Source organism: Ipomoea nil, unplaced genomic scaffold (assembly GCF_001879475.1).
Source record: "Ipomoea nil cultivar Tokyo-kokei standard unplaced genomic scaffold, Asagao_1.1 scaffold2283, whole genome shotgun sequence".
In the NCBI taxonomy this organism is placed as follows: Eukaryota; Viridiplantae; Streptophyta; class Magnoliopsida; order Solanales; family Convolvulaceae; genus Ipomoea; species Ipomoea nil.
The window spans coordinates 348,647-420,735 of record NW_017618711.1 but is presented as its reverse complement, the minus strand read 5'-3'; the positions used below and the strand labels follow the sequence as shown (position 1 = coordinate 420,735).

Here is a 72,089-nt window from a genome sequence, read left to right as displayed (position 1 = left end):
GATCAAACCTCCAACCTCATGCTTAAGGGACGAGGTGCTGAACCACTATGCCAACCATGTTGTTTATCATTAACATTTCTAACGTCATTTAAACTTCGCCCCCACTCAAATGATTTTCTGGATCTGTCCCTGAATGGGAGTACAAAAGATGGGGGAGGGTTATCAAACCACTCCTTGCAACCTGACATAGAAACGACTTCCGATCCCGAGCAACAATGTGGGTAGCACGATTCGCAGATCGCTTAGCAAAACAGAAGTCAACACTATCAATAGTGAATGCAACTTCTTTGACATCATCAACAACTAAACCAAAAACAGAATAAAAAGAGTCTAAACGTAAAGCAAAACAAACCAATTGAGAATCTGTCTCAACATCTACCTAGCTCCCCCATGCTAGTTCCCTTTAACTAGCTAAGGCCTTCACGAACACCGATTGCCTCAGCGACTTCAATAGTGTATCTTCCCGACATGCACATACCTTTGGCTGCCAGAAACTGCCCTCCATGATCCCGTAAGATCAACCCCATGCCCATCAAATTATTATCCTCATCAAAGACTGCATCAGTATTCAATTTTAAGCGTCCCGGGGACGATGCTTTCCATTGTGACAACATATTATTTGCTCTTCGATCTGCCGTAGCAACCCGCGATTATTTGCGTCTTTAATTTGCAATTCTTCCAAAATGAAATAGCCGAGTCAACCATAGCTTTACAGTCAAAAGCCTTGGCTTTCCACACACAATTATTTCTACTACCCCATAAGCCCCAACAAATCAGTTATAACTAACTACATAGAGAAAAGACAATAATGCCCTCAAGGCTTATTACAGAGAAGAAAAGAGAAATAATGCAGATGGTTGTTCTCTGAGCAATTTCACCACCAGCTTTGCTATGCTTCATCATCAGCTTTGCTATGCTTCATCACAGTTGCATCTCGCTCATTAAACACATCTTTCACACATTCAGCATACCATCCTGACCCATGCATGTTAAAGAGGGAGCTGAGCATACTATTATTATTCTTCACTGATGCAAAAATCCCGCCTAGCAGGCGCTACACACTGGCCAACCGCCTAGCGTATCACCATAATTGGTCATCAAGACAGCTGGCCTGGCCGGCTAGGGCGCTAGGCGTCCGACTAAACCGCCTAGGCACCAACTACGTCGCCTAGTGGACCGATTAGCTATTGTTCCATTCTTTTTCTCAAATAGGTTATTTCAATCAAAACGACATCATTTTGAGCTATATAATCTTAAATTGTTCAAACTCTAGATATTTTTAAGTTAATATTTAATATTTTAGTATTAACTATTAAAGTATTAAATAGTTTATAATTATAAAGTCTTAAAAAATTAAAAAAAAAAAACATCTAAAATAACATTAACCCTAATTAAACTCTTTTTTTTTTAAAAAAATGAAAATTACTTTTGTTAACACTAATTCAATAAATTTCTATAATAATAATAATAAACAAAAATAATTTAAATATAGACCACGGTGTGGCTAATCACTGAATACACAACGAAAGTCGAAAACATAAATAAACATAAACCACGATGTGACCAATCACCGGATGCACAAGGGAAAGCCGAAAGTTTGTAGAAAAATAAATATAAAAAGATCTTACCTCACCGAAGAGTTGTCCACGTTGATAAACTAATCCCGAATCAAACTATATTAAGATTAATTCCTAAAATTTGAAATAAATTAACAATAATTCAAAATATAATAATAATAATAATAATAATAATAATAATAATAATAATTCCTAAAATACACAATAGTTCTTAAAATTAGAAACATAATAATCTATAATGCCTAAAATAAACAATAATTCTTAAAATTCAAAATATATTAACAATAATTTCTAAAATACACAATAACTCTTAAAATTTGAAATATATAAACAAATAATTTGAAATATATTAAAAATGATTTTTAACTCATAAAAATTAACACAATATTTTAAAATGTATAAATCTTACAAGGTGGTGGTGGTAGCGCCGCGGCGGCGAGTGGGAGAGCGGCGGGGCGGCGACCGAAAAAAAGGAAAAGAAGTGGTAGGCGCAACGGTGGTGTCGCGGTGGCAATTGGGAAGAACAAGGAGTGGAGAAGAACGTGGAAGAGAAGAAGAAGAAGAAGAAGGAGTGGTGGTGCGGTGGAGGGTATTTTTTTTGTTTGAAGTGAAGAGAAGGAGAAGAACCGGCCTCGTATAGTATTAATTTTTTTTTCTTTAAATAAAAATAAGTTACGACGTCGGTTGACGTTGTAGCCTAAATTAAAAAAAATAAAGAAAATGTGTATAAATATACGACTTCGGTTAAACCAAAATCAACGTCGTATAGTTATTAATTTTTTTTTAAATATAGGTTACGACGTTGGTTTGTGAATGGACCGACGTCGTATCCTAAATTTAAAAAAATACGAATACTATACGACGTCGGTTATATAAAAATCGACATCATATAGCTATTAATTTCTTTAAATAAAAAAACATTACGATGTCGGTTCGTCAAAGAACCGACGTTATAACGTTAATTTAAAAAAAAAAATAGATATATAATACGACGTCGGTAATTCAATCAACCGACGTTGTATATTTTGTTAATTTTTTTTAATTTAAAATGAGTTATAACGTCACTTTTTACGGAAAAATCGACGTTAAAATCTTTTTTTATTTAATTATAAATTTATTTAATATTTTAACATCAGTTTTGTAAAAAATCGACGTTATATGTCTAACGTTGTAGGTTATTTTTGTAGTAGTGTCTTCTATCTTTTCTACTTGCATTACTTTTTTATACATAACTTAAATGCTTACGCTTAAAGTTAGACATTTTCATATTATCAAAATTAAAAATTGAACTCTAATCTATACCAAGTTTTAGATTTTAATTGAACTCAATTGATTATTAGTTCAGACATTTTTAGTTATGTTATATATGATACGGTTAATTACCCGATGTACATGGAGTGTATACCGTATGTATCTAGAGTAGAGACTCATTAGAAGAATATTAGCTCAAAGACTCTTTTATTCATTATTGTTCTTTTATTTTGTAGATAGAGAGAGGAGAGAGTTGTAAGCTAGAGAGAGAAAGTGTCTAGTGGAGAGAGGAGAGGAGGAACCCCCCACAATGAAGGGCTAGTGCCCCTTATATAGGGGCAAGCACTAACGGGTTTGACTTTGATCTTATGATCCCGACCCGACTATAAACGAGAGCATGGACGTGGGGAGGTACAACCGGGTATATATCCTATCAATATCGTAATACAAGTTTGGTCTGAATATCAAATATTGAAATTCCACATATATTAGAATTGCAAGTAAAAATTATATATCTATATAAATGTCATTCAAATAAATATATCAAAAAAAAATTAAATATTAACTCAAAAATATTATCTCAACTAAATTTTAAGTGAACTTATAGGTTATTGGTTCGGGTATATTTTTAGTTATATTATATACATATATAAATTTGATTCCGATATCAAATGTAAAAATATTACATATATTAGAATTAAAAATAAAAATTATATTTATTGTATTTAAACCAAACTAATCATATCTTAAAATATTTTAAATATAAGTCTAAAAATCACTCAAAATTAAACTTGTGTTTTATAATGTTAATCTAAAAAAAAAATAAGTGTTAGTAAACAAGTTTTCAAAACAGAAAATTGAGAATGAAAACTAAAAAATTAGAAAATAGAAAACAGAAAACAGAAAACAGTTTCTGTTAGTAAACGAGTCCTAAGTAACTTCCCTTACAGAAGTTAAAATTAAATTAGACTTTTTCCAACTGCATAACATGCTGCCCCGATACTAATTGTACGTCAAGATCAAATGCTTATCCCCCTCCTACCAAAACTTTATAGCTAATAATAAATGTGTAATTAATTTTATTTCTTTATACTTGCATAGCGGTTACCGTCACATTTCCATACCAATATGTTAAACTCATTTTCCAAAACCTTTACCCTGAAACCATTTTCTTACTATACCGAAACTTATTAATGCTTGACTTTCAACATAACAATAAAAGGAGTGCAAGGAAGCTCTCTCAAAGCATGCAAACATCAAACCATTTATTATTTCAACTGGTTAATGTTTTGGGATTTTTTTTATAGTAAAAATGTTTTGCGCTTATTATATCTCTAATTTAATTTTTTATGTGAAGTAGTCAAGTACTCTCTAGTCCGGCCAGTATCATAGACCTAAGACCCAAAATATTAAGCGTAGTTTTTGGTTCACTGTAATTCTAATTCTTTTCCTATTTTATTTTATAAGGCAAATTACAATGTTTTTTGGAAGTACAAATTACAATGTTTAATTGGAGAGAATTGCAGTTCTGTAAAATTGCAATTCCTTCATTTTGTTAAATTACAATTCACGTGTACTTTCCATTAATTGTAATTCGGTGGTTTGGAAAAGGAAAAAAAAAAAGTGAGGAAATGACAAATGGGCCCTTGGTTATTATTATTATTATTATTATTATTATTATTATTATTATTATTATTATTATTACATCAATGATGTTTTAGTCTTTATATCACTCCTTTCCTTTTCATCTCAATAATTCTATTCATGAATATCAAACAATGTAATTTAAATTTCTACTTTATTTTTTGAAAACTTTTTCACCTTATTCTTCTTCTACTGAATTACAATTTCTTTTATCTTAAATCCTCGGCAAATTATGCTGTGCACCATGCATGGTGCATACGAATGCAAAAACGACGTCGTTTTGACTAAAAACGCGTGTCAAACTTTTAAAAAAATAATCAGTTTCGATTCCCGTCAACATTATGTTGTGCATAATTTATGAATGTATAGTTATGAAATTATGGATGTATAGTTATGCAATTCTGGATTTATAGTTATGAAATTATGGATGTGCAGTTATGCAATTCTGAATGTATAGTTATGAAGTTATGCAATTATGAATTTATAGTTATGAAGTTATGGATTTGTAGTTATGCAATTATAGATGTATAATAATGAAGTTATGGATGTATAGTTATACAATTCTGGATGTATAATTAAGCAATTCTGGATATACAGTTATGAAATTATAAACGTGTAATTATGAATTTTTTTTTTTTTAAGTCAACGTCAAACGACGTCCTCCATTCCAACCAAATGCATGTTAGAAGTTTCTGGATCAATCCTCCCACCCCACCCTATAAAGAGTCCACTTTTAGGATAAACTCAAAGAACTTCAGAATTATAAGTTAAATACTCCGTAATAGTTTAGACTTTAGATGAATTAAAAAATTATTGGAAGCTGACAAACTACATATAGCTATAGTATTATTCAGTAATTGATTTTGTAGTATGGAATGAGTTAAAGAAAGAAAATAAAAGAATTCTTTGAGGCATAATCACAATCAATCTCAGACGAAAAAAAAGGCCGAATAGAAGAAATAGAGGGCAAATTATGCTGTGCATCGGTATGCACTATGGTGTATACGAATGCAAAAACGACGTCGTTTTATTAAAAATGCGCGTCTCTCCTTAAAAAAAATTCAGGTTCGATTCCCAGCAACAACATATGAACTAAAATTCCAGAATCGATGAACTACAATTCCAGAATCGATGAACTATAATTCCAGAATCAATGAACTAAAATTCCATAATCTATGAACTAAAATTCCAGAATGAATGAACAACATAATGCTTTTGCTGGGAATCGAACTTGATTTTTTTTTTTTAAGGGGAGACGCGCGTTTTTAATAAAACGACGTCGTTTTTGCATCCGTATGCACCATGCATGGTGCATACGGATGCACAGCATAACTATCCGAAATAGAGACCATCGGCCTTTTGGTTGGCAGATATTGTATCATTCGGGCTTTTTTTGACGAGATAAAAATACTCTTACTAAAAATAAGAAAAATTATAATTAGAAGTGATCAAAAATAATAGTTTAGGATGTTAAATGACAAAAACGGTAGTTTGAAATTAAATTTAAAATTGTCACTAAAGACAAGAGACCTCTGATAGAATTAACTCTACGTAAATATATGAAAAAAAAATTACACATTTATCATTAGTATAAATAAGATAAGAAGATGTTGTAATGCGTTACGTTCTTCCCACTCACCATTTGAGACGCTATATTTACAAGAACAAGTTTCTTTCAACACTTTTCGGTCAAAGAATTTAAGTACCCACTATCGAATTTCGAATCTATAACCACCCATTTAAAATTGGGTTCGACTTGTTCCGACTACTTTGAGAGGTTGTTCTTACAAGTCGAAAGCCTTGCTCCGACTACTTTGAGAGGTTGTTCCCACACTATCGCTGGTGAGATTCGATCCCTGGTTATTCTTAATTTTCAATTTTCACCTCTATGACTAGTTGAGCTGTCCATACAAACGGGGATTAAATATTCTGAAAGTGCTAAATGAGCTAATAATGTTAGATTGCATCTCATTGAGTTGTTTGAATTTGCACATCAATTAATTAAATTAATTTTTTTTTATTTTATTACAAAGGAAGGGGGATACCCATACAATCTATGCCTACATTGAGGCTCGAAATCTAGACCTCCCACATAGGGGAGCAATCCGATACCCAAAAATTAATTTTGACTATATTATTTTCTTAATTAATTTAATTATTTGATAAATATTTAGTCAAATTATTATATTTTAATTTAAAGTAATGTAATTATAATAAGAACATGAACTTGGGTATAATGGTGACTCAATAAAGTGAGAGTCTCATATTCTCACCATTATAAATAGAGACATTCATTTCATTCTAGAAACACTGTGAACCTCAATCAGTGGCGGATCCAGAAAATCATCTGAGTGGGGGCGAATATTAAATGACGTTAGAAATGTCAATGACAAAATATCAAACAATCATAATAAGGTTAAAATACAAAATACATTATAAATTATAATATATTTATGAGAAAATATGAAACATAATCAATTAGATAAAATCATTTGAATAACAATATATTCATAAATACTTTTAAATTTTAATTTCTTTTAGTTAGATCGATTTTTCTAAATTAATTCGAATACAATAAAGTATATTATAAACTTGTATACTACATTAATTAAATGATTTATACAAACTAGACTAAAAGATCATTTAATTTGTTAATTAAATGATTCATAAAAAGTAGACTAAAAATATTTAATTTATCTTGTGAAGAAATGAAAGAGATAAGATAATTAAAAGTGTTGTTGATGAGACTTGAACCCATGACATAAGCCTTTTATAACATAAAATTTAGAGTTCAACAAACTAAGTTACTCAAACTATTGATATTTTCAACATAAATATAGATTTTATATAATACTAGTATTTGCGCCCGTGCGTTGCACGGAATGAATTTGTTATAAAATTTTAAAAATATTTATATCGATATACAATTGTATAAATTATAAAATCGAATATTATATAATATAATTGAAGAATTGAGTTGCACCGATTATGTTTTCTGATGTTATCAATGCTTGAATTCGAATAAATAATTGCCCAGTTAATAGCTAACGTGTAGATATACGCATTCGGTGTTGCAACTTTAGAGATTTTATATATCAGTGTTTATAATTTGTATTAATTGGGCTAATTAGCTCGTTGTCTAGCAACTCAGTTATATAAATTATTTATACGAAAGATATATTTTCTATATAGATCAGCTATATAGCAATTTTGTCATTTTTGTATATAAAAAAATCATAATATCAGTGGCTTAAATTATACATTATTGAAAATCTCTTTATAGCTAGACGACATTGGTAGTAGTAACGAAATTTTATCCATCATCGTCTAAAGTTAAAACTATCAGACTATCAGGATGGGTGACTCGGAAAAAAGTAACATACAATTAATCGTGATTAAAGACTGATTTTTTTAGTAATAACTCAAATATTATATAGTGCAATTAAAGATATGGTTTCGCCCGTGAATTTGTTGTAATATATTAAGAATATCTGGATTGATATATAATTATTTAAATTAGAACATTAAATATTATATAGTGTAATTGAAGATATAGTTTGGATCGTTTATATGTTTTGATGTTATCGTTGCTTGAATTTAAACAAATAATTGCTCAAATTAATAGCTAATGTGTAGATATACGCATGCTGTGTTGTAACTTTGAAGCTTTTATTTATCATTGTTTAGTATTTTTATAAATTAGGCAAACGTGTTCATTCTTTAGCAACTCAGTTATAGGAATTAATTGCTATCCTAATTCATTTGTATGAAAAATATTTTTTTTTTGTCTAAATTGCTTTAAAAAACTTTTTTTTTTTTTTGTGTGTAGATATATAGCAATTTTGTCATTAAAAAAAAAACATAATGTCACCAATTGTATTTACACATTATTAACACCTCATATTGTAGACAACATTGGTAGTAGCAACATAATCTTGTCCGTCCTCGTCTATAGCTAACATCTTCATTCCATTAGAATGGGTGACTCGGGTGAAAATATATAATCGTAAAATATCAGTCAATTAGTAATATCATATTCATTTTCAACCAATTATTCTTTTTATTTTCCGTCAATTAATCAATTAGAATATCATATGCAATGGTATTTTTACCTAATTTCAGTTTTATTTTTAATTGGTGATGTAGAATATTATTATTGAAATATTTCCGTTCCATTTTTAATTTACCTTTACTATTGTTTAAAATATGCCTTTACTATTGATGATGTAAAATATAATTATTGAAATATTATCTTTTCATTTTTAATTTACTTTTACTTGATGATGTATAATATTATTATTGAAATATTTTCGTTCTATTTTTAATTTCCGTTCTTTTGTTTTAAATTTTGAAAGATTTATTGTGATATAATTGGTTCACATATTTCAATTATTTATTTTTTCTTTAATTATTATAAACAGAAATGATATTGTACTAATTAATTTATGATATTTATCAAATTGTATTTTTTAAAAATATAAGATTTACACATGTTATGAGGGGTTAAAAAATTATTTTAAAATGATTTTTTATTAGTATGAATTTTTATTTTAAAATATTTTATAGCAATCCAAACACTCCATTAGCCTCCCATAAAAAACTGATAAAAGAAAAGCCATTTCATTAAGGAAATTAAAATTGATTAAAGTAAATCAAATCATGCTATATTTATTTGTAACTGTATATTAATTTCATTTTGAAATCATTGGTTCACATATATGATTTTTTAAAAATTATTATAATTTATAAACAGAAATGATATTCTACTAATTAATTTATAATATTTATCAAATTGTAATTTTAAAAAATATAAGATTTACACATGTTATTGGGGGAGGGGAGGGGGGTAAAAAATATTTTAATTTTTTTTATTAGTAAGTATTCAAAAAATAATAATAATTTCCAGCAACTCAAACACTCCCTTAGTCTCCCACAAAAAACTGATAAAGAAAAGTCATATCATTAAGGGAATTAAAACTAATTAAAGTAAATCTAATCATGATATATTTATTTGTAACTGTATATTAGTTTCATTTTGAAATCATTGGTTCATATATTTGAATTATTTATTTTTTCTTTAATTGTTATAAATATATATGATATTGTACTAATTAATTTATGATATTTATGAAATTGTATTTTTTTTTTAAATGTAGTGTTTTACCCGTGTGTTGCACGGAATTTTTTTTTTGTTTTTTTTTTTTGTTTTTATGAATTTAAAATTAAAATAAAAAAATAAAAAAATGTTAAAATGTACAATATAATAATATAGTTGGACTTTTATATATTTGGTCAAGTATCTATTTTCATAACATACAAAATTTAAATTTAAATTTTGTATGGTTAATATAATCTCTAATCATGTACATATTTAGATAAATTTATAGAAAAAATTCATATAATTAAGTTGATTTATTCCAAATTGTATTTTATATATATATATATATATATATATATATATATATATATATATATATATATATATATATATATATATATATATATATATATATATATATATATATATATATATATATTATTAATTCTAAAAATATGAATAATAATAACTAAGAGAATTGTACTTAGAAATCAATAAAAATGTAAATTCTAAATTTTGTATGAATAAATATAAACTCTAATCGGATGCATATCCTTATATGATTGTATAATATATTGTATATACACATAATATTTATTAATATGTACTAGTTTTTTACGCGCATTGCGCGATTGGGATATTGCCCAATATTTTTTTTTTAAATAAGTACTTTAAAGTATATCAAGGCAAGATTATATTGGAATTGTTCATGCATAGATAATTGAATGTTAAATTTGCATATTTAAATAGGCAATTTTAAATTTACAAATGCAAGATAATATAGTCAAGATTGATTATAATTGTCAATAAAATAATTGTATAGGTATGGTTGAAACCAAATACGGGACATAAGGAGAGCAAATAAAAATTAGGGCATAAAATATTAAATATATACTAATATTGAAGAGCTAACTGCTGATTGTCAAACAAGGATATTACGAGATAGTTTCTCACTTCAATTTGTTGTGTGATTTGAATACTCATTTTGTCAATATTTCCCCCAAGTAGTTACTATGATTGACTTAATTATATTTTTCTAATTTTTTATTTTTTTAACAAAATTATTATTTTATTATTATTATTATTATTTTATTATTATTATTATTATTATTATTATTATTATTATTATTATTATTATTATTATCATTATTATTATTATTATTATTATTATTATTATTATTATTATTATTATTATTATTATTATTATTATTATTATTATTATTATTATTATTATTATTATACCCTTAAGTCATTTTACATGTTAATCTAAACAGTTAATTTTTTCAAATATCTTTTTACCAACCGTTGATATAATTCGTTGGTCAAATTCCCTAATATAATCTGCTAACGCTAACCGCTAACTGCTGATTGTCAAACAAGGACTTTGCGAGGTAGTTCTCACTTCAATTTGTTGTGTGATTTGAATACTCTCTTTGTCAACAAATCCCTTAAGTAGTTAATATGATTGGCTTTATTAATTATAATTTTTTAATTTTTTTCATGGTATTAATAAAATACTTGGTAAATAAATATATAGCATTATTTTGTATTATAACTTTGATATTTAATTAAAAAATAGTGTACAAAAAAATGATAATAGACAATGTAGTGAATATAATCAATTGATAAATTTGAATGTAAAGAATTTTTACATTGGAGAAATATAAAGACAATATAACTAATAAAATTATTTCTCTTAATTAATTTATTGATAATGAATAATTTTTTTTTTAATAAAGACATTGTAGGGACAATGTAGCGAATATAATCAATTGATGAATTTGAATGCAAAGAATTTTTATATTGGAGAAAAATAAATACAATATAACTAATGAAATTATTTCTTTTATTTAATTTATTGATAATGAATAATTTTTTTTGAATAAAGACATTCTAGACACATAATTCTAAATTAAAGAAATGCATATGTATTATTTTTTTTGTTGTAGCTACTACATTATTATTTATAATAAAATAAGAGTAAAATAGAGTACTAATTATGCCAACTTTGATTGGGATGAGGTTCCTAAGACCTTTCTTATTAAAATCAATGAGATGAGTAAGTTAACGGTGTACTAATAGAAATTAACGGAAAAGATAATATTTAACGGAAAAGTTAACGGATAATCATATTCATTAAGGATAAATTAGGAAATCTTAAGGAAAAATTAAAATCTGATCAATCTGAACCACTCATTTGATTATAAAATTTGACTGCCATTTTTTCTACCCATTATAGGCCTAACTCTCTTGGGCTCTTATTAGTATATAGTAGATAGTAGATATAGAAAAATTATAATATAATTTCATTAATTTTAATTTATATTGATAGATTTATACTTAAAAAATTATATTTAGAAATTTAAAAAGTGTATGTATGTATATTTAAAAAAAATTATAAATATTCATGTTTTGTTAATTTTATAATTTCATTTCTTTAATTATATTTCATATTTTATTAATTATAATTTAATGAAATTGTCACAAATATTTCTACGGAAGAAATCTTATATTTCTCAAATTTCGTAATTATATTATTTATAATTACCAAATATTGGGGCAATTACAATAATAATTTCATTAATTATATTAATTATAACATTTTTTTCTCTTCCAATATTTAAATACATTACCATAATAATTACACAAAGAAGGAAAGAAAAATTATGAGAATTATTACCTTTAATAAATTAGGAAATTATATTAAAAATAATCTATATATATTAAGGTAAGTATATTTATTTTGTGCCCAATATATTATACATTAAGTATAAAAATATATATGTATATAAATTACCATAATAATTACTCCGAAAAAGGTGACAACACATAATTATTAGGCAATAATATTAATAATTAGTTTATTAAGACAAGTATAATTGATTTTGTACTAATAATATTATACATCTATACACTTTTAATTCTATATTGATAAGCATAATCTGTGTATATACTTTAAGAAAATATTCATTATTAAAAAGGTAATATAATTTAAAAAGTAAATTATTAGATTACCTAATATAATTGTACTACTAATTAATTCCATGCTACTATGTATAATAATTCATATATTTGAAAACTTTTTAAAGCTAAATACTTATTAATTGCTTTAATAATTAAGATAATTTTTAGTCAATCAATATTCAATAGTACTAAATGTATTATTTTGAATTTTTATAAATAAGTTATAATATTATTAAACCGAAATAAATAAAATAATGTGTACATATTACCAAAGATTTTATAATAGTAATTTTTATTGCCTAATTGAATTTGTCAATTATTAAACATTGTTTATGGTAATTATTGTATGACATTTAATACTAAAATTATTAGGTAGAATCTATATTCTATATATATATAAAAGTAAAATCCTCCTAACAAATTTTTCCCCCAAAACTTTTGTAGTAAAACTTATTTGGTAAGTAAATGTCAAATGAAAATTAAATAAATAATAATAATAATAATAATAATGTTATTACCTTAAATAAATAAATTATTATACTTTCCCTTAAATAAATAAATTATTATATTTTCCTTTTGAATTAGTATTTTTTACCTATAAATACAAGAGCTTCTTCAATCAAAGAATCTCAGACTCATCTTTCTGCTTTCTTTTTGTATATGAATTTTCTACATTTTTCTAACTATATTCTCACGTACTTCAATATGTTTTGCAGTTTGGACATCATGAATAGCTTCATCAATGATATCTTCTTGAAGCTCGCCCAAGAGGTGACTAGCTTGGCCCACTACAACAAGAAGCCGATAATCACTTCCCGCGAGATCTAGGTCGGCATGAGATTGGTTCTTCCTGGCTAATTGGTAAAGCACGTTGTCTCTCTAAAAACACTAAAGCAGTCACCATATTTACAAGCTCTTAGATGAAATCAATTAAATCTATGTTTCCTTTTTATATAATCTCAATTAGGGATTAATAGATGTAAAGTAACTTGGATTTGAGTTTAATTTCATATTATTCTTCCAAAAGGTTTAATTTCATATTATAAGTATTGTTATCTACCTTCAACTATCAGTGAATCGATTAGCATTCTCAAAAAAAAAAAAAAAAAAAAAAAAAAACAAAATTGAATGTCTATATCTACGTGCATTTAAGATGCAACATGTGTATGATTCATTAGGCTTTGAGGCAGGAGAACACATCTGGGTACATTGCATATTAGTGGATCTGTATCTCATTGCAAAAAAATATCCATACAATTAATTAATTAATATAATTACAATTACCATTATTCTAATTCAAAAAAAAAACTAAAGAATTAATTGTAATAATGAAATCTGTTATTAATATTCTGTTACTAATTGACACAGAAATCAGACTAAAAGAAAAACGAAATTAATATTAAAAATGGACTCGAATTAAAAAAAAAAAAAAGTGCTTAATAAGTAAATAACTAATTTGCTAGACAGAAAATTAGGGTAAAGGAAAAAGAAAATGATTATTAAACATTGTACCAGATTGTTTTTATGATTGAAAATGAATATTACAAACGTACCAGATTGTTTTTATGACCAGAAATAAGAATGAATTTTACACACGAGAATCTATTATTAATATTCTGTTATACTAATAGGCATGGGAATCATGCAAAAAAAAAAAAAAGAATTTAATATTAAAAATTTATTGGAAATATAACACAGTTTTCCCTACGAAAAAATTAGTAACCACCAAATGAAATATTAGGAAAAAATTATGAACAAAAAAGAAATGGAAACAAATATTAACTCTTTCTATGAATGAAAAAAAAGAAATGAGTATATCCATATTTCACTTAAAATATAATCAGTAATTATATTATCATAATTATATTAATTATTTATGAAGAAAAAGGAAATGAATATGAAAGGAAAAAAATAAATTTTAGACACGAAAATCTATTATTAATATTCTGTTATACTAATAGATACAGGAATTACGCCAAATGAAAAAAATGAATTTTACACACTAGAATCTATTATTAATATTTTGTTACTAATAGACACAGGAATCAGGCCAAATGAAAAAAAGATATAATATTAAAAATTTATTGAAAATATAACACCGCTTTCCCTACGAAAAAATTAGTAACCACCACATGAAATATTAGGAAAAAATTATGAAGGAAAAAGAAATGGAAATGAATATTAACTTTTTCTATGAGTGAAAAAGGAAATGAATATACTCATATTTCATTTAAAATATAATCAGTAATTATATGATTATAATTATTATAGGAAAAATGGCACTTTTTGCCCCTGAGTTATATACTTATAGCACTTTTCCCCCCTCAATTATTTAGGTAAGCACATTAGCCCCCTCAATTATTCTAAAAGTGGTGTTTTTTTCCCCATGATATATTAAATTGACATTTATACCCTTAAAGTAAACATTTTATTTATTTTACTACTCCAACAAATTATTGCGTATACGTAAAGATGACCACGGATCGTTTTGAATTGAACCGGATACTAAAGCAATCAAATTAATAGTTTTCGGTTATAATTCAAATCTAGAACCCAATATTTAAATGTCAATTTATTAAATTTATGTATAAAAAAAATTGAATCTTGAACCGTGAACCGGCGGTTCCGGATTCGATTCGCGATTTTGATGCGTCTTTATTTTAAAATCTTATTTTTATTTTAAAATAGTATAAATTCAACAATAAATGTATTTTATTTTTTCAGTTCGGAACATGAACCGTCCGTTCCGGTTCACAATTTTAATAAACTCTAAATATCGAATTTCGATTCTAAATTGTAATTGAAATATTTCAGTTTGGTTGCTATAGTGTTTGTTTGGTTTGATCCAAATTATGGTCAAAATTTGTTGGAGAAAAAAATAAATTAAATATTTAATTTAAGGGTAAATATGTCCATTTAACATTTCAGGGGGAAAAATAGCCACTTCAATAAGTTAGGGGAAAAAATGCTATAGGTATATAACACAGGGGAAAAAAGTGCCATTTTCCCATTATTATACTTATATTAATTATTTATGAAGGAAAAATGAAATGAATATATTAATATTTTATTGAAAATATAATCAGTAATTATATTTTTATAATTATATTATTTTTTAATCAGAAAGAAAATGAATATTTCACACAGAAATCTGTTATTAATATCCTAATCGACATGGAAATCAGGCCAATTAATCGAAAATTATTAGGAAAAATTAATAGAAATCAATATTAATTCTTTTTATGAAGGAAAAAAAATGAAATGAATATATTCAAAAGGAAATGAAATATTAAGAAAAACGAATGAATATGTTTATATTTTACTGAAGATTGTGAAGATGCGATCGAGGATATAACGATGATAAATTTGATAATTTTGTACGATTTTCTTAAACTTAGAGTTAGTATGTTTACTTCGAGATTTGTACATGTTATATCAAGTTTACCCGTATGTAATATATACATATCAAAGACAACATGCGTCCAATACTATTTACAATCAAGAAAATGTAATTTTCTTTAAAAAGAATAAGCAAGGTCTCTAACTTGCATACAATCTTACAAAGCTAACAGATGTGATTCACTCAGCAGAATGTCTACTAATCAACTGAATTACAAAAAATGCACATATCATATTTATATGGAAAAAAAATACTGTAGCTCCTAAACATTGTGCTATGTGTTCAATCTGCAATGCTCCTCATATTTCAGACTATCTATTATCAAGCCACGTGATGATGATGAAAAGAGCATTACCTTCTTAGCCCAATCAACCAATGCTTCTTTGACCTTTTCAATTGAGAGTGACTTTCAAGTCCCTGGACACCCAGAAACATACAAACTTCCAGCCTTCCCGTGCTCAACACATTGCTTGCAAAATTCCAGAGCACGATTTTGCTCAGCATCTCAACACATTATGGTTGATGGAGCAGTAGATACATGCAATGCCTCCTTCACAGCATTTAATTGCTCGGGATCTATTTTTGCAGAAGATAAAAATAGTAAATCACACATCACTAGAGAGCTACAGTGATATTATATCCTCCAGAACACATAACTAAACAAAATTCAAACTAAAATTAAAAAAAAAAAAAAAAAAAAAAAAAAACCCTGTATACGCAGATTCGGGTCCGATTTTTCTATAACGAATGGTCTGGTTTCTTCAACTCCTCTGTCGGTGGAAAGGTCTCCGGTGAAATTGAAGTCGCCTCCGCAATTCCTTATTGACAGCCCAGCGATGCCTCATTCCATAGTAATATTATACCTTAATTATAAAAATTCTACCTAATAATTTTAGTATTAAATGTCATACAATAATTACCATAAACAATGTTTAATAATTGACAAATTCAATTAGGCAATAAAAATTACTATTATAAAATCTTTGGTAATATGTACACATTATTTTATTTATTTCGGTTTAATAATATTATACCTTATTTATAAAAATTTAAAATAATACATTTAGTACTATTGAATATTGATTGACTAAAAATTATCTTAATTATTAAAGCAATTAATAGATATTTAGCTTTAAAAAGTTTTCAAATATATGAATTATTATACATAGTAGCATGGAATTAATTAGTAGGACAATTATATTAGGTAATCTAATTATTAATTTACTTTTTAATTATATTCCCTTTTAATAATGAATATTTTCTTAAAGTATATACACAGATTATGCTTATCAATATAGAATTAAAAGTGTATAGATGTATAATATTATTAGTACAAAATCAATTATACTTGCCTTAATAATTAATTATTAATATTATTGTCTAATAATTATGTGTTGTCACCTTTTCCGGGGTAATTATTGTGGTAATTTATATACATATATATTTTTATACTTAATGTATAATATTATTGGGCACAAAATAAATATACTTACCTTAATATATATACAGATTATTTTTAATATAATTTCCTAATTTATTAAAGTTAATTATTCTCATAATTTTTCTTTCCTTCTTTTGTATAATTATTATGGTAATGTATTTAAATATTGGAAGAGAAAAAATGGTATAATTAATATAATTAATGAAATTATTATTGTAATTGCCACAATATTTGGTAATTATAAATAATATAATTAAGAAATTTGAGAAATATAAGATTTCTTCCGTAGAAATATTTGTGACAATTTCATTAAATTATAATTAATAAAATATGAAATATAATTAAAGAAATGAAATTATAAAATTAACAAAACATGAATATTTATAATTTTTTTTTAAATATACATACATGCACTTTTTAAATTTCTAAATATAATTTTTTTAAGTATAAATCTATCAATATAAATTAAAATTAATGAAATTATATTATAATTTTCCTATATACATATTAATAAATATTATATGTATATACAATTATTATACAATCATATAAGGATATGCGTCCGATTAGAGTTTATATTTATTCATACAAAATTTAGAATTTACATTTTTATCGATTTCTAAGTACAATTCTCTTAGTTATTATTATTCATATTTTTAGAATTAATAATATATATATAATACAATTTGGAATAAATCAACTTAATTATATGAATTTTTTCAATAAATTTATCTAAATATGTACATGATTAGAGATTATATTAACCATACAAAATTTAAATTTAAATTTTGTATGTTATGAAAATAAATACTTGACCAAATATATAAAAGTCCAACTATATTATTATATTGTACATTTTAAAATTTTTTTATTTTTTATTTTAATTTTAAATTCATAAAAACAAAAAAAAAATTCCGTGCAACACACGGGTAAAACACTACATTTTAAAAAAATATAATTTTATAAATATCATAAATTAATTAGTACAATATCATATATATTTATAACAATTAAAGAAAAAATAAATAATTCAAATATATGAACCAATGATTTCAAAATGAAACTAATATACAGTTACAAATAAATATATCATGATTAGATTTACTTTAATTAGTTTTAATTCCCTTAGTGATATGAGTTGCTGGAAATTATTATTATTTTTTGAATACTTACTAAAAAAAAATTAAAATATTTTTTTACCCCCCTCCCCTCCCCCAATAACATGTGTAAATCTTATATTTTTTAAAATTACAATTTGATAAATATTATAAATTAATTAGTATAATATCATTTCTGTTTATAAATTATAATAATTAATAAAAAAAATTCATATATGTGAACCAATGATTTTAAAATGAAATTAATATACAATTACAAATAAATATAGCATGATTTGATTTACTTTAATTAATTTTAATTTACTTAATGAAATGGCTTTTCTTTTATCAGTTTTTTGATGGGAGGCTAATGGAGTGTTTGGATTGCTATAAAATATTTTAAAATAAAAATTCATACTAATAAAAAATCATTTTAAAATAATTTTTTAACCCCTCATAACATGTGTAAATCTTATATTTTTAAAAAATACAATTTGATAAATATCATAAATTAATTAGTACAATATCATTTCTGTTTATAATAATTAAAGAAAAAATAAATAATTGAAATATGTGAACCAATTATATCACAATAAATCTTTCAAAATTTAAAACAAAAGAACAGAAATTAAAAATAGAACGAAAATATTTCAATAATAATATTCTACATCATCAAGTAAAAGTAAATTAAAAATGAAAAGATAATATTTCAATAATTATATTCTACATCATCAATAGTAAAGGCATATTTTAAACAATAGTAAAGGTAAATTAAAAATGGAACGTAAATATTTCAATAATAATATTCTACATCACCAATTAAAAATAAAACTGAAATTAGGTAAAAATACCATTGCATATGATATTCTAATTGATTAATTGACGGAAAATAAAAAGAATAATTGGTAGAAAATGATTATGATATTACTAATTGACTGATATTTTACGATTATATATTTTCACCCGAGTCACCCATTCTAATGGACTGAAGATGTTAGCTATAGACGAGGACGGACAAGATTATGTTGCTACTACCAATGTTGTCTACAATATGTGGTTTTAATAATGTGTAAATACAATTGGTGATATTATGTTTTTTTTTAATGACAAAATTGCTATATATCTACACAAAAAAAAAAAAAAAAAAAAGTTTTTTAAAGCAATTTAGATAAAAAAAATATATTTTTTTCATACAAATGAATTAGGATAGCAATTCATTCCTATAACTGAGTTGCTAAAGAATGAACATGTTTGCCTAATTTATAAAAATACTAAACAATGATAAATAAAAGCTTCAAAGTTACAACACTGCATGCGTATATCTACACATTAGCTATTAATTTGAGCAATTATTTGTTTAAATTCAAGCAACGATAACATCAAAACATATAAACGATCCAAACTATATCTTCAATTGCACTATATAATATTTAATGTTCTAATTTAAATAATTATATATCAATCCAGATATTCTTAATATATTACAACAAATTCACGAGCGAAACCATATCTTTAATTGCACTATATAATATTTGAGTTATTACTGAAAAAATCAGTCTTTAATCACGATTAATTGTATGTTACTTTTTTCCGAGTCACCCATCCTGATAGTCTGATAGTTTTAACTTTAGACGATGATGGATAAAACTCCGTTACTACTACCAATGTCGTCTAGCTATAAAGAGATTTTCAATAATGTATAATTTAAGCTATTGATATTATGTTTTTTTTTATATACAAAAATGACAAAATTGCTATATAGCTGATCTACATAGAAAATATATCTTCCGTATAAATAATTTATATAACTGAGTTGCTAGACAACGAGCTAATTAGCCCAATTAATACAAATTATAAACACTGATATATAAAATCTCTAAAGTTGCAACACCGAATGCGTATATCTACACGTTAGCTATTAATTGGGCAATTATTTATTCGAATTCAAGCATTGATAACATCAGAAAACATAATCGGTGCAACTCAATTCTTCAATTATATTATATAATATTCGATTTTATAATTTATACAATTGTATATCGATATAAATATTTTTAAAATTTTATAACAAATTCATTCCGTGCAACGCACGGACGCAAATACTAGTTTTTATAATTAAGGTATAATATTACTACGGAATGAGGCATCGCCGGGCTGTCAATAAGGCATTGCCGAGGCGACTTCAATTTCGCCGGAGACCTTTCCACCGACAGAGGAGTTGAAGAAACCAGACCATTCGTTATAGAAGAATCAGACCCGAATCTGCGTATACAGGGTTTTTTTTTTTTTTTTTTTTTTTTTTTTTAATTTTAGTTTGAATTTTGTTTAGTTATGTGTTCTGGAGGATATAATATCACTGTAGCTCTCTAGTGATGTGTGCTTTACTATTTTTATCTTCTGTAAAAATAGATCCCGAGCAATTTAATGTTGTGAAGGAGGCATTGCATGTATCTACTGCTCCATCAACCATAATGTGTTGAGATGCTGAGCAAAATCGTGCTCTGGAATTTTGCAAGCAATGTGTTGAGCACGGGAAGGCTGGAAGTTTGTATGTTTCTGGGTGTCCAGGGACTGGAAAGTCACTCTCAATTGAAAAGGTCAAAGAAGCATTGGTTGATTGGGCTAAAAAGGTAATGCTCTTATCATCATCATCACGTGGCTTGATAATAGATAGTCTGAAATATGAGGAGCATTGCAGTTTGAACACATAGCACAATGTTTGGGAGCTACAGTATTTTTTTTCCATATAAATATGATATGTGCATTTTTTGTAATTCAGTTGATTAGTAGACATTCTGCTGAGTGAATCACATCTGTTAGCTTTGTAAGATTGTATGCAAGTTAGACACCTTGCTTATTCTTTTTAAAGAAAATTACATTTTCTTGATTGTAAACAGTATTGGACGCATGTTGTCTTTGATCTGTATATATTACATACTGGTAAACTTGATATAACATGTACAAATCTCGAAGTCAACATACTAACTCTAAGTTTAAGAAAATCGTACAAAATTATCAAATTTACCATCGTTATATCCTTGATCGCATCTTCACAATCTTCAGTAAAATATAAACATATTCATTCGTTTTTCTTAATATTTCATTTCCTTTTGAATATATTCATTTCTTTTTTTTTTTCCTTCATAAAAAGAATTAATATTGATTTCTATTCATTTTTCTTAATAATTTTCGATTAATTGACCTGATTTCCATGTCGATTAGGATATTAATAACGGATTTCTGTGTGAAATATTCATTTCCTTTCTGATTAAAAAATAATATAATTATAAAAATATAATTACTGATTATATTTTCAATAAAATATTAATATATTCATTTCATTTTTCCTTTATAAATAATTAATATAAGTATAATAATTATAATCATATAATTACTGATTATATTTTAAATGAAATATGAGTATATTCTTTTCCTTTTTCACTCATAGAAAGAGTTAATATCCATTTCCATTTCTTTTTCCTTCATAATTTTTTCCTAATATTTCATGTGGTGGTTACTAATTTTTTTGGTAGGAAAGCGGTGTTATATTTTCAATAAATTTTTAATATTAAATCTTTTTTTTTCATTTGGCCTGATTCCTGTGTCTATTAGTAACAAAATATTAATAATAGATTCTAGTGTGTAAAATTTATTTTTTTCTGTTCATATTCATTTCCTTTTTCCTTCATAAATAATTAATATAATTATAATAATATAATTACTGATTATATTTTAAGTGAAATATGAATATATTCATTTCCTTTTCCATTCATAGAAAGAGTTAATATTTGTTTCCATTTCTTTTTCCTTCATAATTTTTTCCTAATATTTCATTTGGTGGTTACTAATTTTTTTTGTAGGGAAAATTGTGTTATATTTCCAATAACTTTTTAATATTAAATCCTTTTTCCATTTGGCATGATTCCCATGCCTATTAGTACATAATATTAATAATAGATTTTCGTGTGTAAAATTCATTCCTATTTCTGGTCATAAAAATAATCTGGACCGTTTGTAATATTCATTTTCAATCACAAAAACAATTTGGTTCGTGTTTAATAATCATTTCCTTTTTCCTTTACCCTAATTTTCTGTGTAGCAAATTAGTTATTTACTTATTAAGCACATTTTTTTTAATTTGAGTCCATTTTTAATATTAATTTCTTTTTTCTTTTGGTCTGATTTCTGTGCCAAAAACTGTGTTATATTTTTAGTGAAATATAAACATATTCATTCGTTTTTCTTCATATTTCATTTCCTTTTGAATATATTTATTTCTTTTTTTTTTCCTTCATAAAAAGAATTAATATTGATTTTTATTCATTTTTCCTAATAATTTTTGATTAATTGGCATGATTTCCATGTCGATTAGTAACATGATATTAATAACAGATTTCTTTGTGAAATATTCATTTCCTTTCTCGTTCATAAAAAGAATTAATATTCATTTCCACATAATTAAAAAGTAATATAATTATAAAAATATAATTACTGATTATATTTCCAGTAAACTATTAATATATTCATTTCATTTTTCTTTCATAAATAATTAATATAATTATAATAATTATAATCATATAATTACTGATTATATTTTAAGTGAAATATGAATATATTCATTTCCTTTTTCACTCATAGAAAGAGTTAATATTCATTTTTATTTCTTTTTCCCTCATAACTTTTTCTAATATTTCACGTGGTGGTTACTAATTTTTTCGTAGGGAAAGCGGTGTTATATTTTCAATAAATTTTTAATATTAAATCTTTTTTTATTCATTTGACGTAATTCTTGTGTCTATTAGTATAACAGAATATTAATAATAGATTTTCGTGTCTAAATTTTATTTTTTTTCCTTTCATATTCATTTCCTTTTTTTCTTCATAAATAATTAGTATAATTATAATAATATAATTACTGATTATATTTTAAGTGAAATATGGATATATTCATTTCCTTTTTTCATTCATAGAAAGAGTTAATATTTGTTTTCATTTCTTTTTTCTTCATAATTTTTTCCTAATATTTCATTTGGTGGTTACTAATTTTTTCGTAGGGAAAACTGTGTTATATTTTCAATAAATTTTTAATATTAAATCCTTTTTTCATTTGGCATGATTCCCATGCCTATTAGTATAACAGAATATTAATAATAGATTATCGTGTGTAAAATTCATTCTTATTTCTGGTCATAAAAACAATCTGGTACGTTTGTAATATTCATTTTCAATCATAAAAACAATCTGGTACAATGTTTAATAATCATTTTCTTTCTCCTTTACCCTAATTTTTTGTCAAGCAAATTAGTTATTTACTTATTAAGCACATTTTTTTTAATTCGAGTCCATTTTTAATATTAATTTCGTTTTTCTTTTAGTCTGATTTTTTTGTCAATTAGTAACAGAATATTAATAACAAATTTCATTATTACAATTAATTCTTTAGTTTTTTTTTGAATTAGAATAATGATAATTGTAATTATATTAATTAATTAATTGTATGGATATTTTTTTGCAATGAGATACAGATCCACTAATATGCAATGTACCCGGATGTGTTCTCCTGCCTCAAAGCCTAATAATGAATCATACACATGTTGCATCTTAAATGCACGTAGATATAGACATTCAATTTCTTTTTTTTTTTTGAGAATGCTAATCGATTCACTGATAGTTGAAGGTAGATAACAATACTTATAATATGAAATTAAACCTTTTGGAAGAATAATATGAAAATTAAACTCAAATCCAAGTTACTTTACATCTATTAATCCCTAATTGAGATTATATAAAAAGGAAACATAGATTTAAATGATTTCATCTAAGAGCTTGTAAATATGGTGACTGCTTTAGTGTTTTTAGAGAGACAACGTGCTTTACTAATTCGCCAGGAAGAACCAATCTCATGCCGGCCTGGATCTCGCGGGAAGTGATTATCGGCTTCTTGTTGTAGTGGGCCAAATGAGTCACCTCTTGGGCGAGCTTCAAGAAGATATCATTGATGAAGCTATTCATGATGTCCAAACTGCAAAACATATTGAAGTACGTGAGAATATAGTTAGAAAAATGTAGAAAATTCATACAAGAAGAAAGCAGAAAGATGAGTCTGAGATTCTTTGATTGAAGAAGCTCTTGTATTTATAGGTAGAAAATACTAATTCAAAAGGAAAGTATAATAATTTATTTATTTAAGGGAAAGTATAATAATTTATTTATTTAAGGTAATAACATTATTATTATTATTATTATTATTTATTTAATTTCCATTTGACATTTACTTACCAAATAAGTTTTACTACAAAAGTTTTGGGGGGAAAATTTGTTAGGAGGATTTTACTTATATATATATATATATATATATATATATATATATATATATATATATATATATATATATATATATATATATATATATATATATATATATATATATATATATATATATATATATATATATACTAGTATTTGCACCCGTGCGATGCACGGAATGGATTTTTTGTAATAGATTAAGAATATATGAATTGATATATAATTATTTAAATTAGAACATCAAATATTATATAGTGCAATTAAATATACGGTTTGGATCGTTTATATATTTTGATGTTATCATTGCTTGAATTTGTGCAAATAATTGCTCAAATTAATAGCTAATGTCTAGATGTACGCATACAGTGCTATAACTTTTGAAAATTTTATTTATCATTGTTTAGAATTTTCATAAATTAGGAAAATGTGCTCGTTCTCTAACAACTCAGTTATAGAAATGAATTGGTATCCTTATTCATTTGTATGGAAGATATATATATATTTTTTTGTCTAGATATATAACAATTTATTCATTAAAAAAAAACTTAATACCACCGATTATATTTACACATTATTGAAACCTCTTTGTAGACGACATTGGTAGTGACAACACAATCCTATTCAACTCAATTAGTTATCCTTTTATATTTTCAATCAATTAGTGATATCGGATTCATTTTTAGCCAATTATTCTTTTTTATTTTCAGTCAATTAACCAATTAGAATATCAAATGTAGTGATATTTTTACCTAATTTTTGTTCCATTTTTAATTGATGATGTAGATATTATTATTGAAATATTTCCGTTTCATTTTTAATTTACCTTTACTATTGTTTAAAATATGCATTTACTATTGATAATGTAGAATATTATTATTGAAATATTTTTCTCCAATTTTTAATTTTCATTCTATTTTTTTAATTAAAATGCAATATTCTGGTCATTTCTTCTTCTTTTTTAGTCAATTATGGAGCATTTTTTTATTTGCAATCAATTATTAATATTCATTTCCTTTTTAAATTTTCAGTCAATTAGTAATATTAGATTCATTTTCAGTCAATTTTTTTTTTTTCAGTCAATTAGAATATAGATGTATTGATATTTTTACCTAATTTCTGTTACATTTTAATTTGATGATGTAGAATATTATTAATGAAATATTTTCGTTCCATTTTTAATTTACATTTACTATTTTTAAAAATATGCATTCACTCCTTGATGATGTGAAATATTATTATTGAAATTTTTTTTTTCTATTTTTAATATTCCTTTACTTCTAAACAAAAAGGAAACAAAAAAACTTTGGACTTCTCACTACTTGCCACATTGATGGCAAGCAATTATGTTTGTAAACATTTTCAAGAGCTCCTCTTTCCAAACATTTTCAATGTGAGATTAAAATAATCCCACATCATTCTTCTTTTTTTTTTTTTAATTTTAATTTTATTTTGTATATCGTTTTGTTTGGATGATGATGATGATGATGATTATTATTATTATTATTATTATTATTGACAATTTTAAAAAATTGAGATTGAAAAATTCACCAAAATTTTAACAAATTCGTCATTTTTACAATTTATCTTTAATCAAAACACCAAAAATATTATTTAATAACTTAGTAATTTGCTCTAAACTGCTAAAAACTAAAACAATACATACATTTTGGGTTAATCTTTCCCAACCCACTAATAATAAATAATAAATAATGAATAAATAAATAAAAACTAAAATAAGAAGACAAAGCTAAGGTTTCTTAAATAAGAACCTTTTAACTTCTCAATACTTGCAACATTGATGGATAAACAATTATGTTTGTACCTCTTATATAGAGGAGCTCAAGAGCTTATCTTTTCAAACATTTTCAATGTGGGATCAAAATAATCTCATATCATTTACAAAGGGGCGGGCTCCCCTTTGTCTTTTTTTTTTTTTTTTTTTTTTTTTTTTTTTTTTTTTGTAATTTTATTATTTGGCAAATTCGACAAAATTTTAACAAATTCAAATGTTTAACATTTTACATTTAATCAAAACACCAAACATATTATTTAATAACTTAGCAATTTGCTCCAAACTGCTAAAAACTAAACCAATACATCTACATTTTGGGTTAATCTTTCCCAAACCCCATAATAAATTTAAAAAAAAAATTAAAAAAAAAATTAAAATAAGAAGCCACTAAGATAATGTTTATTAAATAAGAGCATTTTGACTCGTTGGGCTTCAATAGGTGAACAGATATTATATGTAACAGGTCAATCGAATAGTTATGCTGTGGAACCGTGTCCACCTTGCAAAGTGGACACAATTCTATGTTAATAATTATTGAACTATATGTTCATAATTATAAAGCTATATATTTATAATCTTTGAACTTTACATTCATAATTATTGAACTCTATATTCACAATTACAAAACTATATGTTCATAATTACTTAATTATATGTTCATAATTATAAAGCTATATATTCATAATTTTTGAACTTCATATTCACAATTATTATTGAATCTCTATATTCATAATTACATAACTATATGTTCATAATTATAGAACTATATATTCATAATTATGAACAATTTTGGAACCGTGTCTACCATGCAAGGTTGACACAATTTCACATCATAATTTGTCGGGTCAATAGTACTCAAAAATAAAATATGAGCATTTGGATTTCTCAATATTTGTCCACATTGATGGTCAAACAATTATGTTTGTAAGAGGAGCATTGCTCCTCTTATATATAGGAGCTCAAGAGCTCCTCTTTCCAAACATTTTCAATGTGGGATCAAAATGATCCAGCATTATTTACAAATGGAGCCCGTGACTCCCTTTTGTCTTCTTCTTATTATTTTCAATTTTAAATTTAATTTTATTATGTATATCGTTTTATTATTATTATTATTATTATTATTATTATTATTATTATTATTATTATTATTATTATTTGTAATTTGATTATTGATAAATTCGTCAAAATTATAATAAATTCGTCATTTTAACATTTTAACTTTAATTAAAACACCAAAATATATTATATAATAACACAATAATTTGCTCCAAACAGCTAAAAATTAATACAACACATACATTTTGGGTTAATCTTCCACAACCCCTACTAATAATAAATAAATAAAAACTAAAATAATAAGACAAAGTTAAAGCTTCTTAAATAAGAACCTTTTGACTTCTCAATACTTGCCCACATTGATGGGCAAACAATTATGTTTATAAGAGTCTCATTGCTCCTCTTATATAGAGGAGCTCTCTCTTTTCAAACATTGTAAATGTGGGATCAAAATGATCCCACATCATTTACAAAGGGAGCCGGTGGCTCGCCTTTGTCTTTTTTTTTTTTCTTTTTTTTTTTTTTTGTTATTATTATTATTGTTGTTGTTGTTGTTGTTGTTGTTGTTGTTGTTGTAATTTGATTATTTGGCAAATTCGCCAAAATTTTAACAAATTCGTCTGTTTAACATTTTATATTTAATCAAAACACCAAAAATATTACTTAATAACTTAGCAATTTGCTCCAAACTGGTAAAAACTAAAACAACTCATATACATTTTGGGTTAATCTTTCTCAAACCCCCTAATAAATTAAAAAAAAATTAAAAAAAAATTAAAATAATAAGCCATTAAGATAAGGTTTCTTAAATAAGAGCTTTTTGATATGTTGGGCTTCAATAAGTTGAGAAAGTTTATATGTTAGGGTTAATCGAATAGTTATGTTGTGGAACGTTGTCCACCTTGCAAGGTGGACACAGTTCTATGTTTATAATTACTAAACTATATGTGCATTATTATAAAGCTATATATTCATAATTTTTGAACTTCATATTCATAAGTACGTATTTAACTCTATATTTATAATTACAGAACTCTATGTTCATAGTTACTGAACTATATGTTCATAATTATAAAGATATATATGCATAATTTTTAACTTCATATTCACAATTATTGAATCTCTATATTCATAATTACATAACTATATGTTCATAATTATGTTCACAACACTATGTTCATAATTATAGAACTATATGTTCATAATTTTTGAACTATATATTAGTAATTATGAACAATTTTTGAACTGTGTCTACATTGCAAGGTGGACACATATCCACATCATAATTTGTCAGGTTAATAGTACTAAAATAAAAAAAATAAAAAATAAAAATAAAAAAGTCTTTGGACTTCTCAAGCCCATATTGATGGGCAAGCAATTATATGTTTGTAAATGCCCTTCTTATATAGAGGAGTTTAAGAGCTCATCTTTCTAAACATTTTCAATATGGAATCAAAATGATCCCACATCACTTACAAAGCGGAGCCACCTTTGTCTTCTTCCTATTTTTTTTTTTTAATTTTAAATTTATTTTGTATATAGTTTTGTTTGGATTATTACATTTGTTGTTGTTGTTATTATTATTATTATTATTTTAATTTTAATTTTAATTGTATTTTATTATTATTACATTATTTTATAGGATATTTATTATACTTGAACAATAATATTATCAATTATATTATTATATTATTATATTATAGAATATAATACCATACATAATGTTACCAATTATGCAATATTACTAATTAATAGATTTTATTTAATTTTCATTTGACATTTACTTACCAAATAAGCTTTACTACAAAAGTTTGGGCGGGGAAATGAAATAGGATGATTTTGTTGGTTTTTTTTTTTTTTTTTTGAAAAGGGATAATTTTGTTTTTATATAATAATAATAATAATAATAATAATAATAATAATAATAATAATAATAATAATAATAATAATAACAACAACAACAACAACAACAACAACAATATAATATAATATAATATATAATATATATAGATTAATTATTACCATAATACTTAATTTATAATTCTGATTTTAAAATTATTATTATTATTAACATTAACATTTGATTAGTTTTATAAAAAAATGTAAATTCTAAATTTTGTATGAATAAAATTAAACTCTAATCCGACGCATTTCCTTATATGGTTGTATAATTCATTGTATATACACATAATATTTATTAATATGTATATAGAAAAGTTCTATAATATAATTTCATTAACTATAATTTATATTGATAGATTTATAATTAAAAAATTACATTTAAAAATTTAAAAAGTTGCATTTAAATTTTGCATGATTATTATAGTGCATAAGTGTATGTATGATTAGAAATATTCATGTTTTGTTAATTTAATAATTTCATTTCTTTAATTATATTTCATATTTTATTAATTGTAATTTAATGAAATTGTCACATATTTCTAGAGAAGAAATCTTATATTTCTCAATTTCTTTAATTATATTAATTATAATTACCAAATATTGTGGCAATTACCATAATAATTTCATTAATTATATTACTTATATTAATTATTATAATATTTGTAATAATCTCTTCCAAAATTTAAATACATTACCATAATAATCACACAAAATAATGAAAGAAAAATTATTAGAATAATTATCTTTAATAAAAATAAGAAAATTATATTAAAAATTAATTATATATTAAGATAAGTATAATTCATTTCATGCCAATAATATTATACATGAAGTATAAAAAATATATATGTATATAAATTACCATAATAATCACACCAAAAAAGGTAACAATATATAATTATTAGGTAATAATATTAATAATTAATTATTAAGGTAAGTATAATTTATTAAAGAGGGGATATAATTTAAAAAGTAAATTATTTATTAGATTACCTAATATAATTGTCTTACTAATTGATTCCATGCTACTATGTATAATTCATATATTTGAAAACTTTTTAAATCAAAATATCTATTAATTGCCTTAATAATTAAAATAATTGTTAGTCAATCAATATTCAATAGTACTAAAAATATTATTTGAATTTTTATACATAAGATATAATATTATTAAATCGACATAATTAAAAATAATGTGTCCATATTACAAAAGATTTTGTAATAGTAATTTTTATTGTTAATAGAATTTGGCAATTATTAAACATTGTTTATGGTAATTATTGTATGACATTTAATATTAAAATTATTAGGTAGAATTTTTATAATTAAGGTATAATATTTTTAAGGTACAATATTGCTTATATATGGTTTACCCGTATTAACCATCACTATATTAAATTAATATATAATTCTTTTAATATAATATATTATTAAATCTAAACGTATGATTAGTATTTATTCAATATTATTACGGAAGTATTACAATTATAAATTTTACTCCGTATTAAAATTTAAATGGCTTAGCATATCGAAGCAAACATGGTAAGTCAATAACATTATTTTACATTTAGTAAAGTGATTTTATATCAAGGAATGTCAAATGAAGAATAAAATCAAAATAATACTCTATTGAAAAAAAGCCACAGTACTTAATCATTTTTTTCCTAAAAAAATTATAATTTAAATGGCAAGAAATACGTCTTGAAGGGAGAGACAAACTACTCTCTTATTACAAAAAATGTACACTTTAAAGACAGAGAAATTGAATCGAAACAAAGTCCAACGCTTTGATATATTGACAACTAAAAAATGCTTTTAATTTCATTTTGGTTTTTATTGTATTCTTAGCATGCTTCCCTCTGTAAGTCTATATCTATTTACATATACACATAATTCGTCCCTCGATCACAAAACTTTATCATCTTAATGAGCAATGAACTCTATTGCTTTCCGATCAATCTTTCTAGATCCGTATCTTCTCCACAAAAATAGACAAAAATATATATATATATATCAATATTTTTTCTTATGAACCACTTTTGTTGTTTAAAAACCATAAACACTTTAAAGACAGAGAAATTGAATCGAAACAAAGTCCAACGCTTTGATATATTGGCAACTAAAAAATGCTTTTAATTTCATTTTGGTTTTTATTGTATTCTTAGTATGCTTCCCTCTGTAAGTCTATATCTATTTACATATACACATAATTCATACTCGATCACAAAACTTTATCATCTTGATGAGCAAGGAATTCTATTGCTTCCCGATCAATCTTTGTAGATCCGTATCTTCTCCACAAAAATAGACAAAAAAAAAATATATTAACATTTTTTCTTATGAACCACTTTTGTTGTTTAAAAACCATAAAATAAAAAAAAAAATAAAAACAAAACAAATTAAAACCCAAAAAGAAGAAAAAATAAAAGAAACTGAGATGATGAAAGCCTCACCAATGCAAATCACGTATCAACCTCAACTGTGGAAGATCACAGGATGATCAGAAGTCTATTGCTTCCGAATCAATCTTTCTAGATCCGTATCTTCTCCACAAAAATAGACCCAAAAAAAGAATATATCAACATTTTTTCTTACGAACCACTTTTGTTGTTTAAAAATCAGAAAATACAAAAAAAAATAAAAACAAAACAAAACCCAAAAAGAAGAAAAAATAAAAGAAACTAAGATAATGAAAACCTCACCTGTGCAAATCACGTATCAACCTCAACTGTGGAAGATCACAAGATGATTAGCAAAAATCAATGAAATAATTAACGTTAGTTGGGGTTGTGTATGGTCATATAAGGTGTATTTATACACAATGGATGAGATCAAAAGGGTTTAATATTGAAATTATAAAATGGTAAGAGATCTCAAGAAAGGTAAAATCTTTAATATTATTGAAATGCCATATTTGTCTAAATATTTGATATTACAGAAATGCCAGCTTGATCTGCATATCGAAGCTCTGCCGAAATCTCGCCAGGATATCGTCTGGAACACGCCCGCAGTTATATATATACTACGTATATTGCGCTGAGGAATACGCCATTTGAACACCGGAAGCCCTTCTTTGAAGATCAAGCTGCATATTAGCCCTTCATTGAAGAACAACCTACATAACTCCGGAGGCCCTTCACCAAGGAACTACTTCCAGTTCGGCATACTCCCGAACTCAGCATACTTCCAGTTCGGCATACTCCCGAACTTGGCACACTTCCAGTTCAACATACTTTGAACTCGGCACACTTCCAATTCGGCATATTCCGGATTCGGCATACTTCCAACAAAGAACTACTTCAAGTTCAGCATACTCTGGACTCGGCACACTTCCAATTTGGCATATTCCAAATTTGGCACACATCTAATAAGCAGAAAGATGAGTCTGAGATTCTTTGATTGAAGAAGCTCTTGTATTTATAGGTAGAAAATACTAATTCAAAAGGAAAGTATAATAATTTATTTATTTAAGGGAAAGTATAATAATTTATTTATTTAAGGTAATAACATTATTATTATTATTATTATTATTATTATTATTTAATTTCCATTTGACATTTACTTACCAAATAAGTTTTACTACAAAAGTTTTGGGGAGAAAATTTGTTAGGAGGATTTTACTTATATATATATATATATATATATATATATATATATATATATATATATATATATATATATATATAGATTTCATGCTATATATGTATACATATACATCTATCTACATCTACATCTACAATTCTAATAAGAGCCAATAATGTTAGGCCCTTAACTGGAACAAAAAAAATGTCGGTACTATTATTTCTTAAAATGAATGGTTCATATTATACTATTGTTTCTTAAAATGAATTATTCATATTATTTTGATTTTAGTATTTTTTTTATTGATTTTCCTTATTTACCCTCTATTATATTATTTTCTTCCCTTAAATAACCTAAATTTCGTTAGCATAAACTTTAGTAACAGAATATTCCTTTAACTATTTATTCTTTTAACTTACACATTAATTTCTATAAGAAAAGCCTTAGTTTCGAACCATATCCCAATTAGAGTTGGCATAATTGTTAAACATATACTACGAATATGTTAAAATATATTTAAAATATATATAATATAAAATTTAACATAAACTTTGTTCAAATAATTAGTGACTAAATACATAACATTCAAAGTTAAGCATCAAAGATTATAAATCAAGAACTTTAAAAATCATTTGATTTTTATGCATTTAAAAAAAAAAACATATTTAGGTTAAGTTTTTTTGTTTGTTTTTTTTGGTTTAATTATTATTCTTTTGATTATTTAGATCAGAAAAAAAAAACTTAATATTTCAATTATACTTTTGCATTATTGGTATGATTTAGGTCGTTATGGTATTAATATTTTTTGTATGTATTTTTATAATGTTACAATTATTGTACATTACTTTACAAATATTATACTATTATTTTTTTATTGGAAAAAATTGTTCTTACATCATTGTTAGGCATGCGCGACCTAATTAACTACAAAATTGTTGATCATAAATACAATTATACTTGGACTCTAAAACGGTAGGACCATTTTCTAAAGAATGACAATGCTGACATCCCGCTGGCTCTAATTGAACAAGTTTAGACATCAGTATTTTATAAATGCATGAAAAAATCTAAAGAAATTTGTAAGTTAATTTTTACTATACTATTATAACAATATCTATTGTAACTATATATTTTGAATTATTTATTATCATCATATATTGAAAGGAATTGTAACAATTGTCATTGACACGCTCTCAAAACAATTTGTCTCAACAACGAATGTAAATTAAAAAATATATATATCAATGATTGCATTATTGTTGATGAAAAGTATGTACACCACTTTACTACTCTTATTAAACTAAATAAAGTAGTAGCTACAACAAAAAATAATACATATGCATTTAATTAATTTAGAATTAGATGTCTATAATGCCTTTATTTTTTTTAAAAAAATTATTCATTATAAAAAAATTAAAAATAGATATAATTTCATTAGTTATATTATCTTTATTTTCTACAATTCAAAGATTCATTACCTTCAAATTTATTAATTTATTATATTCATTGCATTGTCTATTGTCTTCTTTTTACATTATCTTGTAATACAAAATACATTATATATATTTATTTACCAAGTATTTTATACAAATATAATAAATATTACTCCGTAATATTTTGTTCAATACTTTCACATGATAACCTACGACACACATCTCACAATTAATGAAACATGTAGGGGAAAACTACCACGTCACTACCAAATATCGATTAGAAAATTTAATAAATATTATATTGCATTTATATATTTTGAATTACCGATTTAAATAAACAAATTCAATATTTATTTACATATGCATGAACATCTCCGATATAATATTGCGTTGATATATTTTGAAATACTTATTTAAAAATAATCATTGGGCATTATCTCATTCGCGCAAAGCGCGTAAAAAACTAGTACATATATATAAAGGGATGGAATGGAATGGGAGTGGGGGCAGCTGCCCCTACGCTGGGTCCGCCCCTGACCTCAATAGTTTAAATGTTATACACTACATTATATTTTTGTAAAACAAGATTGTCCTTGCCTCATTATAACTCTATTACGACATATATAAAGATATAAAGAATCTTAGGGGGTGTATTCAATCATGACTTTCATTGAGTTTTAAAGACTTTTATGAACTTTTAAAGTTTGGAGGTATTCAATTCAAACTTTTAGAGAGTCTTTAAAAGTCAGGCGGTATTCAATCAAGATTTTTAAAGAGTCTTTAAAAGTTATGTGGTATTTAAAAAGTTATGAACTTCTGTAGACTTTTTAATTTTAAGACTTTTGAAGACTTTTCTTTCTCAAATATAAATATTTGAAATCAACCATCAACTCCAAAATTTCAAAATTTTCTTTCTAAAAACTTTGAATATTTTATCTCTCAATTTAAACTCTATTTTTCTCCCTATTTAAACTTTATAAACCTATATAAATTCAATAAAATTATTTTTTTCTTCATTATCCTATATTTTCCTCATACCTAAATCTACCAATTTTTCTCTCTCTCCTAAACTTTACAATCTTTATCTAAAAATTCGAAATAATATTATTTTTACTTCATTATTACTTGTTTATATTGATTTTTATTTTTTCTATGAATTTTTTATCCCTAACTTTCTCTAATTCTCCCTAAATACATGAACAAAGCAAATTTTTCTACCGTCAAATTTTAGTATATGTTTCATAATATTCATATAAATACTTATATATTTTGATTTTTTTTATGTTTATATTCGTTATATATATTTTTCCTTTTTTTTTAACAACAAGTTACTACGAATAGCTAACTACTGTTCGCAACAACAATTTGTGATTGCTAACAGTAGCACCTTGTTGTTGTTCGCAGTCTCAAATTGCTATTGGAAATAATAGTTCTTTGCATGATGTCTAGCAATATATCAAGTATAATTATATATATATATATATATATATATATATATATATATATATATATATATATATATATATATATATATATATATATTAATATTAGATTTTTATTTTTATTTTATGCAACTTGTAATTATATTTTTAAATATTTAATTTGATCAATTCTTTTATTTTAAATTTTATTGTTCAATATTGTTATGAATTTCTAATGAAATAGTTTTTTTTTTTTGTTGATGTTTATTAATAATATATATATAAGTAATTAGAAGTCTCAACATACTATGGATAAAAATAATAATGTTGAGAATGTTGATGTGGGTGAAGAACTATATAATAAGAAGAATTTTATGATATATTATAAATATTTTGTAAGAAAATTATAAATGATAAGAATCAAAATCATTGAAAGTTTGTAAAGATGTATTCAATTAAGAATTTCAATGACTTTTGTAGACTTTTTAAAATAAAAAGTTGATAAAAGTCTATGAATGTTTTTTATATAGACTTTTATAGAGTCTTATAAAGTTTTAAAAAGTTTTGAACGACTCTATGAAAGTCAATCAAAGTTTATTAAAATCTATCATTTTAAAAGTCTTTAAAACTCTACAAAAGTCATGATTGAATACACCCCCTTAACATTTGATAGCTAAATAAAAATAATTATATAATACATAATTTTCTTTAAATGTCATTATATTGTCGGTATAATTACCATATATAACGTAAAAATAATAAATAATTTTCTTTATAATTTTACACTAATCGTTTTTATGAATTTAATTTGCACATTATAGGTAACACAAAATTCTTTGATTTTTTTTTTTGGTATAAACCACAATGTGGTCCGGGTCTTTCTCTGTCCATTTGACGGTCCAGGTCCACCCAGTTCGCTCCGAAAGACACAAAAGTTGACCTAAAGGGAATTGAACCAGGTTATCTCAGAATTTTCCACAAATAAAGTTCATTTGTCAATTGAGCTATCCTGATGAGTTACAAAATTCTTTGATTAACATTCAGTTTTCTCGTTTCAACATAAATAAAATCCTCCAATATATAAATAAATATATTACAGCAATAAGTAATCGTTTCAGTATATAATATGAATAGATAAATAAAAATAATTATATAATAAATAATTTTCTTTAAACGTCATTATATTGTCGATATAAATACTTTTACACTAATTGCTTTTATGAATTTAATTTGCACATTATAATGTAACTCAAAATTCGTTGATTAACATTTAATTTTTTCGTTTCAACATAAATAAAATTCTCCAATATAAATAAATATGTTACGGTAATAAGTAATCATTTCAGTATAATATGAATTCTACGACGTTGGGAACAATGAATTCTACGACTTTTATAGTCTTTATTCATTTATTATTTTAAAAAAAAATTATTTAAATATAATCGTAATTTTAATATTAATTAATTAACTATATAAGACACATAAATACCATGTATATATCTATAAAAATGGGGCGAAATGTTGAGTCATTTTCATACCTCTAATTGTCCTTCTTTGTGTTTTTTGTTTTTAATACATTTTCATGGGAAGCTCTCAACTTCATGTTGCTCTCCTCTCGAGTCCCGGCATGGGTCACCTTATCCCCGTGCTAGTGCTCGGAGACCACCTCGCCGCCCGCCATAACGTGAAAGTCACCGTTCTCGCCATCACCACCTCAGCGGAAACTCAATTTCTTAAATCCCATATGAAAAGTAGTAGCCCCATAGACATAGTCCCCGTCCCCGCCATCGACGTCTCCGCTCTAATCGACGAGAAAACTAAAATCATCCCTCAGATACGGATAACAGTCCGGGAGGCACTTCCGAACGTCCGGTCCAGCATCGCCGCCATGGACCGCCGCCCTGACGCCCTCATCGTCGACCATTTTTGTACCCAAGCATTGTCCATTGCCGAGGAATTGGGGATTCCGAGGTACGCTTATTATCCGTCCACGGCGTGGACCGCAACTCTGAGCATGTATCTTCAGGTGTTTGATAGGACTATCGAGGGGGAGTTCGCGGACCGGATTGAACCGTTGAGGATCCCCGGGTGCATGCCGGTCCAACCGGAAGATTTTTTTGATACCTTGCTGGACCGGAGCGACCAGCAATACCGCGAATATGTTAATCTAGGGATAGAGTACACCCAGTTTGACGGGCTATTGATGAACACCTGGGAGGAATTGGAGCCTAACACCGTTAAAGCTCTAAGAGAAAATGAGGAGTTACGGGCTGTGGTGAAAGTACCTGTATACCCTATAGGTCCGTTGAAGAGAAAGGTGGAGGCCAAGAATGAGGGCGAGGGCAGAGACGAGATTTTGAAGTGGTTGGATAGGCAACCGGTGGAGTCGGTTTTGTACGTGTCGTTTGGGAGCGGAGGAGTCTTGACCGCGGAGCAAACGGCGGAGTTGGCTTGGGGGTTAGAGAATAGCCAGCAAAGATTCATTTGGGTGGTCCGGCCGCCCTGTGACGGCGGTCCCGACAGCTACCTCGCCCCCAAATTAGAAACTGGGGATGATGCCTGTGGCCCGGATTACCTGCCAGACGGGTTCCTCTCCCGGACTCGGGATGTGGGATTTGTGGTCCAAATGTGGGCTAACCAGGTGGAAATATTGACCCACCCATCAGTGGGCGGGTTTCTGTCTCATTGCGGATGGAACTCGACTCTGGAAAGCTTGACGAACAAGGTGCCAATCATTGCATGGCCGCTTTACGCGGAGCAGAAGATGAACGCGGCCATGCTGGCGAAGGAAGTCGGGGTGGCCGTGAGGCCAGCGGTGGCGCCGACGGTGAAGGTGGTGGGGAGAGAGGAGATAGAGAGAATGGTGAGAATTCTATTGGAGCATAATGAAGGGAAAGGCATTAGGGAGAAAGTGAAGAAAGTAAAAGGTAGCGGCGAAATTGCACTAAGCAAAGGCGGATCTTCCTACAATTCCATGTGTGAGCTGCTGAAAGATATTGATACAAGAATGCACACTCGGACATTGCACTAAGCAATAAGGGCGAATTGATTTTAATTAATCTCTCTTTATTTCTTGTTTTGTGATTTTAGTTAATCTCTCTTTATTTCTTGGTTTGTGTTTTGTGAGTGAACTTAATTACAGTATACAAATTTATGGCTGTTGAAACCGTGTTTGGCCATACAGTTTGGTGCCTGAATGTCTGTCAGCTCCTTAATTCTCCATCTCTAGATTTCTCTTAAGCAGGTTGTATCATTGATGGTTGTCCTAAATTGGTTAGGCACTTTGAGCCTGTGTTATATCATTTTATTCGTAGATCATCGAATGTGTTAGCCCACACTTTGGCTAGGGCTGCAAATCTGCAATTCCCAATTCGGTCACTTAGTTAGACATTCTTCTGTCCAATATTGTATTCAACACTTTTTTTAGATTGCTTAATTTAAGTATTATGTTTTACCTTCAAAAAATATTAAAAGTATTAAAAATAAAAATAAATAAATTTAAGAATCATGAGAAAATATTTAAAAAAAATAAGTGAAGAAAAATAGTTGATTTGGTCAATAAACCTAACAAGTAAAATGGGGTAAAAAAATTATTTTATTTAAAATTAAACAAAGATGTTACCAACACTTCTTTTTATAGTAGTTAATATTACTCTTATATTATAGAATTTGACGCATTGGATTATATTACAGCTACTTTCCAACCAGTGGAGGATACGAAAGGAGTTTATCTATTGACTTTGGAAAAAAAAATAGCTATAGTAGATTTTGTATGCGATATAGTCATATAGCTGGTTTTTCATGGCGCAAAACCAAGTCAATATTTCATCAAAAAAAAAAAAACAAAAAAAAAAAAACAAAAAACAAAAAACAAAAAAGGACATTGTTGTATCGGCTTTTTTAGAGTATAGTATTTATTCAATATACTTTATTTATCAGTTACACAAATGACATTCTATATCAATTGTACCCAAAGAGACAATAATGCGATCTTTCATCAAGGAGAATTACAGAAGTACCAATTAAGTACAAGGTGCACTGTATTGGTTTTGTAGTTTTTTTGGATGGCATAAAAAAACTTACAAAGTGTTGTTATTAATTGAAGATCGGTGTCATACATTGGCTCTGTTTGGCAAACCTAGCTGAAAAGCTATAAGCTAGGAGCTGAAAGTTGAAAAGTTATAAGCTCGGAGCTGAAAATTGAAGAGCTGTTAAATTAGCTGTTATGATTAAAAGTGTTTGGTAAAATTAGCATTTTGATAAGCTGATAAATGTAAAAAGACTAAAAAGGACATCTTCATAAAATTTAAATCAGTTTGTTTATATATTAAAATTTAACATTTTGTCTTTAAAAAAAATTAACATTTTAAAATAAAACTATTAGCATAATCATGATCTAGCATCTCATAATGAAGTAGCAATATTGTTGCAAATCTCATAATAATAATAATAATAATAATAATAATAATAATAATAATAATAATAATAATAATAATAATAATAACAATAATAATAATAATAACAATAATAATAATAATAATAATAATAATAATATTTGCGGTGAAATGTGAAAGATGCGGATAAAGGAAAAGAGAAAATGGTTTTAACTAGGAAGGGTAAATTATGTCATTTCTTTAAAATAATAAGGATAAAAATGGAAAAAAAGTTAAGAAGTTACGAACTTATTTTGAAACACTACCTAAAGTAGCATTCCAAAATAAACTCTTATTTTAAGTTAGGAGTTTATTTTGGGAACATTACCAAACAGAGCTTATAGCTTATTAGTAGCTTAAAATAGGCTATAAGCTCTGCCAAACAGAGCATGTGTGAGATTGAGAAGCAATTCAAACAAATTAACCTAGGTATTAATTGTTTAACATTTTAAACTTTTAGAACATTTAAAATCTTTATAATTCGTTCAATCACTTATATGCTTTTGTGTAAATCGCACAATCTTTAATACAAAAGCGTTCAATTCATTTTTGTTTCATATTCATTTGATAAGCGTTTACAAACATTTTTCTTTTGATAAACATACTAATTTTATTAAATATCATGATTTTACTCCCCTAAATTTATTATTGATGTTTTGAGGTTGGATTTTAAAGTTTAAAGGAATTTTTCGTTTATTTAAAAAATAAAGGGAAAAAAAGTTCATACATAATCAATTTGAAGGGTAATATTGTACTATGAAAATTAGTATGTTACTTGTGCAAATGTGCGATGCAGGAATAATAATATATACTCAATAATTATAGTATTTATAAAATTTATATAGTGCAAAATGAATAAATAAATTATCAAAATATTATATAATATTCTAACAATCTCTAGTCACAATAAAGTATGTTTGTTATCTTATATCAAATTTTGTTTTATAACGAATTAGTATTAAATTAAAAAAAAAAAAATCATAGGCCAATCACTTGTCATACTCCAAAAAAACAATGGTGATACAAATGAGCTATACCAAAAAAAGTCATAAAGATTTGACCCAATTTGTGAGTATTTATAAGTAGTGGACACCTAAAAGTACAGTTATGGCGTCGTATTGGAGCAAGGTGGACACGATTCGACAACATAACAATTGGTCAAGTACCAGCAATTATATCATGGACCATGGTTCAAAAGCGGCGTCGTTTCTTTAAGTAAAGAAACGGTTGTCGTTACAGCTTAACAGAACGTGTATTTTTGATTTGTTAAGTACAAAATGAAACGACAGTGTATCTGAAATGAAACTACCTCACATATTGAATGAAACTGTAATTGAATTGAAATGAAACTCTAGTTGTGTTGAAATGAAACTGAATAACAGTTTCACATATTTGAGTCTATATTATCCAGTGAAACTGTAGTTATATTGAAATGATAATGTAGTTGTGCTGTAATGAAACTATAGTGTATATAAAATGAAACTGAATAACAGTTTCACATATTTGAGTGTATAATGTCAAATGAAATTGTAGTTATATCGAAATGAAACTGTAGTTGTGTTGTAATGAAACTACAGTGTATATAAAATGAAACTAAAATAACAGTTTCACATATTTGAATGTATATTATCCAATGAAACTGTAGTTATATCGAAATGATGATGTAGTTGTGTTGTAAAGAAACTATAGTGTATATAAAATGAAACTGAATAACAGTTTCACATATTTGAGTGTATAATGTTTAATGAAACTGTAGTTAGACAGGTAAAAAAACCATATACTTTTCTTTATAAAACCAATAAACCGGAAAAAGATAGATTGTTTTGTGAAAGAATTTTTAGGCCTATACAAAGTGGAATTTGCGCTTGTCGAAATTACCGAGTAATCGGAGATGAAAAAGAATAATCCAAATTTTGTGAACAATGCAAAGTCGAATTTATTGATTTTCGGATACAAATGTATCAAATGGGCTATATCAAACTCGCATGCCCAGTAACCCATGTGTGGTATTTAAAACGTCTTCCGAGTTATATTGCGAATCTTTTAGATAAACCTCTTAATGATGCATTGACATAGAACAAGTTTCCTAAGCTAAACTATGTGCAACTCTATTCGCAGTGCGATTAACATGCATGAGAGATGGCTACTTGTGAGATTGAATTTAGCAAATCTTTAACATCCAGAAATACAAGATCGATCACAAGAATAATCATCAACATTCTGCTTCAAGCTTTGGATAATCTGTAGCTCATCTGAATCAACTTTGACGTGACTAACCATGGTACGTTCTTGACCTAAGTAAGAGCTTCCCGGATAGTCATTGCTTCGACTTCCATAGGTGTGTATGTAGACACCCTTCCCTGGTATGCATGCTGGTGCAACCTAAGGACCCAACCTAAGTCACTTATTATATATCCTTGTTCGTTAAATTTGCGAAGACATATATAGTACCACGTCACTTACGATGACATTAGTACTAAGATTATTCATGCAGATGCTATAGCACTTAGGTGTGTATGTAGACATCCGTTGTTCTATGTACACATAATGGAGTTCATCAAAACAAAATTTCCAATTAGAATTACTAAAAATGTGGGAATTATTTAACAATTTGTCCTTCTAGTAAAATTTCCGTTAATTTTTTACCAGAAACATAATTGTCGTTTATAGTAGGGATATAATGATGATCATTTCCTTTTTGTTAATTTTTAGTTTTACAATTTTGGTCCCATAAGAAACATAATTGTCGTTTATAGTAGGGATATAATGATGATCATTTCCTTTTTGTTAATTTTTAGTTTTACAATTTTGGTCCCACGTACGAATATTGAGGCATTAATAGTGTTGATCCAAAACTTTAAAAATATGCAAAATTGGTCGAAGAGTACGAATTTCTTAGCGCAAATGGTCCTTCCAGTGAAATTTTCGTCAATTTTTCACTTGAAAAATTATTTCCCCTTTTTAGTAGGGGTATGATGTTTTTTTTTTTTTTTTTTTTTTTTTTTTTTTTTTTTTCATTTTACCACTGTGTTTTCGCTATATCTTATCTCGAATTATCCTGCAACTTCACCTTGCACAGTCTAATTCAGGTTCGAAAACCATCCACAAAGTATTTTGCGTTGGTGACTTTGATCGCCCCGGCCCATTGCGGGAAGGCGACGACCTGAGTTCCGATGGTGAGTGCTTCCACTCGCAATGAGTCACAAAACGCACCATGAAAGGGTGAGCCAACACCTCTTCTTGCGGACACCATTGCACCATTTTGGCAAGCTCACCGGCTTGAAGGTTGAGCCTTTGCTAGGTGGCTTCATGGAACAAAGGAAATGAACGCTAAAGTTCACTAACTCGTGAGCTATATCGTCGATTTGTTCCTGTCTCAAGACGACAATACTCCTGAATGATATGTACACCACAAAATGAGGTATTCCAGTGAAAGATTGACAAAAAAAAGACCATTATACCCCTGTTATAAGGGAGAAATAATTTTTTTGGTGAAAATTTGACAGAGACTTCACCGAAAGGACTATTTGCACTAAGAAATTGATACTCGTAGACCAATTATGTAAGGCTGTGTTTGGAAACCCGGAAAATGATTTCTGGAAATCATTTTCTGATTTTTTGGTGTTTGGCTACACTTGAAAAATCCAGTCAACGGAAAATATTTTCCATTGACTGGGGAAAATGTGCTCAATTTGGCGGAAGTCATTTTCTGCCCTTGCTATTTCTTTTTTTTTTTTTTTTTTTTGGCTTCTGGCGGAAATAGCTATGGTTTCCGGCGGAACTGGTTCTGCCAGAAACCAAGGTTATGATTTTTGGCGGAACCCAGTTCCGCTGGAAACCAATGGTCCAGATTTTTCTTTTCTTTTTTTTTTTTAAAAAAAAAAAAATATAGTTTTAAACATTTTAAAAATGTATTTTTTTATTCTAAATAAAATAATTAAAATATTTAATTATATCATTATACTCATTTGTCAGAAAATGAACCAAACACACCAAAGCAGTTTTCCAAATGTAACCAAACACTGGAAAAGGAAAATGTTTACCGAAAAATGACTCATTTTCCAGAAATCATTTTCCAGAAGTCATTTTCCTGCTTTCCAAACGGACCCTAAGTTTTGAAAGTTGTGGATAAACATTGCTAATGGCACAATACTTGTTGAACTAAAAGTGTGAAAAATTTAAAAGTGACGAAAAGTAAAAAAACATTATACCCCTATTATAAACATAAATAATTTTTCTGGTGAAAAATTGACGGATATTTCACAAGAAGGACCATTTGTACTAAGAAATTGATACTCGTGGACCAATTATACAAGTTTTAAAAATTATGAATTAAAATTGTTAGTGCCACAACAATCATGAGACCAAAAGTGCAAAAAACTTATTAGTTTTCAATTCAACATGTAATCCATACTCCCATCCTATAACTTTTAATTTTGAATTTGATGAAGTCATATATATTATGTAAACAATATGAACAATATCTTAATTAATTAGAATAATGATATGCACCCTCCAATCTTCCCCTCTTTAGAGACATTTTTTTTTTTTTGAAGATGAAAAATTAATTCATTAAAATATGAATAAGAGTGTTCACAAGAAAAGATGGAGGAGAATCAAACCATTCCCCGCAACCTGACACAGAAAAGGCCTCCCTAGAGACATTTTCTAATTTTCTAATTTGAGGAATTACCTTTTTTTTTTTAAGTAATGGTGTGGTCACTCAAGTAATAGGTACCAATGATTTTGCCACAATATGGGGAAAATATTAGGGAAAAATTAAAATTTGGAGGGGAAGTAAACAATATATATTCATTGCACTAATTAGTTAAAAATTTTACAATACACATTTAATACAATATATACAAACTATCTAAACAATACTATCATATATACACATTCAATAAGACTATAAAATATACACACATTTAATAGATTATTCCTTAATCTTATCCATACATTAAAATATATATATATATATATATATATATATAACAAACAAAAACAAAGGCACTAATTGTCTAATTGATCATAGTCTCCTAGAGATGAGAATTTCATATGAGTCCTTTGCCGATCAATTTATTTTTGTCATATAAAAAAATAAATTATATGGAGTAGTAAAATAACATATCAATCACTTCTTCAGGATGTCGACATGAAAAACCGATTGTGTTTTGATAAGAATACCTTAAGATTAAACAGTTTCATAATGCTCACTTAGAAAAAACGAGGACGAAAATCAAAACGTTAGTTATAACTTAGGGATGGAAAGTAATTACCGCTAATATATAGAAGTTAATTTTACAATTATTCTATAACTTAAAAAAAAAAAAAACAAAACAAAACAAAACAAAAAAACAAAAATAAAAAATGTAATTTTTCATATTTTATATTTGAAAGATATTTTTAATTTGGAGGGAAATTGTACCGGCACACCTATAGCTTTAGTATATCGATATATAGATATGATGAAGGGAACGAAAATGGAGGTTAGCTCTCAAGTCTTCTTGTTCAGCGGTTCTCAATAGGCTGCGGGGCAGGCTACGCCGCTGTCCCCACTCCACTCACATATACCCCTCGCTCCTCCATTTTCTCTGTTTAGCTCTCCACCAGCTATTGCTATCGTTCATAGGTACGTCCTTTCGAAGAACTGCGAAAACTACTTTAATCTTGATTATCGATGCTTGATCACTACTCACGATCCGTGAATTTCTTTCAGTCATGTTTGTGTTTGAGTGTATTATATGCGTTTTTGCTTTCATCGCGGTGATATATTTGCTTCGGAACTGTTGCGATGATGTTTCCCTGGAGTTTAATTTGCTCTGTTTGTGGCATAAAGTAATAGCGAACTGCCGGAGTTTCGATTTACCGATTCTTTCATGATTTGAATTTGGGAATAAGGTTTTGAAATTTGATTTTAATTAAATCTCTCTTCATTTCTTGGGTTGTATTTTGTCAGTTACTACGCCTGGTTTGTGTATTGAAATCAAATCCAAAATCAGCTCTAAACTTGTTAGTTGGTCCATATGGGACTTGTTCTTGCAGCTGTGTTTTGCTCTGAACCATTCTTTTCTATGTATTCTCGTTCTGTGTAAGTTTTGGTGTTTCTATGCTTGTGACTCAAGAATGGTGCTGCTGAACATTTGAATGGGTATATAATTATATATTTTGGTTATCATGTTCCTACTTCCTAGTGATCTATTCAGGTCAAGAAGTTCTTTAATCTGAATGGGCCTTTTTCACATGAAACAAATGAATAGTGATAGTGAAAGAGTGGTAGTGAATAGAGAAGCTTATGGTTATGTGAATTATAGCTTTAACAATGGTTTCACATGGTGATTTCCTTTGAACATTTCCTATTTAGTGCATTTTCAATTTGTCATAATAAATATATGATACTAGACTTCTCTCAAATGCCTCTGTTATCATTGGAACATTCTTTCTAAAGAAAGTACGAAACACTTAAAATCTTGGTCAATTTTAATGATGCTGTTACTATGTGATGATGTTTCTTTGTAGTTAGGAATAGTGATTAGTCAATGAGAGGATAAATGTTCATGGGATTTGTTAGTAATATGGTTGCTTTGACATGTTTATTGCAGCCCATCAATCTCTAGAGATACTATTGGTTGCAACAATGGATCGAGGAGAAAGGCTACAAAACCATCCTTCTGCATCAAACAGTGAGCTTCTCATGGATCTTAAGGATATCATTAGAGAACACGCCCTTCCATTCCTTCCTGCTAAATCACTGTTCAGATTCAAGGCTGTTTGTCGAGACTGGAAGCTCCATATTTCAACACCATCCTTCCACCATAATCAATCACTTTGTTGCCGTAACATATCAGGCCTTTTTTATCAAACTTCTGAAAATTGTACTGTCTTCGTTCCAATTCATCCAAAATCTTGTGGTGTACCAGATCCATCTTTGAGTTTTCTGCCAGAGCCTGTTGTCATTAGGGCCTCATCAAATGGACTGTTGTGTTGCCAAGGACGAAATGAAAACGGGTACTACTATTTGTGCAATCCAGTTACAAAACAATGGAAAAAACTTCCAAAACCTACTGCTTGTCATGGATCCGAGCCAGCAGTTGTGCTGATATTTGAACCGTCACTGCTCAACTTTGTACCTGAGTACAAACTCATTTGTGCCTTCCCATCTGCTGGTTTTGATGGTGCAGCTGAATTTGAAATATACACCTCCAAAAATAATACTTGGAATGTTTCTGGGGAGCTTCGTTTTGGAGTTCCAAAATATTCTCTACGGTCTGGTGTTCACGTCAATGGTGTTGTTTTCTGGCCTGTGAGGACTGGTTGCATTCTTTCTTTTGATCTAACCAAGGATAGTTCACAATTACTGGACAAAGAATCTGGTGACGATGACTGCTTACTGGGAACATTTGATGAAAGGCTTTGTAAGGTTTGTTACAGATTGCTTAACAATGAAGTGTTTGTCCCTAGTGTCTTGGTTAATATCTGCACAAATACAATGCCTTTGGTGTGGGAAACTAAAGTGGTGATTGATCCTAAAGACACTTATATGCCTTTGGATGACTGTGACACCAAAGCTGTTGCTGTAAACAGAGATATTGTGGTGGTTGAGAGTAGGAAGACATTTTACTCCTATGATTTTGAACACAAGGAAACTAAAACACTACTGAGCCCGCCTCAGCCAGCTGATTCGTATTATATGAGATCGGTGCCCTATGTGAATAGCCTTGTTTCACTCTGAGGTTGTCTCTGTTCACCTCATGTACTTTCATAAACTCTCAAGCTCCTAGTTTGAATCTAGTTAAGGGAATAATGTGATGTTTTTCTATCATTTGGGGGATGATTTTCTTTTTTTCTTTTATATTTGAATTGTAGAAATGGTTTCCATTGTGGCATCTTTAGTTGAGGGAAATTTTTAACTGATGAGAAGGTTTATATTGCTTAGTCTTTTTATGGCATGAAGTATCTGTTGAACTTCGAAATCTTTTTTAATGCTTGTAAAGAAGATTGGGCACTAGTTTCCATCTAAAGTTGGTCTAGGACAAAGAAGATAATGTCTGTAATCTAGTAACCAAGCACTGGACTGCTCTTCCTCGTGCCCGCCAATTCGAACTCAGTGAGAGGAAGATGCCCAGAGCAATGTCCTTTGGCTTCCTTTGCGTTCCTGCGCGCTGTTCCCTTTGCACCACCCCTCAGCAATCGCAATGTGTAGACAATTCTCGCTATAATTGGGTGGTGGTTCAAATTTGTGTTTCTCCACCCATTTCCCGGGACAAATACATACTTCAACTCTTCTCGACTGGGGGATGGAAAACTTTTGTGATTTCATCACCATGGCCCATAAAATCAACGTTTCGACTCCGTTCTACTATCTTTCTTGTCCCCTATAAAAGGATGCTACATATGTTGCTTAGTGCCTATATTCTTGTGTATGATCCCTATAATTCTCCTAAAAAATTTTCCCGTGCAATTGGTTTGCCAATTGATATGGAAGCTGAGGGGTGTCGCGCCCATACCCTTGGACTCTCCGAGGATCGTCTTCGTTTAACATGCGTTTTTGATATTCCATCAGAAATCCCCATATATTATATATGGGAGCTGGAGGACTACGAGTTTGGTGCACAAGGTTGATATTAGTAGAATAAGTATGCTTCTCTCCAACCTAGACCTTCTGGAAATTCATAATAGATCGATCTGGATCCGGTGAGATCACCTAATTAGGTGAGATTGTGAGATTCAATTCTCATCATTCCTTTTTTTATTTTAACAGTTTTGATTTGAGGTGTTCTTTTAGTGTTTGCTGTTGGTGTTTATTATGTTTAGGGGCTGTGTTGTAATTTTACATACTCTTAATTAATTAGCAAATAGAGTCCCGAGATTTTATATGGAATTGAATTTGCGTGTGCAGCAGCGTGATGCTTCACCACCGACTTGCTTCGCGCCGAGTCCGCCTCAAATTCCACAGTTCCTCTCCGTTGCCGACCCTCTCTGTGTGCGTTTCTCCATGGTTGGCTCTTCCATCAGGCAGTCAAAGTATCGAAAGAGGAATGCACTTTTTTTCCTTTCTGTTGGACAAGTTACCTTCTGATGTTTAAGTGGTCTCATCCTTGTATGGTTAGTAAATTGGTCATATTTGGTGGAAGGTTTTTATTATTCTTCCAAAAGGCTGACCCCCAACCCTAAGGGCTCCCCACACCCCAGCCCGACAGAGCGGTGAGAGGTTGTAAATCATGGTGACTCAACTGAACATTAATCACAGAGGCTAGACCGGTGCTCACTGCGCACAAGGAGCCCTCCTCACTTTGAGAGGTTGCTCCCACACTGCCGCTGGTGAGACTCGATCGCTGGTCATTCTTCCAAAGTTTCACCTCTATGACCAGTTGAGCTACCCATGTTGGAAGGTTTATTATAATTGCACTGTCACTTCCATCATATGCAGTTTAAGATATGCATAATATGATTCCAGTAATGTATGAATAATTTTGTCATTCCATAACAATAGCAATAGTGGTGTCTATAGTTTGAGTCTTAAAGGGTATTTGTTGTGGCAATCTTCTACGTAGTCACATATATGAAAACTATTAACTCTTTAACACTTGGATTTGGAGTAGGCTTGAGACAGTAACTCTTTAACACTTGGATCTGGTCATCTTCTCCAATGGAGAAGACGACCAGATCTGGTCGTCTTCTCCACTGGAGAAGGCGGCAGACGGCTGCCTGCCGCCTTCTCCAATGGAGAAGGCGGCCGTCCGGTCGTCTTCTCCGGTGGAAGACGACCGGACGGCCGGAAAAATTCGCCGGTCACCGGAATCCGTCACCGGTGGCCGAATTTCATCGCCGGAATTAAAATGACCGGTAAAAACAGGTCATTTACCGATTTTTGGGCTTCATTGACCAAATTTAGCATGTTTGAGTGTTTAATTGACCTTTTTTAAAGTTTAGGAGACTAATTGACCTTTAGGGTAATGTTTAGGGGTCTATTTGACCCTTTTCTCTTTCCTTTTTAATATTGCAGGGAAATTTGGTTCATGCTCATATTTCAAGGGAGCATTTAGAGGCCTTATAGGCTTATTCATTTTGTTCATGCTCATGCTATGAAGATACAGTTGGAAATTATTCTTCACCAACTTATGTAGTAGATAGAGTTGGAAATTATTGTATTTTTTTTTTTTTTTTGCAGGAAACAAGCTACCTAGCAGGGTAACATGTACCAGTGAACAGGTTGAAGACTATTCTTATCTTTCAATACAGAATAGTGACAATTAATGGTATTCAGGAACCAAGGTGCAGGAACAAAATGCAGTTAACCAGAGAACGTCATTTTCCCTTTTAATACATGTAATGTTGTTAGCTAATGTATTTTGAAAACTTCTTTATTCCAAAAATGTTTTTTTTTTGTGTGCTCATAATATAAATAAATACAAACAATACTTTTTTACTCCACAAACTACAGGCTTTAAAAGTCTCTTCGAAAAAAGCAGTCATTTATTTCCCCTTAACAAATGTTTGGATTAATTAAAAAAAAAATGAACACTTAGAAATGCATATAAGCCACAGAAAGAATAGGCTAAAAATAAGTCACTTAACTTCTAGATTATGTTATCTTTCATACTCAGATTTCAAAAAAAAAGAAGGCATCGGACTATTTTGGTCATCATCTGTCTATTCTATATTTTAAAAACATGTATATTGTGCATTAAATTACTCCACTCCCATGGGGAACAAGGTTTGAGAAATTAACATTTAGAGCTGCTGATAAGGTTACATGAAGAACATACTCAGATTATAAAAAAAAAAGAAGACATCCAACTATTTTGATCATTATCTGCCTAAATCTTAAAAACATGTTAGTGGAACAGTATGCCAAAATGACTTTTTAATATCCACATAGCATTATAGGCACATTTGAGTATAATTATGGCAGCACACATTATTTTTTCTAAAGCTCAAACAATCATCGTAGATTTAAGCATTAAATGCAGAAAATCCTAGGTAAATATAATGTTGGAAAATTAGCTTAAAATGGCATAAAATGGCATATTAAGTGGCTATTTTGTGGTACAATTATCCGTGGGGTCCACTTTCGATTTGGGCCGGGTCAAAGTGGATTCGGATTCTTCGTAGTAAGACGAAGAGATTGATATATTGTACGCTCAAAATGGATAATGGGTGAATGAGATATTGATTCTCAAAGTATACCCATTTGAGTTGGGAAATGAAGGGAAAATAGTGGACTTTGTCCCACATTGGTTTGGAAACAGGATTTACCCCCCTTATATACATGAGCTCTTTTGAGCATTATAGAATTGTATAGCATAAAGGAGGTAGTGCAGATTGAACTCATCTGTTACGAAATTAATACTGTTTTAATTCCAATTTTAAATTTAAATTCTGAGTTTAATCCTATATAAAGAGAGGTAGTGCAGAAGCTTTTTACACAGTACAGAAAACGAAAGTTTAATCCTATATAAAGAGAGGTAGTGCAGAAGCTTTTTACACAGTACAGAAAACGAAAGGCTGTTTTAATTTCAATTTTAAATTCTGAGTTTAATCCTATATAAAGAGAGGTAGTGCAGAAGCTTTTTACACAGTACAGAAAACGAAAGGAATTCCAGTAGCTTTCAGCTTCTCAAAACTCTGCTTCTACTCTCTTCTTTACCAACTTGTGTTCACTGCTTTGCTTTGTTTGCCGGGTTCCTTGTTTAGGTGCTTAAACAAGGAATCGTAGCACGTTTTATCCTGGGAAACCTAGGCTACAACGCTCCTAACACTTGTGGGGGGTAGCAAATAAGGTTTTAAGGAAAAGAACTTTGTGTTCAAACTCGTGCTAAACCTATATCCAAACACTCCACCTTTTCCTTCCCAATTTTTCTGTTTTCCCATATAATATTAATCTTTTCGTAGGATTATTATTTTTGGGATTTTTCAACCATATTACCCAACATATAATTTCCAGTATTAATAGACTCGAGTTGTACAACTGAGATTAGAGCATCTGAAATATTATAAACCCTAAATATGACAGAAAATTATTGTATAATAAACAAAAAATAGGGTAAGATGTTTAAAAGGTACTTATCTTTGTCAGCGATCACAAATGTACACAATTGGTCCATAAAAATAACAGATTTGCCGCCGGTACCAAATAATTTCACTTCATAATCTGGAAATTAAGGAAAAATAGACCACACATCATGGTTAGATTCCCAAATCTGTTGAGACATGCATGTTCTCAACTTAATTAGAAAATAAAAGTACTTAACATATAAAATCTTTTCAAATGAATAATATTTACATAGCATATTCATACTTAAAATTGAAAAAGACTAAGAATTTTTAATAATATAACAACAATATTTATAATTTTAGTCCGTGCATCACACGAGTGAAATACTAGTACTTTGAAATATTTATATTTAAAAATAATCATTGAGTATTATTCCATTTGCGCAAAACGCGTAAAAAATACTAGTAAAATATATGAAACTATTTTGTTGTCCTTAAATTTGCTTATGGATGAACTTTTAACATAGGACCAAAATGATTAATATTTTCAAAATTGAAGACTTAATTGGGCAAGAAAAATTGTTGGTAATTTCGTAATAGTGAAGCAATGATTTCGGTAAGAGTTAATTACTGAAATTGTCCCTTAACTATAGCGAAAGTACCAATTTGATCCTCGACAATTTTTTTTATCCAATTTAGTCCTCGACTTTGAAAATGTTAATCATTTTGGTCCTCCGTTAGGTAAGGTGTTAACAGCCTGTTAAATTAGAGGTTATTCATGGAATTTCACTCCTATAATGCTTGTCCTTCTCCCTGAGATACACAAATGCATCACACAAAATTGCTCATTCTCCTTTCGTTTTACACTTTGTTAGCATGTCTGTAGTTTCACATTTCCCAAATCACAACCACACTCCCTGCACAATATGATTTCTCAATGACCTTTTCGCATCAAGCAAGCTAATTAGGTTCTCTCAGGTACGGTGGTGTATGTTATTTTGAACAAGTAGAGGATGAAAGAAAACGGAAATATAATGTGAAGCATAATAATGATGAGGTATGCCCCTATCTTCATCTTCTCACCAACACCCCACACTCAAGACTAGGCTTGTACCAACTACTTTTGCCCCTGCAGGTGACACCAGAAGAAATGGAGGCATTTAGTAGTTTAATTCTAAATCCAATGGAAATTGGTAGCTTTGAGTCTGTTTAGCGGCGAAGGTTTGAGTCTATTTAGCGGCGGCCTCTTTAGAGACCAAAGCTTGGATTAGGCGAGTCTTGACTTCCCAGGCGGTGAAGGGATTGCAACGCAGCCGTGGACTCCTTCACCAGGCTGGCGAACACATCGTCGTTCATCGACGCAGCCTTCAGCAGCGTCAGATCTTATCTGTACCGTTCGTACACCCTCGATCCGAACATCGTCGACATCTCCGGCACCATCCTCGGCCACGCCTCCATCCGACTGCTCCAATACGAGGAATGTGTCTTCCTATGTTACGGGTGAAGAGAAATCACAGTCGTCTCTGCTTCACCATAGCCATAGCTGCTCCAGCTCCAGAGCAAATTGATGCCAAATGCACTGTTTTAGCATGAGGGGTTTAAGATTTGAGGGAACGGCGATGGAGTATGGCCTAGCGACAGAAGTTGTGCTTGTGAAGCGAAGGAAGGCGATCTGTATGTTTTGCCATTAATGGATGGCAGCGGTATATTTTACCATTAATTAATGGAGTCCAGGCTACCCGTAAGGGAGTGAAACTCCATGAATAACCTCTAATTTAACGGACTGTTAAAATGGTTAAAATTTTTAAAGTCGAGAATTTAATTAGGTAAAAAAATTGTCGAGGACCAAATTGATAATTTCGCTATAGTCAAGGGACCATTTCGGTAATTAACTCTTTCGGTAATAAACTCTACCTATAAAGTGCGAACTAGGGTTTGGGAGAATTGGCATCACCGAACAGAACAGAACAGAACGAAGCTATCGATCGCCTTAAGGACGCCAGGTTGATGGAATTCTCAGATGTATCCTCTGAGTTGTTGTTCAGTAATCTGGGCGAGAACTTGGTAGTTGAAATCCTGGCCAGGCTCCCCTGCAGAACAGCAATCCGGTTGAAATTGGTATGCAAGACATGGTGTTCTCTTATTTCTTCTCAGTATTTTATTACTTTATTCAATCACCGCCGCCATGACCCATCCCTTCCGCCAATTCTTCATTCATCGTCTGCCTGCATTATATTCCAATCTCAGATTGACCCCTTTTCCCCGATCGTTTGCGGTGGATACCCCCACCCTGATGCCAATTTGTGCGGCTTCCGCAAGCTGGATTTAAGTTTCCTTCCCTGTCCCGATCCCCAACTCAGAATTTATTTGAAGGTTTCGTGTGCTGATTTAATTCTATGCGCCCCCATATGCGTCCTCACCACCTTCCCCAAATTCCTATCCCTATTCTATGTCTGTAATCTAGTAACCAAGCACTGGACTGCTCTTCCTCCTCCCCCCCAATTCAAACTCAGTGAGAGGAAGATGCCCAGAGCAATGTCCTTTGGCTTACTTTGCGTTCCTGCGCCCTGTTCCCTTTGCACCACCCCTCAGCAATCGCAATGTGTAGACAATTCTCGCTATAATTGTGTGGTGGTTCAAATTTGTGTTTCCCCACCCGTTTCCAGGGGCAAATACAGACTCCAACTCTTCTCGTCTCAGGAATGGAAAACTCTTGTGATCTCATCACCATGGCCCATCAAATCACTGTTTCTTCTCCGTTCTTCTGTCTTTCTTGTCCCCTATAAAGGGATGCTACATATGTTGCTTAGTGCGTATATTCTTGTGTATGATCCCTATAATTCTCCTGAAAAAATTTCCCGTGCAATTTATATGCCAACTGATATGGAAGCTGAGGGGTGTTGCGCCCAAACCCTTGGAGTATTTGAGGATCGTCTTCGTTTAACATGCACTTCGGCTCTTCACTCAGAAATCCCCATATATTATATATGGGAGCTGGAGAACTACGACATGGGGAAGTGGAGTTTGGTGCGCAAGGTTTATTTTAGAGGAGATATGTTTCTCTCCAACCTAGACCTTCTGCATCCTAATCTTGATCCTAAAATTAAAGACACAGGATTTAACCACATAGATGGGAGTTATTTTTATTGGACCAATTCTTCTGGGTGGTTCATTGGTAATGGAATTATTAATTCAATTACTCATCAGTGGTGGCCAACACCAGTGCCACCACTAATCCGCGGCTGCACAATTCAAAGTAAGTTAATTAAAAAGTATTAATTTCACACAATATCGATCTAATCTTTCATCAGATTTCTATGGCAGTTTGTTTAATATTTCCCATTCTAGTACTTCTCTGGCCTTGTGATTGCTCCCCTCAATTAGCTTCTTATTATATATATATGGCATATATATAATTTGTATAGCTTGCTCAGTGGCCGGCTAGCACATTTTATTTGGATTATAGTTTAATTTGTTGTATCAATAATGTTGCATTTGGATATATATATATATATATATATATATATATATATATATATATATATATATATATATAGATTTAAGATCATATGAGAACACCTGCTTAGGTGAGAACGTGAGAACAAATCGTGTGCATCCATCTTATAATTTTTAATGGTCTAGATTAGATTAAGTGTGTGCGAATGCGCATTAAATGTGTGCGAATGTGTGCAAACGCGATTAAATGTGTTTGCACACATTTAATGCGCGTAAATGTGTTTGCACACATTTAATGCGCGTTCGCACACACTTAATCTAATCTAGACCATTAAAAAATATTAAATGGATGCACACGATGTGTTCTCATGTTCTGTTCTCACTGGAACCCTACCATATATATATATATATATATATATATATATATATATATATATATATATATACTTTTTTGTCCTAATATATTTACATGTTATAATTGCAGATAATGAAAATACTCTTGGAAATTCATAGATCGAGTTTCCTCACCTTTTGCCCATCTATTTGAAAAAACAACAAATTTGAAGGTTTCTTTTTGTTTGATCATTGTGTTTTTTTTTTTTTTTTTTTTTTTTTTTTTCTGAAAACAAAAACAGAGAGATATATTAATTAAGGTCCAAGCTCAAGACATGGGCAATGGATGAACAAGGGACAGTAAAACAGTCCTTACAGTCAGACAATGACAAGGCTTCCTTAGCTAAACAATGGGCAACCCTGTTCGCAGACCGTTTTGCAAAAAGAAAGCTCAAGTTAACAAAACTAGAAGTTATGGATCTAATGTCTTCCAAAATGAGATCAAAAGAAGAAAAAGAGTCATGCCCATTCAAGATTCCATTCACTGCCTGGAGGCAGTCACTCTCAACTTGCAGGTTGTCAAGCTTTGATCTTTAATCCATTTCAGCGTCTCACGTATACCAATTGCTTCCGCCTCAGATGGTTTGAAAAGGCAGCCCAAGGTAGACTCCTAGCAGCAACAAAACAACCAGCCGAATCGCGTAGAACAAAGTCGAACCCCATCCTATTATTGTGTTGATCAAGTGTTGCATCAACATTGAGCTTGAACATTCCAAATGGAGGTTTGGTCCAGGTAGTAGTAATAATAGATGGCCTGGCAGTAGTGTTTTTGCATAATGGCAAATAAATGAAGCTGATAAAACAGATTGATTCCAGATGTTTTCATTCCTTGCATCCCAAAATTTCCAACAAATAGAGATAAGAATGCAGATATCGTTGGCAGATTTCGTAGAGAACAAATACTCAAGCCATTCAGAAAATGAGCTTATGGACTGATAGTCTACACCACCGAGAATATCCCAACATTCCCGAGCCAAAGGACATTGCACAAAGAGATGGAAAGGGGTTTCCTCCTCAGTATGGCAGATTTGACATACGTCCGGAACCTGAACATGCCTTGATTTCAGACGATCATGCGTAGGGAAGGAGGACGTACACAACTGCCAGAAATTTTTTTTGATTCTAGGAGGTACTTTGAGATTCCAGAAACCTGACCAGATAGGAGTTTCAAGTATGTGAGCATTTCTCATGAGTGCTTTGTAGCAACTTTTCGCAGTGTAGTGTCCTTTATCGTCCTCCATCCAAATAATTTTATCTGCCGTTACATGATCCGGGAGGGGGATGCTCTTAATCAGAGTGCTATCATTTTGGTTAAATAAAGAGTTAATGAGACTAACATTCCAAGCAGGCACATTAGGATCCAAGAGAGATGCAATTGTCATGTCATTTGAATGAGATGTATTTACAGATTGAACATAGGGGCAGTTTGTGATTGGAAGCCATGGATCAGACCAAACTTTAATTGAATTTCAATCCCCCACTCTCCATCTACATCTTCGTTTAAGAATAGTTTGTGCTTCAAGGATGCTCCGCCATATGAAAGAGGGATTACTGCCAAGATGTACCTCAAGAAAAGTACTGTTTTTTTTTTAATATTTAGCTTTGTAAGTACGAGCAAGCAGGGAATTAGGTTGAGTGGTGAGTCGCCAAGATTATTTCCCGAGCATTGCTATATTAAATTCCCTGATCTTCCTGAAGCCCATACCTCCCCATCTTTTAGGGACACATAATCTATCCCAGCTTTTCCATCTGATTCCACTGGATCTTTCACTGTTCTTTCAATGTCCTTACCTAACTCAATAGGTAGTAGAAAAACACTCATGGCAAATGTTGGGATGGCTTGTATGACATTCTTAAGGAGTATTTCCCTCCTAGCTCTGGAAAGGAATCTATGAGTCCAGCTTTTGATTCTCCCCACAACTTTGTCTTTGATATAGCCAAGAATTTCGCATTTGTTCCTCCCAATAAGGGTTGGTAAACCAAGATAATTCCCGTTCAGATTACCCTCTCTCATGTTCATAATATTTGAAAAACTATCTCTTGAGTGGGCAGTGGTATTCTTACTAAAGGTAAGGGTGGATTTGGTGTAATTTACAGTTTGGCCAGAAACAGCAGCAAAATAGTCAATGATGTTCTTAAGAGTGATGGCCTCAGAAGGTGTGGCTTTACAGAAGATATAGCAATCATCGGCAAAGAAGAGGTTAGTGATTATTGGGGCATTTCTAGCAATACTGACACCATGGAGGGTTCCTGCTCTTTGAGACTTTTGGAGCATCAAGTGTAGGGGTGTTCAATCGGTTAACCGAACCGAATTAACCGAAGTTTTTTTTCCTTTAACCGTTAACCGAACCGAAGTTTGCTCTACCGAATTCACCGAACCGAAATTTTTTTCGGTTAACCGATTAACCGAACTTTTTAAAGCTAAAATTTAAAATTCTAAAAATAACACTTAAAATAATAAATTCAATTAAAATAAAATACATATCATAATACATTCATAACAAAATATAAATAACATGAATTATAAACTCCAAACATCCATAATTTTAAATTAGTATTTATATTTATATTATTATTTTTATATATATATTAAAAACTTCGGTTAACCGACCTTTTGAACCGAATTAACCGTTAACCGAAATTTTAAAATTCCTCTGACCATTAACCGAACCGAAAAAGTTCGGTTCGAAAACGGTTAACCGAACTTTGTCGGTTCGGTCGGTTAACCGAAAATTATCCAAAGTTTGCACACCCCTAATCAAGTGAAAAACCTCGAGAACAAGGATGAAAAGATAGGGTGACATGGGGTCCCCTTGCCTTAATCCCCTACCAGGCACAACAGATCCAATAACTCTACCCTCAAGAAGTATTGTGTAATTTACTGTATATATCATTTCTCGTATAAGACTAACAATGTGATTAGAGAAGCCCAATTTAGATATGACCCTCAAAAGAAACTCCCAACTAACCCTGTTAAAGGCTTTACTCATATCCAATTTGACCCCAACATAACCCACTTCGCCCTGATTTTTCCTTTTGAGATAATGGTTGACTTCATAAGCAATCATTATATTGTCAGAGATTAGTCTACCTGGGACAAAAGCCGATTGAGAATCGGACACCACTGTGGATAGCAGGGGCTTTAGGCAGTTGGTTAGAATCTTGGAGAGGAGTTTATATAGAGTGTTGCAAAGGGCTATAGGCCTAAGGTCTCCCATAGTCTCGGGTTTGCTTTTTTTTTTTTTTTTTTTTTTGGGTATAAGCACAATGTGAGTTGAATTGATATTCTCTGGAAGCTTACCCATGCAAAAAAATTCAAAACATAAAGCATGTAATTCGGTGCTTAAGATATCCCAGAAGAATTGGTAGAAGCCTGGGTTTAATCCATCAGGACCAGGGGATTTTTCGGGTTTCATATCAAATAAGGCAATCTTGACTTCATTAATAGAAACTCTATCACACAAAGATGTATTATGCAGATTGGAGATGATAGGATCAATGCAATCAATCACAGAATCAATATCACCAAGAGCAGGGCAGAATAAATCATGAAAATATGAGGTGATTAAAGCATCCAGTTGGGTACCTTGGTTAATCCATGTTCTGTTGCTGTCCTTAAGCTTAGTGAGTCAGTTAGCTTGTTGTCTTCGCTTGACAGTCTTGTGAAAAAAACTAGAGTTTGTGTCACCATCTTTGAGCCAGAATTGCTTGGCTCTTTGCCTCCAATAGTCACTTTGATGTTGTAGGACACGAAGGTACTCAGATTGTGCTTCCTTAAACAATGTAATACCATAAGGGTCTCGTCTGTATTTTGTTGCTTCCATGCGTTTGCGCCAATGATCTAGACATCGCTGGAAATTGCGTGCAAAGTGTTTACCCCAAATCCATATGGCTGTACCACAGATCCCCACCCTATCCATAAGACTATGTCCATGAGTATTTGACCAACTCTCGATCATTATGTTTCTGCAATGAGCTTCCCGAAGCCAGAGATTTTCAAACCGGAAGCCTGTGTTGTGAATAGGAGGCGCTCGTGGCAAACTCTGGAGGAGCAGAGGCATGTGATCACTCTTTGCCGTTGTAATGGATTCTGCTTTCGCCATAGGGAAAAGATCACTCCAGGAGTCTGAAGTAAGAACTCTATCTAACTTGGCTTCCACCCATAGATGAGTACCTTTTGAACGCTCCCAAGTATATTGATAGCCACTGAACCCAAAGTCTAAGCCCACTTGATTCCACTGCCTCACGAAAACCAGAAATAAGTCTCATAGGTTGAGGATTTCCTCCACGTTTTTCATCCGAGTGTAGAATGTCATTAAAATCACCCATAACTGCCCAAGGGAGAGGATTTATGTCGGCCAAATCCAGTAAAGCGCCACTCGCGAAAACCAGTTTCCATTCTGCCCACTGGCCGTTGGTGTCTAGTCTGAAGAGCCGTAGAATCTAGTAAAGCGCCACTCGACTTCATCCACATTGAGACAGACTGCCACGTCTATATGATGTTTAGAGTAGGATAGAATGGAAACTGATGTGCTTTCCTTCCAAAAGAGGGCTAAGCCATCGCTGTGTCCTTCATTTCTAACACAGAACATGCCATCACAACCAGGCACCGAACAGTTTCTCCATTGATGGATTAGAATCTTCAACAGGTTTTGAGCAGTAATTCTCCGTATGCCCAATGAGTCCACAGATAAAACAAAAATTTGGTAATCTCTCATAGCGGAAGTTGATACAGCTCCAGTCCCCACCGTTCTTCCTGATGGGTATTTGACTGATTAAAGGCTTTGTGATGTTTATGCGAACCCGGATTCGAATGAAAGAATTCCTGGAGCCATTAAAGGCCTTTTCATCAATACGTATGAATTCCCCAATGAAATTTCTAATGGCCTTTGCTGATCTTTCCGAGAAGAAACCAAGTGGCAGATCGTGAAGTTGGACCCAGAACTCCGCAGTGTCGAGAGGCATGGAGGATGGTGGAATTTCCGGCTGAACTCTTGCAAGGACCAGTAGATTTTGCTCGAAGGACCAAGGCTCATTCTCAAGAACACGATTCATGTCGATTTCGTGGAAAAATTGGAAGAGGAAAGTGTTATTTGATAGCTCTTTGGCAGCTACACCTCTGATTGGACGCCAAAAAGTTGCCATAGTATCACGCATAAACGGAAATTTGATAATTTTCTCAGTGATTATGCGACCAACAAGAGTGAATCGGAAGTCTTCGGAGTCGTCGTCAAAACCCAGGTCAAGACCCCCAATATCAATGTCATTGAGGTCTGAAGTTTCACTCGGTGGTGGTGGAACAGAGGAAGGTGTTTGGGGTTGTTGGGGGGGGGGGGGCGGGGGGGGGGGGGGTGTTCAGAAGATGTAGATGAGGATGGGGGGTGGCTGTTTTGTGTGTGTGGCATCATGACAAGGTGAAGAAAGCCGGAGAAAAAGATTACAATGCAAAGGGGATACTTGCTACTAGGGGTGGGCATTTCGGTTTTCTTCGATTTCGGTTTCGGTTTTTCGGTTTTAGAAAAGTCAAACCATTCGGTTTAATATTATAGTTCGGTTCGACTTCGGTTTGGTTTCAATCGGTTCGGATTTAAGACTTTATAATCCCCAAATTTTAACATTTCCTAATTTTCAAAACATACTACCAAACAATACTATTCACAAAATCCACATCTAAAATCTAAACGTTATATAACAAAATAACAATTCAAAGTTTAAACATACTAATAGCAATCTAATTACCAAAACAACACATACTTAGAATCCAAAGTTCAAAGTTCAAAGTTCAAAGGCTTCAAACATTACAAACATGAAACATAACATAGTTCAAACTTCAAATCCAATGTTTAAAGATTACAAACATAAAACATCAAATAACCCAAATCCAAAGTCTAATCAAACACAATCAACATAGTAATACAAATTCCAAACTCATATGTTGATAAATTGTTCATCCATCATCACGGATCAATATGAAGTTGCCCTGCTGATTTGCGAATCTCTGTACAACAAAACAAAAGGTTCAAAAAGAAGTTAAAATTATAAAATATTGAAGCATAAAATAATATAGTATATATTATACATAAATTCATAATAAAATATAGAATTGTCAATTACCTTCTGCAAGCATACTGTTGCATCAGATTGGAGTGAAGACCGCAACCAATCTTGTGTCAAAATCAATGCCTCTACCATATACGGTGTCAAAGAACTCCGATATTGGTCTAAAATACGGCCTGAAGTGCTAAAGGCAGACTCTGATGCAACACTAGAAACTGGAATTGCAAGAACATCACGTGCCATTTGTGACAAGATTGGGAATTTCATACTTTCTTTCCTCCACCATGACAAAATATCAAATTGCATACCCAATCTATTATGAGCTGGCATTTCAATCTTTTCCATCAAGTATATATCCAACTCATTTGATGTTTGTTGCACATCTCCTTTTTCACATACCAAATTGGTGGTATACGTGTTAAAAATACACCCAACAGGTGCAACATCACCAACATCACCAACATTTAAAACCAATTCACTAGTCACACAAGATTGAATTACACTCACACATCCACTTTCACTTCCACCACCACTTTGACTTGTAGTTGCACTTGGTTTAGCATAAAATGCACTGTATACCTCATACAACTTACGCATGACATCCACTACTGCTTCTTTCATTTCACTACACTTTGGTGTATCTTTGCCATACAATTTTTCAAAACAAATTGTCACAAAACTCATCTTGCTCCTCGAATCCAACACACTACTAACAATCAACAATTTATTTATCTCAGACCCCTCCCAATACTTATCAAACTTTTTCTTCATTTCCAAAGCCATGCCACTCATATTCACATCTTTACTAGTACTGAAAACATTCAAATTAACTTCAATTGTGCATATATCATCAAAACAATGACTAGATGTCACAGTTTTGTATGAAGAAAAAGACAAAGTGGCATCATAAAAGATTTTTAAAAATTGTACCAATCGCCGAACATTCTCCCAATCAATTGATGATGGCGGCCCAACCCTTCTCTTTCCATTTTCATCCTCTTTAAAGTAAGCATCATACAACTTGTCTTCATTAGCCATTCGATCAAATGCTGCCTTATACTTGAAAGCTGCAGTCAACATGAGGTAAGTAGAATTACATCTAGTATTGCAATCCAAAATCAAACTCCCTCTACTTAGGTTATCTTGCTCTGCACGAATTTGAAATGCTTGAAATCTAGAATTGGATGATCTCACATACTTCACTGCATTACGAACACTAACCACACTATTACCCACCGCTGCCAAACCATCCTTCACAATCAAATTTAAAATATGTGCACAACAACGCACATGCAAAAACTCTCCACCCAGTATCAAAGGATCCTCTCTCCAACACCTCACTTTAGTTTTGAAAATCCTAAGTGCACTATCATTAGCAGATGCATTATCAACTGTGATAGTAAAAACTTTGGTAATACCCCAATCAATCAAACAATTCTCAAGTTCTTTTGCAATTGTTTCACCTTTATGATCAGAAATTGGTTTAAAACTGATAATTTTTCTGTGCAACTGCCAGTTCACATCAACATAATGAGCAGTGATAACCATATAACTGACAGTAGTAGTACTTGCAGTCCATATATCAGTAGTTAAAGAAATCCTTGACTCACTAATCACACTCTTCAATAAAGCTTTTTCTTTCATGAACAATTCAACTACGTCTCTTGTGATTGTTCTTCGTGAAGGGATAATAAACTTTGGACAAGCAACACTACAGAATTGTTTAAACCCATCCCCATTCACAAAACAAAATGACAATTCATCTAAAATAATCATCTTAACAGTTGCCCTCCTACAAGCCTCTTGATTAAATCCAACCGCCACAAGCTGACTACTACCACCTTTAACAACACTTGCACTTTCATGTATTGTTAAATTTTTTTTGGGTTGCACTATCAAGATGATCCTTAAATGCAGCACATTTTTGATTATGTGTTCTCAAACTACTAGTGCCACTCTTTGTTGGACACTTAAATTCTTTAAAGCAGTAATTACATTTACATTTATCCTTGTCGTCCTCCAATTTAGTAAAGTGATTCCATACCTCGGACCTTGGAGCACTTGGTTTCGGTGGAAGTCCATTGATTGTACGTTTTCTTTTTTGTCCCACCGATTCTTCAATTGGCTCAGTTGGAGTGCTACTTGGAGTGTCACTTGAAATGTTTCTTTGATGCGAAGATAAAGAATCATCCATCTGAAATGTAAACGGGACTATAAGTGATTGGAGTCCTAATAAACTTTGAAATGTATATATATCAATGTTGAAAAAATCGCTAGGCGCCCTCTAGGCGCCTGGGGACCGCCTAGGGCGCCTAGAGCGCCTAGGCGGGCGCCTAGAGTGATTAATCGGCGCCTAGAGTGCCTAGGCGGGCGCCTAGGGCACCTAGGTGGCCGACCGCCTAGCGCCTAGGCGCCGATTAATCGGCACCTAGGCGCGATTTTTGCAACACTGATATATATAACACTTTCAGTTCGAACTGGAATAATCCCATTCCAGTTCACTGGAATAGTATTCCAGTGAACTGGAATTTAAATTCCAGTTCACTGGAATACCATGATTTTCGTACCTATTTTAGAACTGGAATTTAAATGGGATGGGATTAAGTCTAAATAAAATTGAAATAAAGTGTACTAAACCTAATGAAATTGATATACAACATTACAACTTAACACAATGAACTTGAAATTCTAGAACACTAAGTCTAAATAAAAGCCCTAATTCAAAATTCAAGACTATTCAAATTGAAATAAGAAATCGAGAAAAATATATAATGTATAAACTATAAAGTATAAAGTATAAATTATAAAATTAAAAAATATAACATAGAAAAGCCAAACATTACCTTGGTCGGGTGTTCTTCAGGCTTCACTCTTCAACTATGGTTTGAGACTCTGAGTGACGAGTCTATGGCAGACCCGTGGCGCGGTGGCGGAGGCATGGCGCGGTGGCGGTCTGGCGGAGGCGTGGCGCGGTGGCGGAGGGCGAGAGTGCGAGGGGTGAGGCGAATGTCGACGAGGAATTAGGGTTAGTTCTAATTTGTGAGTATCGAAGAACTGAAGAAGTATTAGATTTTTAGAAAATTAGTATTTTAGTTTATTAATTATTATTATTATATATATATAATATATAATTTTTTTTTTATTTAAAAAACCGATCGGTTATCGGTTCGGTTCGGTTAAAAACTGAACCGATCGGTTTCACCTAAATTACTACCGAACGGGTTTTCAGGTAGAAACCGAACCGAACCGGTTCGGTTCAGTTCGGGTAACCCGAACCGATTTGCCCAGCCCTAGTTGCTACAGTGGGCAAGAGGGAAAACTAGTCATTAGAAGCTAGAGAGAGAATATTTTTTTTTAAAAGACAACTCTTTCAAAATTTTGAACATTGTGTTGTTTTAGTTCATAACTAGTTCTACGAACTTATATATTACAAATTTATAGGTATTTTACATATTTTACATATTATATATATATATATATATATATATATATATATATTTAAAATTTCGGTTAAATGACAATTTCGTACCGAATTAACCGTTAACAATAAATTTAAAAAATCTTTAACCATTAACTGAGCCGAAAATGTTTGGTCAAAAATAGTTAATCGAACTTTGTTGGTTCGCTCGGTTAACCAAACATTTATCAAAGTTTGCACACCCTTAATCAAGACAAGCTTGTGGATGTTACGTACTTCACAAAATTTCTTTCAAACAATCCAAGTTCGTCCAAGATCACAATAATTTTACTGCAATTCAAATCATCAAAAGATATCATTATGTTCCGAAAGGACTAAAGAGTGGTCAAGTGAGTGGAGCATTATTTGAAGATGATTATAGAGTTCGATTTTTGTCAGCATTTTCTCGATTTTTGTGCACATATATAAACTAATGATTGCGAATTTTTCTCTTCACCAAAAAAAAAAACAATTATATGGTGGCGGGAGACATTGTCCCAATATCAAATAATAATAATAATAATAATAATAATAATAATAATAATAATAATAATAATAATAATAATAATAATAATAATAATAATAATAATAATAATAATAATATTATTATTATTATTATTATTATTATTATTATTATTATTATTATTAAAGTTAATACCCATTTTGGTCCCTCGACTATTAGATAATAATAGTTAATACCCATTTTGGTTCCTCAATTTGAGATAAAAGACGCTTTTGCCCCTCTTTATAACGGTGGATGGATGTCAATTGTAACGGAGGACCAAATTGGGTATATTTTACAAGTTAGAGGACTAAATTGGGTATTTTTAATAGTTCGGGATTAAATTGCGTATTATCTAATAGTCAAGGGACCAAAATGGGTATTAACTCTGACATGTAATTAAAATTACGTATTGTTTCATAATTTTTGTTTATTGTTTTATTTACATGAGGTGAAAAAAAAAAATAAATAAATTAGTAGCTACAACAAAAAATAATACGTATGCATTTAATTAATTTAGAATTAGATGTCTATAATGCTTTTTTTAAAAAAATATTATTCATTATAAAAAAATTTAAAAGACATCATTTCATTAGTTATATTATCTTATTTTCTACAATTCAAAGATTCATTACCTTCAAATTTATTAATTTATTATATGCACTACATTGTCCATTGTCTTCTTTTTACATTATCTTGTAATTAAATATCAAAGTTATAATACAAAATATGTTATATATATTTAGAAAAAATTACACTTTTGGTCCTATGACTATAGTGGAGGTGGTAATTTCAGTTCGTGACTTTTAAAACTAACAGATTTAGTCCTTTTAGTAAGCTTTTTTTTACACATTAAGTCCTTCCGGCCAAATCACCGGTGAATTTTGGCCGGAAAAACACAATCCCTTAATTTATTAAATATTTGGGGATAAAATGGTCAATTCAGATTCTTCTTTCTTCTTTTTTCTTCTTCCTTCTCCTTCCTACTTCTTCGTTCTTCTTCTTCCTTCTTGTATTTGGGGGGTAAAATGCACTGATGTGTTTTGTGATTATATTGTGTTTTGTGATTCATGTTAAAAGAAGGTGGCAGTGTGACACTAGAAAAACACATTTCTATATCCCTCAAGAAGAGGGTGATTAGCCGAAAGTAGGCATTCTTTGTCAGAAACAACACAATTCGGCCAAGCCATTGTAACAGAGATGTTCCTAATGCATTGATAAACACCACACATTCTATATGTCATTAGAGGAAAACACAAAGACATAACTATATATAAAACAGGAGCAGCCCGAGGCCAGTAGTCGAGCATAAGTATCATTGCAAAGAGTTTATACAAATATTGCATTTCAATATATCTTTTACAGAAGACTGAATATACATACACAAAAACTTGCATCTTTAGAAGACCAGATTTGCCATTTGAATACACATTGATAATCATCACACATACATTCTACACATTCTATACGTCACTAGAGGAAATCCCAAGACTTAACTATATATAAAACAGACAGCAGCCCGAGCATAGGTAATAGGTATCATTGCAAAGAGTTTATACAAATACTGAATTTCAATATATCTTTCACATAAGACTAAATATACATTATACATACGTAAAAACTTGCAAATCTTTAGAAGACTAGCAAAGCCATTTCAATAGAGATGTTCCTAATGCATTGATAAACGTCATTACAGGAAAACACCAGACTTATATTGTGTTTTGTGATTCAGTGCATTTTACCCCCCAAATACAAGAAGGAAGAAGAAGAACGAAGAAGTAGGAAGGAGAAGGAAGAAGAAAGAAGAATATGAATTGACCATTTTACCCCCCAAATATTTAATAAATTAAGGGATTGTGTTTTTCCGGCCAAAATCCACCGGTGATTTGACCGGAAGGACTTAATGTGTAAAAAAAAGCTTACTAAAAGGACTAAATCTGTTAGTTTTAAAAGTCACGAACTGAAATTACCACCTCTACTATAGTCATAGGACAAAAAGTGTAATTTTCTCTATATATTTATTTACCAATTTGTTTATACAAATATAATAAATATTAATATTTTGCCCAATACTTTCACATGATAACCTACACATCTCACAATGCATGAAACATGTAGGGGGAAAACTACTATTACCAAACATCAATTGGTGCTTCTAAGATAAAGAGTTAATAGTACAACTAAATCCCATCATATACACAACAATGCAAATCTAAAGCTTCCTACACCATAATCTCATTGCTCGATGAATTCATTTATGCTATCACCAGTAACCCAATTGCACATGACACACTACCAATAAAAATAAAAAAAAAATAAAAATACTTGGTGTACTCCCATTTTAATCTCCCAACTTGTACTCCCTCTCAAATACTTTTGATGTAGGCACTTTTCAGTGGACCCACATGATGAAAATAACCAGTCCTGGTTTGCCACCTCAGGGAGTATAAATGAGGGAGTAGAATTTTGTGAGTCTATGTAGTAGAACTCTAAAAAAAAAAAGATGACATGTACTGAAGATGAAGACAATGACAATGCTACCTAAAAGAGAATTAAGAAGAATTAGAGAAATTTAAACCAAAAGTAGTATTTATTTAGACTATCGTTTTTAGACTAAGTATTTAGACAAGCGTTATTACAAGGTTGTAAACATTTATTTTAGTGACAATATAATCAATCTCTCATATATTATCTTGCATTTATATACTTTAAATTACCGATTTAAATAAACAAATTCAATATTTATTTACCTATGCATGAACATCTCCGATTAATATTGCATTGAATACTTCGAAATACTTATTTAAAAATAATCATTGGGCATTATTCCATTCGTGCAAAGCGTGTAAAAGAACTAGTAATAATAATATGTGGTGGTGATGTTGTGGTGTGGTGGTGGTGACTGTGATACTAAAATTCATTAATAGTACTAATTAGGCCAATCACAAGGTCAAGTCCAAACAATTAAGGTAACTCTTCATTAGATGGAAATTCAAGTCAAACCCAATTGTAAAAGATGAATAATTGTTCAATCAATTAAGCCCTTATTTTGGGGAATAAGCTACGCCTAAATCAACTATATTATTTTTGCACATCATTAATTTAAGATGTTAGGCATTAAAGAGAAAATACTAGTTTGTATTTAGAAATAATTCCTTAAATCTATTATTATTTCTAAATATAACTATCTTTACTTGCTTTATAGATTAAGTTTATGACTCTTTTTCCCATTGTATTTAGGATTACAATGTTGCCCCTATACATATAAATAGGGCACAACCATAGGAACTTTAATAACGCTTGCATTCAATCAAATCCTTAGGTTTTTCTTTACAGTGTAAGAAACCTTATTGCTAATTGTGGACTCAATTAGTGGATAGTTCGTGGACTCGAATCATTCTTCCTTTCTTCAACCTTAGATTTAGGTTCGTGGACTCGTTCTTGAATCGAAGAAAAGTAGACCCGATTCTAGTTGATTGAAGATTGCATAATTGAGGTACTTGAAGCTACAATGAGATTCTTCTAAGTCTTTGAAGATTCGAAACTAAGGGTTTCATGTGAGGTCTAAGGTATTTTCGAAGCAAAACCTGATCCCAATGTTGGTAGAAATGGTTCCTAGGTCGTAATAAGTTCATAGTCAAATTTGAGCATCAACTCGCAAGCAATCAATCCCGAGATCCCACCTCGACAGACGTAAGTTTAATACACTTTACGGAGTGGTATTCTCACGGGTTTAGACCCGATCGAGGAGTCGAACTCATGAATAAATAATGTGACAAAAATTAGGTCTCGAACACACTCCCCCCGCCCCCCGTGTTGGGGATATTCGTACCTTGGAAAGTGGGGGTTGGTCGTTAGCGTATAATCCGACCTATTGATCGAGATAATAAAGTAAGTCGTCAACCCGAAACCCAATAATGCAAATTAATCAATCAAGCTATTCGGGCAATCGAAGATGGAGATGAATTGGGATTTGGGAGAGGCTATGAAGAGATAGATTTGAAGATTGAGTGAGAGAGTGTGTGATTGAAGTGTTGGAGTAGAGAGAAGTAATATTTATATTGAAGTTCAGAGCTGTAACGGGGTGCCACGACTTGATTTATATTAAAAAATATATATATTTTTTCAAATTAGGTTGCCACCTAAGTGTCCTTGGGCGTCCGACTAGCGCCTAGCGTCTACTGTAACCTTAATGAGAAATGACATTAATTTCCCTAATCTCATATCGTTATCCCTATTCTTGGCAAATTATACAATGAACCTTGATCTAAAATAACATTTAATTAGATTATGTTTATGTAATTAATATATTATTATGTTTCTGTTAATAATTTAAATGTACATAATATGTTAAGTACAAACGCATAATATGTTACATGCAGGCTGATAGTACTAATTCACCCGGATGTCGGTTGTATGTACTAAAAGATGTATATGTGTATATGAATGTATGAACAATAAGGAACAACACAAGAAATAGCTCAAAACTCTCTTTTATTCCATGTTGTTCTTTCTTTGTCTTTGTGTATGAAGAAAGAAGGAAGAGAGAAATAGTTTAGAGAGAAGGAGCCCAAAGAAGGCCAAATGGAATGGCCTCCCTCAAGCCCAAGGACCAAAAGGCCCTTAAATAGGGCCAACCGAGGTGGCGGGTTTGACCCATCTCGGATTTGACCCGTCACCTTTGACCCCGACCCGTAGGCCAAGACCCAAACCGTGAAACCCCGACCCGACTGTAAGCGATGGCACGAACCCGGGGTATATAACTTATCATAAAGTCCCCACAGCCCGTGCTCTGACGACGAGTTAGCGATGAAGGGTTCGGGCTGGAAAAACTGGTTACACGGTCCGTGACATATGCCGGTTACCTCGTTAAAAATCTTAGGCTAAAAAAAAATTCAGTGGGAAAAATTTTAGCCAAAGGAAAAAAGAGTGCAACGTTTAGACATAGTCTGGTGGACCGAAAGGGAGCGCCCGACCTAGTGGTCGGACTCAGTGGCGGACCTAGTGTGGGGGCAGTGGGGGCAGCTGCCCCCACTCACCCACCACATATATATACTATATATATTATATATACTAAAATTTAACTAATAGTTAGTTCTGCTTAGATGGCAATTAAAATCCCTTGTATTGTGTAATAGTCTAGATGGCTAGAGTTTGAACCCTTATAGCTTGTATTTTTTGCTTGGCTTCTTTTCTTTTTTGTTTTCATTTTATTTGGTTTGGCTTCTTTTTTGTCATTTTTTAATGTTAATAGTGAGGTGAGTGAACTTTTGTTCTTGACATTTTTTAATATTAATAATGAGAATTTCTAATTGAATTTTTTATTTGTATCATTGAGACTTCTTCTCTTTTTTTTTTTTTTTTTTTTTTTTTTTTTTTTTTTTTTTTTTTCTTTTTTAATATTAATAGTGAGATGAGTGATTTATAATGTGTTTTTCATTCAAACTATTTTATGTAATTAATTATGTTTTATATTTTGTTTTAAATATTTTTTTGTCTTGATATATTTTGATTTTTTTTATTTCTAGTCAACAATATTTATGACTCGGTCTCTAAGTGTTTCATTTTTAAAAAATATATCTCATTAGGTTTAATTTTTCGCCCCCACTGAAGAAGATTTCTGGATTTGCCACTGGTCGGACTTGCAACGCAACTTGCGAAGGGTCGAACTCAACCGGTTCAACGACCGGGTTGCGATTTGACTGCGATCTGGATATTTCTTTAACCAACTACGGGGTTGGATTTGCTTACGACCGAGAGATTGGATTTATTCGGGCGAAACATTACTCGGGCGAAAAGAACGCTGGTAGGGAATACCCCGACCGCCATT

At 30.1% G+C, this 72,089-nt stretch overlaps 5 protein-coding genes across 9 annotated transcripts; 3 read left to right on the top strand and 2 right to left on the bottom strand.

Moving 5' to 3' along the window:
- Positions 1-37,512: 37,512 nt before the first annotated feature.
- LOC109151132 (anthocyanidin 3-O-glucosyltransferase 5-like) lies at positions 37,513-38,995 on the top strand. Its single transcript, XM_019299051.1, has one exon. The coding sequence runs from the start codon at positions 37,547-37,549 to the stop codon at positions 38,993-38,995; it is 1,449 nt and encodes a 482-aa protein (XP_019154596.1). The 5' UTR covers positions 37,513-37,546.
- Positions 38,996-45,904: 6,909 nt separating this feature from the next.
- LOC109151110 (F-box protein At5g49610-like) lies at positions 45,905-48,249 on the top strand. Of its 4 annotated transcripts, none has more exons than XM_019299024.1 (3): positions 45,922-45,962; positions 46,008-46,029; positions 47,000-48,249. In XM_019299024.1, the coding sequence occupies exon 3, from the start codon at positions 47,035-47,037 to the stop codon at positions 48,127-48,129; it is 1,095 nt and encodes a 364-aa protein (XP_019154569.1). In that variant the 5' UTR covers positions 45,922-45,962; positions 46,008-46,029; positions 47,000-47,034; the 3' UTR covers positions 48,130-48,249. The 4 variants fall into 4 exon arrangements, 3 of the variants coding, with proteins under 3 accessions (XP_019154569.1, XP_019154570.1, XP_019154568.1); XM_019299025.1 differs by having other exon boundaries at positions 45,945-45,969; positions 46,015-46,029; XR_002049258.1 differs by lacking the exon at positions 47,000-48,249 and adding an exon at positions 46,494-46,548 and having other exon boundaries at positions 45,905-46,029.
- Positions 48,250-52,489: 4,240 nt separating this feature from the next.
- On the bottom strand, positions 52,490-61,522 carry LOC109151078. Its single transcript, XM_019298990.1, has 2 exons — positions 59,830-61,522; positions 52,490-52,551 (listed from the first exon to the last, which is right to left on the bottom strand). Exon 1 carries the CDS (start codon positions 61,398-61,400, stop codon positions 60,840-60,842), a length of 561 nt encoding a protein of 186 aa, XP_019154535.1. The 5' UTR covers positions 61,401-61,522; the 3' UTR covers positions 52,490-52,551; positions 59,830-60,839.
- On the top strand, positions 54,296-57,060 carry LOC109151077 (F-box protein At5g49610-like). 2 transcript variants are annotated; one of them, XM_019298988.1, is made up of 2 exons: positions 54,296-55,650; positions 56,486-57,060. In XM_019298988.1, exons 1-2 carry the CDS (start codon positions 54,402-54,404, stop codon positions 56,500-56,502), a joined length of 1,266 nt encoding a protein of 421 aa, XP_019154533.1. In that variant the 5' UTR covers positions 54,296-54,401; the 3' UTR covers positions 56,503-57,060. The 2 variants fall into 2 exon arrangements, with proteins under 2 accessions (XP_019154533.1, XP_019154532.1); XM_019298987.1 differs by lacking the exon at positions 56,486-57,060 and adding an exon at positions 56,335-56,438.
- LOC109151131 lies at positions 59,873-60,717 on the bottom strand. Its single transcript, XM_019299050.1, has 2 exons — positions 60,569-60,717; positions 59,873-60,485 (listed from the first exon to the last, which is right to left on the bottom strand). Exons 1-2 carry the CDS (start codon positions 60,715-60,717, stop codon positions 59,873-59,875), a joined length of 762 nt encoding a protein of 253 aa, XP_019154595.1.
- Positions 61,523-72,089: the final 10,567 nt, after the last annotated feature.

Excerpts from the sequence above, each read along its gene's own strand:
- LOC109151078 (XM_019298990.1), bottom strand. The coding sequence starts at position 61,400 with ATGCGTGATACTATGGCAACTTTTTGGCGTCCAATCAGAGGTGTAGCT.
- LOC109151077 (XM_019298987.1), top strand. The coding sequence starts at position 54,402 with ATGGAATTCTCAGATGTATCCTCTGAGTTGTTGTTCAGTAATCTGGGC. Across the intron at positions 55,651-56,334 it reads CCGCGGCTGCACAATTCAAA|ATAATGAAAATACTCTTGGA; the intron begins GTAAGTTAATTA and ends TTATAATTGCAG.
- LOC109151132 (XM_019299051.1), top strand. The coding sequence starts at position 37,547 with ATGGGAAGCTCTCAACTTCATGTTGCTCTCCTCTCGAGTCCCGGCATG.
- LOC109151131 (XM_019299050.1), bottom strand. The coding sequence starts at position 60,717 with ATGTGGATGAAGTCGAGTGGCGCTTTACTAGATTCTACGGCTCTTCAG. Across the intron at positions 60,486-60,568 it reads TCTCCCTTGGGCAGTTATGG|GCAGTGGAATCAAGTGGGCT; the intron begins GTGATTTTAATG and ends GGTTTTCGTGAG.
- LOC109151110 (XM_019299023.1), top strand. The coding sequence starts at position 46,987 with ATGTTTATTGCAGCCCATCAATCTCTAGAGATACTATTGGTTGCAACA. Across the intron at positions 48,030-48,062 it reads ACATTTTACTCCTATGATTT|GCCTCAGCCAGCTGATTCGT; the intron begins TGAACACAAGGA and ends ACTACTGAGCCC.